Raw genomic sequence first — 72,089 nt, forward strand, 5'->3', positions numbered from 1 at the left:
TTTGGGAAATAAACCAGTCAAAGTAGATTGTCTAAAATTAAAACTGTGGTAAACTTAGATGCGGTTTCAGATGAGATCCAGTGTAGTGCACTGGCTGTAGACCACATATATAGAAGTATCTTCCTCTTGAGATGACCGAAGAGCTGGAACAGAGGACAAGTGCTGTTTTTGTTTCATAAATGGGATACAGAGAATGCCAACACTGCTCGTTCCAATGTAACAGTCAGAAAAAGAGGTGGTCCCATGGAAATCCAAACTCTAAGGTGACCTGGTGGATGAGAAGCTATACCGTATATCATTAGATAGATGATAGACGGATGGATGGATGGATGGATGGATGGATAGCTAGATGATAAATAGACAGACAGACAGACAATGGCTGGATGGATGGGTGGATAGATAGGTAGGAAGATATGTAGACAAACATATGGACAGGCAGATGGAGGGACAGATAGATGGACAGATAGATAGATGGACAGATGGATGATGATAGATGTTAGTTAGTTAGTTAGTTAGATAGATAGATGATAGATAGATAGATAGATAGATAGATAGATAGATAGATAGATAGAAAGATAGATAGATGATAGATAGATGGATAGATGGATAGATGGATAGATGGATAGATGGATAGATGGATAGATGGATAGATGGATAGATGGATAGATGGACAGACGGACGGACGGACAGACAGACAGACAGACAGACAGACAATAAACAGGGGAGAGAGAGGAGCAAGCATGTTTAGTTGGAAAGTATATCAATAGGGGAGCAGAAGAATGTTTAGGACTTGGGAAAGTTAGCTAGAAAAGAAGAAAATGTAAGCCACATATTTGCAATGTCTAATAAGCTATATGAATTATGCCAATCTAGTCACCAATTGTCTTGGAGGAGAATTTTACATGCGGATCTTAGATGCTGGATACACCTGGTCAGTGTTGGTTTGAAAGACACACAAAATTCCATGGAGAAGGCTACAACAAGCTATTTTTCTACTGTACTGGTGTCTTATTCACCCGAAGGGCATTTCTATGTTATCCTGCCTGATGTCAAAAAATAAGAAGGTTCTCACCTGGTAAACGCATATAAATTGCAGGGCTGTCAGTCATACTGAGAGGCTGAAACACAGAATTCTGACCCGTTTTTCAACTTATGTGAACTAAGCCACAAAATAATCATAATCATAACCCTCATTTGAAATAAGAGTGAATGCCTGGCTGCAAATCACAACATGAGTTTTTATGGTATCTTTGTCCTTCCTGGCACTTCTTAGACAGGGTTAAAACGATGCACCAATATTGAAAAAGAGAGACACGAAAACTCAGCTTTACAGATTAATGTTTTTTCCCCCAGTACACAATTTAAATATTCAAAACCCCAACGCAACTGGGACTGCAGTAGAATAACACAATTTCATACCTTGATTGAGGTAACTCCTCATCCAGGACTCCACCTCATTCTCTCACCAAAGACACTCTAAAGTTTTCCCACCCAAAATCTGACCGAACTTTCCCTTTATTTTCCCTGGGCATATTAGGAAGGCTGATGATTTAAAGGGTCAGCTGCAATCTGCTACAAATCGAAAAAGAATGGAGTTCAAGGATAGATGATAGATAGATAGATAGATAGATAGATAGATAGATAGATAGATAGATAGATAGATAGATAGATGATAGATAGATAGATAGATAGATAGATAGATAGATAGATAGATAGATAGATGATAGATGGATGGATGGATGGATGGATGGATGGACAGACGGACGGACGGACGGACGGACTGACAGATTCTGTAATTTTTGGAGTATAAGATGCACCTTTTTCCCCCCTCAAAAAGGGTGAAAATTTGAGTGTGTCTTATACACTGAATGTAGTCCCACCCACCCACCATCCCCCACCCTTTGGCCTCTGCCTCCCAGCATCTGACAGAACTTTCCCCTTCTTTTCCCTGGGCATATTAAGCAGGCTGATGATTTAAAGTATCTGCTACAAATGGACAAAGAATGGAGTTCAAGGATAAATAGATGATAGATAGATAGATAGATAGATGGGTGGGTGGGTGGGTGGGTGGGTGGGTGGATAGATGATAGATAGATAGATAGATAGATAGATAGATAGATAGATAGATAGATAGAGAGAGAGAGAGAGAGAGATAGATAGATAGATAGATAGATAGATGGGTGGGTGGGTGGGTGGGTGGGTGGGTGGGTGGGTGGGTGGGTGGATAGATGATAGATAGATAGATAGATAGATGATAGATAGATAGATAGATAGATAGATAGATAGATAGATAGATAGATAGACAGACAGACAGACAGACAGACAGACAGACAGATTCTGTAATTTTTGGAGTATAAGATGCACCTTTTCCCCCCCTGAAAGAGGGTGAAAATTTGAGTGTGTCTTATACACTGAATGTAGTCCCACCCACCCACCATCCCCCACCCTTTGGCCTCTGCCTCCCAGCATCTGACAGAACTTTCCCCTTCTTTTCCCTGGGCATATTAAGCAGGCTGATGATTTAAAGTATCTGCTACAAATGGACGAAGAATGGACTTCAAGGATAGATAGATAGGTAGGTAGGTAGGTAGGTAGGTAGGTAGGTAGGTAGGTAGGTAGATGACAGATGATAGATAGATAGATAGATAGATAGATAGATAGATAGATAGATGATAGATGATAGATAGATTTGTTACGAAAAGAGAAAAAGTCTTTGAAAAAAATGCTTCTTAACTTGCAAGATCTATCTGAAAAGTTTAATGAAAGGTTTGGTGGTTCAGGACAGTTAGGAGTCAATCCAGTGATAGTACCTTCAGTTGGATGGACTGGGATCTTGTCAGTTGCTGACAGATTTTTTTTTTTTAAAAAAAGCCTGTTCTGAGAATTGCGAGCTTGATGGAGAAGGATGAAAGGGGAACAAATACAAGAAACTTAAAGATAATGGGATTGATGAGTGACGGACTGAATTTTCTTGGGAAGTTGGATGAACTTTGAAGAATGAACTTATTATGTTTAACCAGAAAAAAATAACAAAGAGATGCTGTGTTTTTCTTAGGGGGAGACTTTCAAAACAATGGGTGCTGCAGAGATTTACAGAGGCTTATGGTTCTGGAGAATGATCAATTGTTGGGAAAGATCCCAATTAAAACATCAAGGAAAAGATTCATTTTGAAGAATCAAATGAGAATATTTGATCCTAGATAGACCCTCTCTGTACAGACCAGAGAGAATGATTGTGGTTATTTGTGCTAACTGTTTTAGGTAGCTCTTATAGACTTTTTACAAGTTAAACACATTAATAGATAGTTAACAGAGGAGTTTGAAGTTTAATTCTACTGTTGTTCACCTGCTAACTCCCCTTTTTTATAGACAGTAGATAGATGAGGTCAATTGGTTCAAATAGACACATAGAATTTTATAAATTGTGGTCCTGCTACGTAATGGAGCAACTATTATTGTTGCAACACATTTAACAGCGTTCAGCTGGGGGGGGGGCAATATATCTACTCGTTCCTATATTAGCACAATCATCCTCATAAGCATCTTATCAGAGTTTGCTATCAGAAGTTCCTCATTTCCTGGCAAGGATGGTTTTGAAAAAAGATATTTTATTTCCTCACAGTTGTTTACCCGCCACCAGCTGTGGGTGTGTCACTTTTGCACCAACTCTCCTGAACATATATAAAGCAATTCTGTAGAATTTTCTACTGAGTGGTCCCAGCTCCTCTGAAACCTGAACTGAGATTAGGAAGAAAAACCTTGCCATTTAGAATAAGACTTGCATTGACCTAGAAGGAGATTTTCTAGTAGTCTTCTTCAAAGAGAAGGTAAGACATTCATAGAAAAAAGTCTTGTTATTAAATTCTCTTCTTTATATGATCCTTCATCATATGCAGTTTTGTTTCTGAAAAAAAATGAATACCTTCTGATTAAAATGTATCAAAATAACTAAATGCTTTTTTGTATTGCATCTTCCCTTTGTATTAGCTCTTCAGAGATGCCGATTATTGAAGTCTGAATATTATTTGTTCATCCTGATAATATTTCCATGCTTCCATTGAATATAGGTGCTTTATGGAATAATTAGCCTGATGAGATATATCTCTACACAATTGCTGCCTTGTTTCCTAATATACAGAGAGAGTATATTTTTTCTTTATTGCTTATTTATTTATCTATTTTATTTGATTTCTAGACCGCCACCTCTCCCCGAAGGGACTCAGGGCGGTGTACAGGTACCAAATTAAAAAACCATACAAATAATAATAAATATAGTTAAAATCGAATTAAACTTTAAACCCCTGTACAAATTTATAAAAATTAAAAATTAAAAATGGCTGCCTGCCATTTCTTCTTTTTCCCACCTCAGATTCTATCGACCCCATTTCATATTCAGACTGAGATTGTTCTTTAACCCATGCAATCCATGATACAATAATTTTACATGCTGTGAGTGAGCTTCTGATAATGGACACGTTCTGTATATGATTCATTTTCATTAAAAAAAAATAGAATAAACTCTTTTTTTGGTCCTATCCCATACATCAATTCCAGAAGATTAGAGCAGAGCTCTCCAATCCTGGCAACTTTATGACTTGTGGACTTCAACTCCCAAAAGACTTCAACTCCCAGAAGACTTCATCTCCCAAAAGACTTAACTCCCATCTTCACTCGCTGAGGAAGTCTGGGAGTTGAAGTCCACAAGTCTTAAATTTGCCAAGGTTAGAGACTGGACTGGAGCATCTTCATTTTTATTTTGTACATTCTTTCCCTTTCTTTTAGTTTAACAAAACCAAATTCCCTCCCTCTCTCCCTCCCTCCTTCCCTTCCCATTAATTAATCCATGTTGTTTACTATTTAAAGTCACAATCTGCCATATTCCATGAGTGCATCAAATAGGACCAGAGATGATCCATAGATAGAAGGTGATCTCCACTATCCACCATTGCCTCGATGAATCCTGAGACTTTCACATAACACTTTTTAATCAGATGAGCAAGGCCAGATCATCAGCCTTATTTCAACTGTTAGATATTAGCATATATCGCTGTAAGACTCCACTCAGGTCCGCCGCTAGGGCAGGAACTAGGGATCGTTCTGATTGGTCGAGAGATGTACCCGATCCCTATAAAAGGGGAACCCTCAGACCACACACTAAGCTGGATCACTACTACTACTAATAAAGAGCTGTTAAGTCACTACTTGTCCGGAGTCTGTTCTCTCGTTGCCCGAATCTAACACTGGCGACGAAGGTGGGATCGAGAGACAGATAGGACGAAGAAGCTACCTCCAGAATCCAAGGATTCGATCCAGCCTAGGAATTCGGCGGAAATTCCGGCAGCCATCTCAGCGCGGCAAATTCAAACGCAGACAAGATGGCGATGCACACTCCTCCAGCTCCGTTCGACCCAATTGCCGATCATTGGGAATCCTACATGCTAATGTTCGAGTGTTTTCTCGAAGCAAACGATTACACGGGAGTACCAGACTCTCGAAAGAAGAATATATTCCTGAGCTACTGTGGCCGAGAAGTTTTCGAGACGGCCAGAGATCTCTCTGAACCAACATCCATACAGGTGGTATCATGGGCGGCGCTACAACAGACCTTACAAACACACTACGTGCCAAAACCTTCCCGCCACGTTCGCCGCCAGGAATTCAACACGAGGAACCAGAAGGCGGGAGAATCAATCAACCAATATGTTGCGGCGCTCCGGAAAGCGGCAACGCATTGTGAGTTCAGGGATCTGGACGAGCAAATCCTGGCGCTACTCATATGCGGGTTGAGAGACATTTCTCTACAGAAACGGTTGTTGGCCAAACCCAATTTAAGCCTACAGATTGCACTCGATGAGGCAAGAGCTTCCGAATCAGTGGACAGATCATCCGAGACCATACAACGCGGATACAGCGTGATCCAGACCGGAACCAGACACGCCAGAGTACACTATGAGGACACCGATCAAGAGGTCGAGGACTGCGAGTTCGAAGACAGCCATCGTATGCGGAGCAGTCACACGAGACCGGTGGGTAAACCCGAATTCCGTTTGCCACCAAGTGTAAGTTGCGGAGGGAACCACCCCTGGTCTACCTGTCGGTTCAGAAATGTTGTTTGCTCGCATTGCGACAAACTGGGGCACATCGCACGAGTGTGCCGGAGCGAAGTCCCTGCCTCACAATGGCAGCCTCCGATGCACCGCCAACAGAAGCCCAACCTAGGGGCTTGGCGGAAAAACAAAGGGCGCCCAGAGAGAAATCCAAGGGAGTTGGCCGAGAGAGAATACACACAAAGAGCTGAAAGGGCGTATTACCAGAGAACCGAGAGAGAGTATCCCCAGGATACCGATGCCGAGAGAGAGTTGACCCAGAGAGAACCATTGTGAACCTATCTCACAACGATAGGTGAGGTCTGCACCAAGCGGCCTAAAAAGCTGAAAATCACTGTCCTCTTGGAGGACTCCCCTTGCGAGCTTGAAGTTGACATGGGATCGTCCCTGATGATCATTTCATGGTCCGTCATGAAAAAGGCAATCCCTAGCCTTAAAAAGCGCCAACTGCGTACACCAGACATCCTGCTACGAGACTACCAGGGGAACAGGGTCCCCATCGTGGGTCAAGGCACGTTTCGGGGACAGTTCAAGGACATCGTAGCCCAGTTGCCTGTGACCGTCGCCAGCGCGCCTTTACAGAGCCTCCTGGGATTGGATTGGATTGAAGCCCTAGGGCTAGAAGTCACCGGAATCAACGCCGTGGAGAACAGCAGCGCTGAGCAGATTTTTAAGGAGTTCGAGGATGTGTTCAGCCCTGGTCTTGGTAAGTATGTGGGTAAACCTATATCATTCAATCTAGACCCAAACGTGGCACCAATCCGACTCAAACCTAGAAGAGTGCCTTTCGCAATCCGTCCAAATATTGATAAGGAGATAGATAAACTCGTGGAACAGGGGACCCTTGAACCGGTGGATCACGCGCGCTGGGGAAATGCCCATCGTGACCCCAGTTAAACCAGATGGGTCAGTCCGCATCTGCGCGGACTATAAATGCACAATTAATGTCGCCCTACAACAAAGCGCGTATCCTGTGCCAGTAGTCCAGCGGTTCTCAAATAGTGGGGCGCGCCCCCCTGGGGGGGCGCGAGGCTCCGTAAAGGGGGGCGCGAAGGCTCCCTTTCCATCTGGGTGCAACGGCGGCGAAGGCGTGGGCGAGGCAGAATATATGCCGCCTGGAAGTGGCAGCACTTCGGACTGTGGATTTTCATTGGAGCCCCGGGCTGGAGCTCTGCAAGAAGCCTGCTCGGGCGGGGGTGGGAGGGAGGGAAGCATGGGACCGCCCGTCGTCGCCACCGCGTAGCTCGCCTCCCCGCCAGCAGCTCCACCGCTAGCATTCCGTCTGGAAGCTCCAACGCAACAGCCGCTGTTGGGGAAGGGACAAAGGGGCGGCGTTCGCCCGATCTTGCCACCGCCACCCCTTCGCCCCTGGTAACGGCGACTGTTGTGCTGCTGCTTCCAGCTGGGATGCTGGAGGAGCTGCTAGCAGGGAGGGAGGGAAGAAGGGCAGAAGGGAGGTGGAAGGAAGGAAAGAAAAGCAGACACGCCGGAGGGAAAGAGGAAAGAAGGCAAGCAGGCAGGAAGGAGGCAGAAGGAAGGAGGGAAGAATGGAACTGGAAGGGAGGCAGGGAAGGAGGGAGGGAGAAAGGAAGGATAGGAGGATAGGGAAAGAGGAAAGAAGGCAGGCAGGCAGAAGGGAGGGAGGTGCAAGGAAGGAAGAAAGCATAGATAAGCAGGAGGGAAAGAAGGCAGGCAGGCAGGGGGAAAGAGGAAGGAGGGAACTGGAAGGGAGGCAGGAAGGAAGGGAAGGAGGAAGGGAGGATAGGAGGATAGGGAAAGAGGAAAGAAGGCAGGCAGGCAGAAGGGAGGGAGGTGCAAGGAAGGAAGAAAGCATAGATAAGCAGGAGGGAAAGAAGGCAGGCAGGCAGGAGGAAAGAGGAAGGAGGGAACTGGAAGGGAGGCAGGGAAGGAGGGAGGGAGAAAGGAAGGATAGGAGGATAGGGAAAGAGGAAAGAAGGCAGGCAGGCAGAAGGGAGGGAGGTGCAAGGAAGGAAGGAAGCATAGATAAGCAGGAGGGAAAGAAGGCAGGCAGGCAGGAGGAAAGAGGAAGGAGGGAACTGGAAGGGAGGCAGGGAAGGAGGGAGGGAGAAAGGAAGGATAGGAGGATAGGGAAAGAGGAAAGAAGGCAGGCAGGCAGAAGGGAGGGAGGTGCAAGGAAGGAAGAAAGCATAGATAAGCAGGAGGGAAAGAAGGCAGGCAGGCAGGGGGAAAGAGGAAGGAGGGAACTGGAAGGGAGGCAGGAAGGAAGGGAAGGAGGAAGGGAGGATAGGAGGATAGGGAAAGAGGAAAGAAGGCAGGCAGACAGAAGGGAGGGAGGTGCAAGGAAGGAAGAAAGCATAGATAAGCAGGAGGGAAAGAAGGCAGGCAGGCAGGAGGAAAGAGGAAGGAGGGAACTGGAAGGGAGGCAGGGAAGGAGGGAGGGAGAAAGGAAGGATAGGAGGATAGGGAAAGAGGAAAGAAGGCAGGCAGGCAGAAGGGAGGGAGGTGCAAGGAAGGAAGGAAGCATAGATAAGCAGGAGGGAAAGAAGGCAGGCAGGCAGGAGGAAAGAGGAAGGAGGGAACTGGAAGGGAGGCAGGGAAGGAGGGAGGGAGAAAGGAAGGATAGGAGGATAGGGAAAGAGGAAAGAAGGCAGGCAGGCAGAAGGGAGGGAGGTGCAAGGAAGGAAGAAAGCATAGATAAGCAGGAGGGAAAGAAGGCAGGCAGGCAGGGGGAAAGAGGAAGGAGGGAACTGGAAGGGAGGCAGGAAGGAAGGGAAGGAGGAAGGGAGGATAGGAGGATAGGGAAAGAGGAAAGAAGGCAGGCAGGCAGAAGGGAGGGAGGTGCAAGGAAGGAAGGAAGCATAGATAAGCAGGAGGGAAAGAAGGCAGGCAGGCAGGAGGAAAGAGGAAGGAGGGAACTGGAAGGGAGGCAGGGAAGGAGGGAGGGAGAAAGGAAGGATAGGAGGATAGGGAAAGAGGACAGAAGGCAGGCAGGCAGAAGGGAGGGAGGTGCAAGGAAGGAAGAAAGCATAGATAAGCAGGAGGGAAAGAAGGCAGGCAGGCAGGAGGAAAGAGGAAGGAGGGAACTGGAAGGGAGGCAGGAAGGAAGGGAAGGAGGAAGGGAGGATAGGAGGATAGGGAAAGAGGAAAGAAGGCAGGCAGGCAGAAGGGAAGGAGGTGCAAGGAAGGAAGAAAGCATAGATAAGCAGGAGGGAAAGAAGGCAGGCAGGCAGGGGGAAAGAGGAAGGAGGGAACTGGAAGGGAGGCAGGAAGGAAGGGAAGGAGGAAGGGAGGATTTGAGGATAGGGAAAGAGGAAAGAAGGCAGGCAGACAGAAGGGAGGGAGGTGCAAGGAAGGAAGAAAGCATAGATAAGCAGGAGGGAAAGAAGGTAGGCAGGCAGGAGGAAAGAGGAAGGAGGGAACTGGAAGGGAGGCAGGGAAGGAGGGAGGGAGAAAGGAAGGATAGGAGGATAGGGAAAGAGGAAAGAAGGCAGGCAGGCAGAAGGGAGGGAGGTGCAAGGAAGGAAGGAAGCATAGATAAGCAGGAGGGAAAGAAGGCAGGCAGGCAGGAGGAAAGAGGAAGGAGGGAACTGGAAGGGAGGCAGGGAAGGAGGGAGGGAGAAAGGAAGGATAGGAGGATAGGGAAAGAGGAAAGAAGGCAGGCAGGCAGAAGGGAGGGAGGTGCAAGGAAGGAAGAAAGCATAGATAAGCAGGAGGGAAAGAAGGCAGGCAGGCAGGGGGAAAGAGGAAGGAGGGAACTGGAAGGGAGGCAGGAGGGAAGGGAAGGAGGAAGGGAGGATAGGAGGATAGGGAAAGAGGAAAAAAGGCAGGCAGGCAGAAGGGAGGGAGGTGCAAGGAAGGAAGAAAGCATAGATAAGCAGGAGGGAAAGAAGGCAGGCAGGCAGGAGGAAAGAGGAAGGAGGGAACTGGAAGGGAGGCAGGGAAGGAGGGAGGGAGAAAGGAAGGATAGGAGGATAGGGAAAGAGGAAAGAAGGCAGGCAGGCAGAAGGGAGGGAGGTGCAAGGAAGGAAGAAAGCATAGATAAGCATTAGGGAAAGAAGGCAGGCAGGCAGGGGGAAAGAGGAAGGAGGGAACTGGAAGGGAGGCAGGAAGGAAGGGAAGGAGGAAGGGAGGGTAGGAGGATAGGGAAAGAGGAAAGAAGGCAGGCAGGCAGAAGGGAGGGAGGTGCAAGGAAGGAAGAAAGCATAGATAAGCAGGAGGGAAAGAAGGCAGGCAGGCAGGAGGAAAGAGGAAGGAGGGAACTGGAAGGGAGGCAGGAAGGAAGGGAAGGAGGAAGGGAGGGTGGAAGGAAGGATAGACAAGTAAGAGGGAAAGAGGAATGAAAGCATGTGACTACGGTGGGAGACGAGGAAAGACCGGTGTGCTATGTTATGCAGAGGTGTACTTATAACAATTTTATAGACAAATGATACTATTTACAGTCGTGCGGGGGGGGGCGCGAAATGTTTTCTTCTTCCTAGGGGGGGCATGACAGAAAATAATTGAGAAGCACTGCAGTAGTCCAACACCTATTGCACTCGTTGGGGCCAGGAAAAATATTTGCTAAATTAGATATGGCACAAGCGTATCAGCAGCTGCCAGTGGATAGCGCCACGGCGGAGGCCCAGACTATAGTGACGCACAGGGGTGCTTTCAAATGCAACCGGTTACAATTCGGAGTAAGCATAGCTCCCAGTCTGTTCCAGAGCGTCATGGAACGGCTTTTGCACGGAATACCAGGGGTCGTCCCGTATTTTGACGACATCTTGGTGTCAGCTGCAAACGAGGAGCAACTATTAAAAAGAGTTAGAACTGTTCTGGCCAGAATTAGAGAAAAGGGTATCCGCCTTAAAAAGGAAAAATGCCAAATTAACGTCCCTAGCATAGAATTCCTGGGATATAGAATCGATGGTTTAGGCATACATCAAACATCGAAGAAAATTAAGGCGATCCAGGATGCCCCCACACCACGAAGTCAGACCGAGTTGCAGGCATTCCTCGGACTACTTAACTTCTACAGCGTTTTTCTGAGACAGAAAGCTACCGTTGCTGAGCCGCTACATCGACTCCTCGCCAAGAACACGAAATGGACATGGGGACGCTCCGAGGCAGCAGCTTTCGCCGCAGTCAAGCGCCTGCTCACATCCGACTCGCTACTCGTCCAATACAGCCAAACGCTACCACTGGTATTGACCTGCGATGCATCACCTTTCAGCGTCGGCGCAGTTCTCAGCCACAGAATGCCAAACAGGAATGAAGCTCCCATAGCATTCTACTCAAGGACTTTATCATCGGCCAAAAGAAACTACAGCCAGATGGACAGGGAAGCGTTAGCCGCTGTGGCTGGAGTCAAACGTTTCCACGAGTATCTCTACGGCCGCGATTTCGAACTCATCACAGATCACAAACCACTACCTGGTCTTTTGGCGGGAAACCGCCCCACACCAGTCTCACTCTCCCCGCGCATGACCAGGTGGACTGTTTTCCTGGCTGCATACTCTTACAAACTGATACATCGACCGGGCTCCACACTAGGGCACGCAGACGCACTCAGCCGTTGCCCACTTCCAGAGCTATTAACAGACCCCACGCCCGAGGTACCGGTTTTATTAATTGACTGTTTGGACTCAGGACCTGTTTCTTCTTTGGACGTTGCTAGATTTTCTGCTAAGGACAACGTAATCAGATAAGTACAAACTTGGGTATGGAGGGGGTGGCCCAAGGGTAATGTGGGACCCGAATTCAAACTGTTTTGGTCAAAACGCGATGAATTGTCGGTTTTACAAGGTTGTTTATTATGGGGGGATCGAGTTGTTGTTCCATATGCGTTGCGGAGAAATGTATTAGAAGCATTACATGTTGGGCATCCGGGGATCGTAAGGATGAAAGCGTTAGCTAGGAGTTACGTTTGGTGGCCAAACATGGACAAAGAGATAGAGGAATGGGTAGCCACTTGTGATCCATGTCAAGAGTCTAGACCAGCACCCCCTGAAGCGCCCGCCACAGAATGGGACAAACCGAAAGCACCCTGGTTGCGAATACACATTGATTTCGCAGGACCAGTCCAGGGGCAAACGTTTCTAATAGTTGTGGATGCATACTCCAAATGGTTGGAAGTAGTCCTAATGACTTCAATCACGGCAGAGGCAGTCATTAAGGTACTACGGCGACTTTTCGCCACTCATGGCCTGCCCGACCTCCTGGTCTCCGATAACGGGCCCCAATTCACGGCCATGCAATTCGAAACATACCTAGCAAGTCAGGGAATTCGGCATGCCCTTGTCGCGCCATTCCATCCGGCCTCGAACGGACAGGCGGAAAGAATGGTGCGAGCTGCAAAAGAGGCCCTCGCTAGGATGGGCCCAGGTGATTGGCAAACACGAATTGACCATTACCTACTAATCCAGCATATTACCCCTAGTGCCACAACGGGTAGGAGCCCCGCTGAACTCCTCATGGGCTGCCATCTACGGTCTCACCTGGACCGACTTCACCCAAATTACTCTGCCACATCACCCCCAGACTCTACAAGCAAAATTCGGAGTTTTAGCATAGGGGATTCAGTATACGCCCACAACTATGCAGGGGGAACAATGTGGATGCCGGCAAGGGTAATTGGTATCACGGGTCCACGATCATACTTGCTGGAACTAGAGGACGGTAGGAATTGGAAAAGGCACATAGACCAACTCCGGGGTCGCCTGGCACACTCAAACCTGCGATCCGCTAACGAGGACTATATCCCATCGGAAAGTCAGCAACCCGAGAGCCCAAACACAGAGGAATACAGCACCCTGGAACCTAGAGTGGAACCAGAGATAAACGACGGATCGGAACAGCATCCGAGCGAGGAAGGTTTTCCACCCCCCGACTGCGAAACAGAACAAGCAGAACAAGCCGATCTTACGCCCACTCCAACTCAACCCGAACTCCGACGATCCACCCGTGTAAGACAGAAACCGACATATTTAAAGGACTTTGTCACTAACCGGAACACTCCGTCTAAGAAGGGAGGGGTGTTAGATATTAGCATATATTGCTGTATGTCTCCACTCAGGTCCGCCGTTACAGCGGGAACTAGGGATCGTTCTGATTGGTCGAGAGATGTACCCGATCCCTATAAAAGGGGAACCCTCAGACCACACACCAAGCTGGATCACTACTACTACTACTAATAAAGAGCTGTTAAGTCACTACTTGTCCAGAGTCTGTGCTCTCGTTGCCCGAATCTAACATCAACCATACAAACAGCATCCTTGCATGCATAATTGTGAAGGCAGGACTGCTAATCTAAAGACTACCTTACAAAATGAGGTTTTAAGACTAAGACAGTCTAAGACTAAGACTAATGCAAAACTGTTTCTCTTTTGTTCCAACAGGAGTATCTGCAGCCATAGAAGGAATAGAAGAGACTGGAGCATAATGGATATGGCATCCCCCTCTCCTTTCACTCTCTTACCACAAATCAATGAAACATTCACTAGCAAAAACAGAACCTGTTATGATTCTGGCATAAACGAAGAAGTGCTTATTTTTGCAATCTTCTCTATGCTGTTCTGTGTGCTGGGAATGTTGGGCAATGGCCTCGTGATCTGGATGCTGGGCTCCTCCGTTAAGAGGAACACTTTTGCCATTTACATTATCAACCTCTCTGTTGCAGACTTTGGTTTTCTCACCTTTGAGCTGATTATCGAAATCCACTGGCTTTTTACACATCTGTATTGTAACTTTCCCTACGAGCTCTTCCAAACGGGCCTGCTGTTAATGTACAGCACGGGGCAATTTCTCCTGACAGTCATCAGCATCGACAGTTGTCTTTCGGTCCTTTTCCCAATTTGGTATCGATGCCACCGGCCGGTGCACATGTTCACGACTGTGTGTGCTGTCACCTGGGTCATTTCCTTCATCCTCTCTTCAATTCACTTCACAATTATAGCAGTTGATGGATTTGGAAACAGTTATACGCTGATGTATTAGTTCATCGTTAATGCTGTGGTTTGTTTCCCACTTATGACAATCTCCAGTGTGGTCTTGTTTTTGAAAATCTGCCTTAAATCCAAAAGGCAAAGGCGGAGGAAGCTTTTGACAGCTATTTTGCTCACACTTTTCTTATTTTTAGTCTTGGCTTTTCCACTAAATGCCTTTTATTTTATCCTGTATGTTTTCAAATACATACATCCCAACCTTGTGCATTGTTGCTACTTATGTGCCTGCATCAACAGCAGCATTAACCCAGTGATCTATTACCTGGTGGGGAGACAGAGGGGTAAAACTCAGAGAAGCATGAAAGAAGTGCTTCAGAGAGTTTTCAAGGAGGAAGAAAATTGTACTGATCAAGTGGAAAAAGAGGAAGGTTCTAAGATCTCAACTCTTTAATTTCAACTTCAATCTTCAACTCAAGATACAATCATTTCATTTCCAAGCAAGCCCATAATTTCCTTTTTTATTTAATGGCAACTGATCTCTATGCTGATTAATTTGTGCATGAATCCACAATTTTTGCAGACAATTATCTTTGTGCAATATCAAAACATTTTTCAAATAACCTATTTACCTAGTATGCCCAACCTGATGATTAATTAGCTTGCTTTAGTTCTGCCTTCCCCCACTTGAGTGGCCTACAATTCTATTTTTGAACTTTGATGTCTAGCCAGTAAGACGATTGTTGAGAATTTTCAAAGTGGACATTCACAGCTTTCAAGGCCTTCATCATAGAAAGGCCAAGCCAAGGATGGAAACATGTAGCCTTCAAAATGTCCTAGGTGCTATCAGGCATATGACCAATAGTGAAGGATAATGGAATTTTCGCTCAATGCTATCTGGAGAATCCTATATCTGCAACTCCACCAAACCAGGATTAATCAAATCAACTGTATCAAAAAGAAGACAACTGATATAACAAGACCTTATGAAATCACATTTAAATGAAAAATGTTGTATGATTCCAGCAGAAAAGAATCAGACCAAAGATATTTTAAGTGGTAATATTTATAAACTGGCCTCTCTTCCTACATATGTGTACATATTGTATTAGAGCAATTACATCTAAATCATTTCTTATAGCTTTATTTCCTGTAATTAAGTAGAGTTTCATATTACTGAGGACAGACACAGAAGCGACTGAAACTAAAACGATGTTATATAACTTTTATGGAAGGGAAAAGAATTACATTATTTATTCAGTGTACTTTCCCTAAAAAGCTAATGACAAAGCATGGAGGAACTCTGCACTTTTTAGGCTTCCTTATGAAACTGCAAGGGACTATTTTAGACAATAATTATCTGTATGGTTCTCTGGCTGTGGCTTTATCCAGAGAAAGCGAATTTTTCTTCTGCAACTATGCTATAACTGTCCATAAAGAGAATTTGAAAACTTCAAGTAGTGCAGGAAGAGAGGTGACAGCCAGTATGCATTCTGATTTTATTATGTTCATTGTGTCCTAATTTCAACATCTGTCTGCATAGTTTAAGAGAACATTTCTAGATGTTAAATTACTAAATGATTCTGGGTTTGCATGTCTAAGAAAGCCTCTGCCCTAACATCTACAAGAGAAGGCACTTTGCTTCTCTTGGAAAATAAATGAAACATTCTGAGTTTTGTGGTTTCATATTTAAATTCATTTAAAATCTCTTTGTGTTTCTGGCTACCATCACAGATTTGGTGCTGCTTCTGCTTTAAGTATTGTTATCTGAAAATATTTCCTTTTTGCTTCGATATGAGTCTCAGGGTGAGGTCATAAGATTCCATGATTGTCTACAAATCCGAAGCAATTCAGCAATTCTGTGCTACTATCTTCTCCAAACTCTTTTTGGGAAATAAACCAGTCAAAGTAGATTGTCTAAAATTAAAACTGTGGTAAACTTAGATGAGGTTTCAGATGAGACCCAGTGTAGGGCAGTGGCTGTAGACCACATATCTAGAAGTATCTTCCTCTTCAGATGACCAAAGAGCTGGAACAGAGGACAAGTGCTGTTTTTGTTTCATAAATGGGATACAGAGAATGCCAACACTGCTCGTTCCAATGTAACAGTCAGAAAAATTGGAGAGGTGGTCCCATGGAAATCCAAACTCTAAGGTGATCTGGTGGATGGGAAGCTATACTATATATCGTTGGATAGATGATAGACAGATGGATGGATGGATGGATGGATAGCCAGATGATAAATAGACAGACAGACAGACAGACAGACAATGGCTGGCTGGATGGGTGGATAGATAGGTAGGAAGATATGTAGATGAACATATGGATGGGCAGCTGGAGGGCTGGATAGATGGAGAGATAGATAGATGGACAGATGGATGATGATAGATGTTAGTTAGTTAGTTAGTTAGTTAGTTAGTTAGTTAGATAGATAGATAGATAGATAGATAGATAGATAGATAGATAGATAGATAGATAGATAGATAGATAGATGATAGATGGATAGATGGATAGATGGATAGTTGGATAGATGGATAGATGGATAGATGGATAGATGGATAGATGGATAGATGGATAGATGGATAGATGGATAGATGGATAGATGGATAGATGGATAGATGGATAGATGGATAGACGGACAGACGGACAGACAGGCAGACAGGCAGACAATAAACAGGAGAGAGAGAGAAGCAAGCATGTTTAGTTGGAAAGTGTATGAATAGGGGAGCAGAAGAAAGTTTAGGACTTGGGAAAGTTAGCTTGAAAAGTACCCAAGAAGAAAATGTAAGCTACATATTTGCAATGTCTAATGGGGTTCAAGGATAGATAGGTAGATAGATAGATAGATAGATGATAGATAGATTGATAGACAGACAGACGATGATAGATAGATAGATAGATAGATAGATAGATAGATAGATAGATAGATAGATAGATAGATAGATAGACAGACAGACAGACAGACAGACAGACAGACAGACAGACAGACAGACAGATGATGAATAGATACTGTATTTTTTGGAGTATAAGGTGCACCTTTTTTCCCCGCACCTTTTTTCCCCCTAAAAGAGGGTGAAATGTGAGTGTGTCTTATACACCTTTGTTGAAGGACATGTACTGAGATTCTCAATCATCCAGGCCATGATTGTCCCAAAGCTACTTTTTCAGAAGACAAGTGGACATTCTTGTTTTTCTCTTTGAAGACATTTTGTTTCTCATCCAACATGCTTCTTCGGTTCTGAAACAAAACAACCAGATAAACATTTCCACAGAACTGTCACATTAGTCATCAGATTTCATATCCCCTTCTTCCTCTTAGTGATGTCAAGCTAACCTTGCCCTCTGGCAACTGAACAAGTCTTTGTAATTTTCTTGGGAAGGATTTCAGAATTGGTTTGCACATCCTTTCGCCATGTGCCTGAGAAAAAGTGACGGACCAACAACCTCTAGAAGCAAGACCTTCCACTGATTAATTGTTCTAATTGTCAGAAAATGCCTCTTACATCTAGGTTCCATCCATGGTTTCTTGTTCTGCCTTCCTTCAGATGTTTTACAGTATACAGTAGGGTTACCCCTTCTTCTATTTTGCAGCCTTTAGATATTGGAACACTGCTATCATATCAGTCCTAGTTCTTCTTTTCATTAGAGTAGACATACCCAATTCCTTCATATGTTTTAGCCTCCAATCCCAGTATAGACTTTGGAAAGGATGCAGAGAAGAGCAACAAAGATGATTAGGGACTTGGGGTTATCATATGAAGAATAGTTGCATGTGTAGAATCACAGACTCTTAATTCCAGGTTTTATACGGCATCTTTGAACAGTGTGATGTCCCAAGGAAAGTCCAATCTTGCTGATTGTTGTTGGAGTTATATCCTGAAGGGCTCAAGCTTCACTCAGCCTACCATTCTTCTGAGGTTGAGGTCAGTCAAATGAGGACCCAGATTGTGGGGTCAACATGCAGACCATATGCCCAGAGAATGCTGTAAAGCTCTATGGAGTGGTATATAAGTCTAAATGCTATTGCAATTGTTACTTATTTGTTAACAAGGACAGAGATAAAGTGTTACTACATACGGGACAAAGTTCTTACTAAATTCCTGTTTTTTCTGGCTTCCCCTGTATGCAAGTGGAAATATTTGAAGTTGAGTAAAAAGAGCGACAGGAGAATTTCAAAGAAAAAGCAAAGCAATTCAGTGTGATGATGTGACACTTTATAAATGTTGGCGTTTTAGAGTTGGCTAATAGGATTAACATATATGTTATCCTATTAGCCAACTTTATTCCCACGTCAATTAAAATGAGCCATTACCTTGAGAAATAAACACAGCCTTAATGTTTAAATGTATATCAGTAAATTGAACAGTCATGTTAAATTGTCCCATAGGATTATCATGCAAGCAGAACATTATTCCTACACAGAGTTAAAAGGAGTAGAATAGCATAAAATAAGAGAGTTGGAAGGGATCTTGTAGATCATTCAATCCAACCCCATTCCCAAGCATTAGACCCTACACCATTTCTGACAGATGGCAGTCCAGTGTCTTCTTCAAAGCTTCCAGTGATGAAGCTCCCACAACTTCTGAAGGCAAGCTGTTGATTGGTTAATTGTCCTCACTGTCAGAAAATGTCTTCTTATTTCCAGGTTGAATCTCTCCTTATTCAGTTTTTTCCATCCATTATTCCTTGTCTGGCCTTTGGGGGCTTTGGAAAATGGCTTGACCCCCTCCTCTCTTTGGTAGCCCCTCAAATATTGGAACACTGCTATCATGTCTCCCTGGTTCTTTTTTTCACTGGACTATCCATTTCCAGCTCCTGTAACTATTTTCCGTAAGTTTTACCCTCCTGTTCTCTAATTGTTTTTCTCTGTACTCTTTCTAGAGTTTCAACAGCCTATAATGTATTGCATTTTTGCTGATAAATAAATGAAGGGAGACTAGTATAGATCTATTTCAAACTATTTAGCTTTCATCTCACTGGGATTTGAACCTGGGCTGTTTTTACATGTTAGGCAGTTATATCAACCTCTAAGCCACAAGCTCTCATCCCTCATCAGCTGAGCCAAGGAAATGATTAAGTGTTATGTCAAAGCACCTGGTATGCTCAAATATGGGAGGGAGCATACTGCGTATACACTCACACCCACACACAAACATACATACATACACACACATATATACTACATACATACATATGCAAATATATGCAAATATTTTTCAAACTAATTCCAACATCATCTCCATATGGTTTTAACACACCAAAGAGCAAATTATGTTCAGATGTGCTCTTAATTCCCCTGTTGTTGTTGTTTTACTATCCCGGGGGGATTTAAAAACCCATTTATGAACAAAGATGAGGGAGAAGTAAGCCAACATCTTGTTTTCCAGACCACCAAGTACAATTTGTTTTTCCTGCCTTGTGGAATAACCACAGTGTACCAAAAAGAGAAAGAGATCCGGTTTTCTTCCAAAATACACCTAATTTCATTGACATCATTTTTTCTCAAGACATTCCAAAAACTGTTATTAGTTTACTCCAATCCACCATCTTTGCTTAACTGCACCCAAATTTAAATTGAACTCTGTGCTTTTAATCAGGGGTTCCAAAAGTCTCTTCCAAGACCATGTGCTTCCCAGAACAATTTCAGATTATTGCTTCCAAGGTTTTAGGTATTATACAGTATAATGCTGTGTATATGCAATGTACAGAAAAGTAAAGTTTTAGACTTAGTCAAGAAAAACCAAAAGTACACATGTAGCCTGGGTAAAACCAGGCTTAATAACAGTAACTGAGAGAAGGATCTTTGAGTCTTAGTGGACAACCATCAAAATATGAGCCAACAGTGTGCAGTGGCAGCCAAAAAAGCCAATGCAATCCTAAACCGCATTAACAGAAGGATACAATCAAGAACAACTGATGTACTAATACCACTCTATAAAGCACTCTATAAATGTACCACTCTATAAATGTAAGACCACATTTAGAATGCTGCATCCAGTTTTGGTCACCACACTATAAAAAAGAGGTTGAGACACTAGAAAAAGTGCAGAGAAGAGCAACCGGGATGATTAGGGGACTGGAGGATAAAACATAGGAAGTACGGTTGCAGCTAGTGGGCATGGTTAGTCTAGTGAAGAGAAGGACCAGGGGGGACATGATAGCAGTCTTCCAATATTTGAGTGGCTGCCACAGGGAGGAGGGGATCAAGCTGTTTTTCAAAGCCCCCAAAGGCCAAAGGAGGAATAATGGATGAAAAAAAAAACTGAATAAGGAGAAATTCAACCTAGAAATAAGGAAAAATTTTCTGACAGTGAGAACAATCAACCAAGGGAACAGCTTGCCTTCGGAAGTTGTGGGAGCTTCATCACGGGAGGCTTTCAAAAAGAGATTGGACTGCCGTTTGTCAGAAATGGTGCAGGGTCTTCTACTTCATCAGGGGGTTGGACTAGATGACCTACAAGCTCCCTTACAACTCTGTTAATCTGTAATCCTCTGTATCTGCAATATGCAGCTCACCCCACACATGAGGGAAATAGGGATCCTCTTTAACCTCATATGTTTGGATCACCCTTTCACTATTATTATTTTGCTGTTGATATTGTTTGTTCTTACTAATATTCTAACCAGCATTGAAAGTGTTTGGCATTCTAGTGAAAAGAAACATATTTCTGGACTTTGTAAACAACTTTTCCTGTATTAGCACATTCATCCTCATAATTATGCTTTCAGAGTTCTCTAGAAAGAAAAAAGTTCCTCATTTTCTAGGAAATGTGATTTCAGAGTAAAAGACACACTTATTCCCTAGTAGTTATGCTCCTATCCCTACCTGTATGTGCCCAAACAATTATAAAATTGTTTAATTTTATATATAAAACAATTATGTAATATATTCTGCTGAGGGATGAGTGAGTGGTCACAGCTCTTCGGAAGTCAGAACTGAGGTTAGGAAGAAAAACCTTGACATCTGGAAGAAGACCTAGCAGAGATCTAGAAGGAGACCTTCTTTTAGTGGTCTTCTTCAAAAAAAAATAGGTAAGACATTCATCGATACCTTTTTTTTGGGTTACTAATGTCTCCTCTTCTGTCTATCATCCTTCATCATATACAGTCTTGTCTCCAAAGAATTTGATGGATAAAGTTGCTTCCTTGCTTCCTAATATGCAGATGTTTTTTATTGTTATTGTTATTATTTGTGTGTGTGTGTGTGTGTGTGTGTGTGTGTGTGTGTTGTAGCCAAACCTGGGCTCTTGCTTGGTGTCAAAGCCAATAAGTCACCGGACACAAGGTGTGGTACAGAATTATACTTTTATTTTGGTACCAAGATATAAGGACCCCGGTTTGAAAAGCTAACCAAGGGCCAAGATTAGGATCTTATGGCAGTTTTTTTTATAGTTAAGGGGTGGTTGCATTCAACCCTTTGCCCCTCCCCTAATAATGCATGCATACCAGATAATATTGATTGGCTATTTGGATTTCAGCCCCCCTAAACCTTTACACTTATTATGTTAAATAGCTAAATGTCTAAGGTGACCAACTTTTTTACAATGAAAAGGAGGACAAATAAATTGAAAAAAATATATCGTAAATAAAAGAAATATTTTATTCATTGCAACAATAATACACTAAAATATGATATATGCATAATAAAAACATTTGCAACATTTTATATTGCAATAATGCTTACATGCCTGTTAATTATTATTTAAATGAGTACTTTTCCATTGAATTAATATTTTTTGTCAATGTATCATCTTCTAACAATATATTGGAAATATCTGAACAAGAAATATCCTTCATATTGAATTTTACGGCAAGTGCTGCAGCTAGAGTATCAACATTCAATCTCGATTTCTCACTTGTCGAAAAATCATTGGCAATTGAAAAAAAACTCTTTCAACTGCTGCATTAGTTCCAGGGCAGCACAACATAAATTGAACAAGTATAAATAAATGTTCACATGGAATATGTTCATTTTTGAAATGGCTGAAAATATCCACCCATCTTTTATCAATTTCAACATGTTGATTTTCCCATTGTATTAATTTTTCAGAATTTAAATATACATTCAGTCTTCCAATTTCTTCAAAGAGACAATTGTTGTCTATTTTAATGTCTAGCATTTCTTTAGATAAAAATTCAACACAAGATTCAATATCTGTTCAATATACTTGCGATGAAGTAAAAAAAAACACCATTAAAAACTGTTTAATAAAATACGTCACATAACGCGCAACAGATTAGACTTCCAATATCAAAAAGGAGGACATGTAGGAGGACACTTTTCAAGGGAGGACAGAACTTACAAAAGAAGGACTGTCCTCTCTAAAGGAGGACAGTTGGTCACCTTATAAATGTCATATCACTTGTTTTTCATCCCAGGTCATGGGTATCTCGCAAACATGTCAGCTATGTGGGTTTGGGGGTTTTTCTTATGTGAGCTATTCTTGTTCCTAATATCCTGGCTAGTGGTTTTAAGGTGCTAACTTTTGTCTTGATGTTAATGTGCAGTCCCCCACTTCCTATTGCAGACAGAATAAAAGAACAGTTTTATCTGAGGCAGCTCCTCTGCGACCCCCCCCCCCACTCCTTCTGCATAGAAAAGTAAAAGCAGTTTAAAACTTTTGTCTGAGGCAGCAACACCCCCCACCCCAGCCCCCTGCCTCCGTCTTCAGTGAGAGACAGGAAAGGAGCAAAAGTCTTAATTGTCAAGGCAAAGAAATGGAGACAAGAGAAAATGTCTCATCAGAGTTCATATTCCTCACTCTCATGCACGTTCCATCCTCTCCTGGATCCTATCTCTACATATGACCCTTCCTCTAATCCACAAGGCCTCATTTGTACATACATTCCATCATCTGATTGTATGTTTGTATATATGTAGATGATGTAGATGTAGCTATATATTCATACATGTAGGACAGAATAGAATAGAATAGAATAGAATAGAATAGAATAGAATAGAATAGAATAGAATAGAATAGAATAGAATAGAATTCTTTATTGGTCAAGTGTGATTGAACACACAAGGAACTTGTCTTTGGTACATATGCTCTCAGTGTACATAATGTAATGTATATGTCACTGCCTAAACCCCCTCTCTGAGACAGATGGTCAGTTTAAAAAAATGATGTATAAATATATAAGTATGCAAAAAATTATCTATGTAGAGGAAGGTCAAGTGCTCCAGAATGGTAGTAAAACATTTCTGCAGTGAGAAAAATGGAAATAATTTGTCCGACTATTATCTTTTTAAAAATATTTTCCTGCTGTGCAATTAATAACACTGTAAAGTATTGAAACCAAGTCATTTCTCAGTATGAAACTCATATCTATATAAAAACTCCAAAGAAGTGTTGGGATTCATTTAATGGGTTCACCAAATCAGGAAACATCATGGTGACATTGTCATTTTTTTCCCTACTAGACAGTATTAGGAAAAATCCAAGAAATATCAAGCTGTGTCTGACAGCTTGGGTATAAAAATATGTAACTTTTTTTTCTTCTAGCTTTGTTATTGTTATCTGCAGTAGTGGCAGTGATAGTGTATTCTGTTGTAAAATAAGAGTAAAAGATACTCGGCATATAGGGACGCGGTGGCTCAGTGGCTAAGACCCTGAGCTTGTCGATCAGAAAGGTCAGCAGTTCGGCAGTTCGAATCCCTAGTGCCACATAACGGAGTGAGCTCCCGTTACTTGTCACAGCTTCTGCCAACCTAGCAGTTCGAAAGCATGTAAAAATGCAAGTAGAAAAATAGGAACCACCTCTGGTGGGAAGGTAACAACGTTCCGTGCTCCTTCAGTGTTGAGTCATGCCGGCCACGTGACCACAGAGACGTCTTCGGACAGCGCTGGCTCTTTGGCTTTGAAACGAAGATGAGTGCCACCCCCTAGAGTTGGGAATGACTAGCACATATGTGCTAACTTTGTTATTGTTATCTGCAGTATTGGCAGTGATGGTGTATTCTGTTGTAAAATAAGAGTAAAAGATACTCGGCGTTATTATGTTCCTTCACTGATTAATTTCTGCATGAATCAAGAATGTATGCAGATAATTATCTTTGTGAACTATCGAAACATTTGTCAAGTTGGACTAACCTATTTTATCAAGCTTCTCCTACCCGAAGATCAATTATCTTATTTTAATTCAGCCTTCCTCAACTTCAGTTGCCTCAGAGTTTAGACGGGAAGGTTATTGAGAATTTTCAGAGACATTCACACTACTGGAAAGGGTCCATAATTGGAAGGCCAAGCCAAAATGTCCTAAATTTTATCAACTACATGGCCAATGAAGAATAATGGAATTCCAGCAAAACACTATCTAGATTACTATATGTCTCCTATCTCCACTAGCCATGATGCACCATAACAGCTGAATCAAAATGTGGACAATTATTAAAACAAGACCTTATAAAATCTTGTTTAAATGTCAATATTTTTCAATGGTTCCAGAATAAGTGACTGCTCTTTAGAAGGCCAGATCCTTAAGATGAAACTGAAATATTTTGGCTACCTAATGAGAAGGAAGAAGGACTCCCTGGAGAAGAGCTTAAAGCTGGGAATGATTGAGGGCAAAAGAAGAAGTGGGCGACAGAGAATGAGGTGGCTGGATGGAGTCACCAAAGCAGTCGGCATGAGTTTAAATGGACTCCAGAAGATGGTAGAGGACAGGAAGTCCTGGAGAAACGTTGTCCATGGGGTTGCACGGGGTCAGATACAGTTTTGCAACTAACAATAATAATAGAATGGTTGAGAATCTGCATATTGTAGACATTCCAAATCAGAGAAAGACTGAAAAGATTTCAAATGGTAATATCTATAAACTGATCTCTCTTCCTACCTGTGTAAATATGTAAATACTTGGAGCAATTACATTCCAGCAATTTGTTATAACTTCATTGACTGTACATATGCAGATGAGATTTTAAGGGTTTCCCAGGACAGATACAAAAGCAACTGAAACTAAAACCATGCTGTTTAAAAAAAAAATAGCATTATTTATTCAATGTACTCCCCTTAAATATCTAATGACAAAGCCTGGAGGAGCTATTTAACAGGCAAACACATTGGAGAGGAGATCCCACTGAAATCAAAGCTGATGTGATGAAATATAGTCAAGTCACAGGAAGGATTGGTCATTTCCTAGAGGTATAACTAATAGTTACGCAGAGTATTACCTTACTCTTGGATGATTTCTGTCTATAGGTGAGCAATAATAAATGAATTATTCTGAAGTAACTCCTCATACCATCCTTGGGCCTCACAACCATGAAAGGTTTATGCAGGATTACCAGCACCTTGAATTGTCCCCAGAAGCTAACTGGCAACTAGCACAAGTCCCAAAACAAAGGAATTGCATGGGTGAATCATATAACCATAACTCTCTATGCTTCTGCATTCCGGATCAGCTGAAATTCTGAATTGTCTTCAAGGATAGTGTCAAGGTTTAGAGGCCATCAAGATTGCCACATTTTCTACTGTGGGAAACTGGGAGAGGGGATTGTATGGAGCATAGGAGATAACATTCCTTCTCAAAAAGTCAAGGTCAGTTTGCCCCTGCACCTGGATGGATGTTGATGGGAGGAATCTTCCTTGGTGGCAATTACCGATTGGACCATGAGATGGACTTGGGTGCTAGGACAGGGTCTTGAATTTTCAACTGGGTGGGGAAAACCTGGAAATTTTCAGATTCAGGTTTTCCCAGATGTGCCGACGTGGCTCTTCTAATAAATTGGAACTTTGAGGAATTTCTAGCCTCGGGTTATTATTTATTTGAGGATGCTAATGCTCTGTCTCATATAAGACAGTACATTACAGTATGGTAATCCAATTCCAGATGATTAAGGCACAAGGGCCCATTAGAAAGACTTTCCAATGAGGAAAAGAGTAATGATGTTTATATTTTGTGGTCCCCCTAGACTCTTGACTCTTGATGAAAGAACAAATCTGATTTGAGACTGTTACCATTCTGATCTTCGTTTATAATGACGATTCCAAAATTGATCAAGTTTCTCAACGTTTATAAAATTTAGGATTTGGGCTGTTAAGTGATGCTTAGTAGTTCACTTGCAATTCCTTTTTTCTTTATACCTTCTACTGATGATTCACTGTAGCTTCACCTGCAATCCATGCCAAGATGTCAATCCATTCCAAGAAGAGGTCATCTATCTGTTCCTGTTGAGGGTTCCTGGTGTCTGATAAGGACAGGTAATTCTTTTTAGCAGTGTAAATCCATGCATGTACTCAATAAACCATGACCTGATTCAAGCTGATAAAAAAGTAGAAGGCAGTGATTGCAATTTATTAAGGATCTGGGATACTCATGTTGATCACATTCTATTCAACCAGGTTTGATTCAATCAGCATGTTAGCATTACATTGGAAAACATTAGCCTGTATGGTTTGCCAATTGCACAGTGGCAGATAGGACAGCACTCCAGAGGGCTAACATCATTGCCCAGAGGATCATGGGTTGCCCTCACCTCTTTCTGGAAGAGCTTTATAGCTCCCGCTGCCTTAAGAAAGTTCAAATTATTCTTAAAGATCCATCTCATCCTGGGCACCCTTTTTTTTAACTACCACCATCTGGCAGCCGGTACAGGATAATAAAAACAAGGACAAACAGGCTGAAAAACAGCTTCTATCCCAGGGCAATAACCATATTGAATTCTATGGTATAGGGCAAGATCGAGTTTTCAACTTCAATTATATAGAATGTAAAGGATGTGTATGTTTGTGTTTTTATTTTTATAATTGTAATGTACACTGAAGACAGCATTTAATTTCATTGTACCATGTGCAACCACAATAAAGTAAAGTAAACTTCTGGGGAATAACACAGCTGAAGCGTGGCAATCCACTCTGCTGCATGAATCAGCTGAGAGGATATAGGTAAGTAAAGTGGAAGGGCCATCTGGTTGTCGGAACTACTGGTTCAGAGCTAGCATTCAGCCAGTTCTGACAGGTTCTGGAGAATCAGTAACAGAAAGTTTGAGTAGTTCGGAGAACTGGCAAATGCCCCGCTGCCTCCCAGCTGATCTTTTGTTGTGCTGAACAGGAGAATGGAGCTGGAAAGCAGGTTAGTGAGGTGGGGAGGAAATTGGGATTTTGCAGCAACCTTCCCCCAGGAATGGGGAGGGAATGGAAATTTTGCAGTATCCTTTCCCTGACATGCCCACAAAGCCATACCATGCCCACAAAGCCACGGGCACAGAACCGATAGTAAAAAAATATTAAATCCCACCACTGTACTGATTCGCTCGAACTGGTCCGAACCAGCTGAATCCCACCCCTGCATGATTTGCATTGCTTTGATCTTTGTAGGTAGAGACACATCACAGCATTTGAGTATCTTTTTCAAAAGTTTCATGGACCCTTGAAAAGTGATAGGCTGTGAAAGATCATGTGACTGCTAATTCCTTTCATTCTTAAAGGCAGAAGCTATTCATCGATTCAGTATCTTCATTGTCAGTTCTAAGAATGGTTGTCCTGTCATTAGTCTGGTATAGCTAATCTTAGTTCCATTTTTTCCCTACAGTGCTCTGTCACTTTTAATACTAGGATTTGCAGATCCTTTTCAGTAACCATCATAATATCCGCAAATGCAGCTTAGGTTATTGATGTTTCTTTCTTCAGTTTAAACCCATTTTCATCTTTTCCTAATCCTCTTAAAATCTTTCTAAAAGATGTTGAGACTCTAGCAGGAGTTTAGAGAAGAGGAACAATGATGATTAGGGGACTGGAGGCTAAAACCTAGATAGAAAGAACAGTTGCAGGAACTGGTTATGTCTAAGTTTAATGAAAAAAAAGGACTAGGGGAGATGTGATAACAGTGCTATAAGGAACTGCCACAAAGAAGAGGAAGTCAACCGATTATCCATTGCACCAGGAGGCAGGTCAAAAAGCAATGGATGGAAACTAATCAAGGAGAGAATCAACCTTTAATTGAGAGATTTCATGACAGTTAGGAAGAAAAGAAAGGAAGGAAGGAAGGAAGGAAGGAAGGAAGAAAGAAAGAAAGAAAGAAAGAAAGAAAGAAAGAAAGAAAGAAAGGAAAGAAAGAAAGAAGCTCTCTTTAGTTGTGGATAGGCTGAAAGAAGGGTTGGGATGAGTGTGTAAGATACCATGATTTCATCCAATAGGCTGATTTTAAGAAACCAGTAAGAAATCAATAGTTCAGACCTGACTGACAAAGTGGTTTTGATTCTGTGAACCTCCCAAATAGTTCCCTGGTTTTCGGAAGGTATGGCTACCTTTTCTAGTGCTCGTCATTGCCACTTGAAAGCAAAGCTGCATTCAAACCCACAGAGAGATGCTACATTTGTTGCTGTGTGTGTTGAATTGCGGCAACTTTTGGTGGAAAGCTGGGGCACCAAAGGGGTGGGTTGCTCCTGGCATTATTGCCAGTTCAATGCACTCAAAAATTTTGCACGTGTGCAATTTGCACAAAAATAGGTCTGCACATATGCAACACATTAAAAAAAGAAAAAATACATTTGCGCAATTACAATTGTTCTGCGCATGCGCAGAACTGAAAATCAAGATGGCGACCCCGTAGGAGAACCAGTTCGGGGGGGGGGGGGTCAGGCCTGGGTCACTGATGGTTCCAGAGACACAGGCCGCCAAACCACTACCAGTTCGGCCAAACCGGTCTGAACTGGTAAGAACCCACCTCTGGACCTGATGTTGTCCAAACTTGGGAATTCCAAAATTTGGCATCAGCCAGAATGGGAAATAATCAGAACTGTTGGGAATTATAATGAAAAACATCTAGAGGATTTACAGATAAAAAACCTTGGTTTTATGATCACTACAGCAATTCTCCAGCTACACAAGCAGAGAGAAATTGGATTGCTGAAATTACCTTTTAATTGTCAAACAAATTGTCAAAAAAAGTACAATACAATACAATACAATACAATACAATACAAGCCATACAATACAATACAATACAATACAATACAATACAATACAATACAATACAATACAATACAATACAATACAATACAATACAATACAATAGCAGATCTGTTTTTGACAAACCCATGTTGGCTTTACTTTGTTTGCTTCTAGGTGTTCACTAATTCGTTGCTTGATTATCTTTTCCAAAATCTTTCCTGGTATTGAGGTCAGGCTGATAGGTCTGTAGTTTCCTGGATCTGTTTTTTTCCCTTTTTTGAAGATGGGAACCACATCACCTCTTTTCCAGTCCTCTGGTAGTTCCCTGGTGTTCCAGGATCTCTGAAAGATATAGTTCAGTGGTTCTGAGATCTCATCTGCCAATTCCTTCAGAACCCTGGGGTGTAATCCATCCGGTCCTGGTGATTTGAACTCGTGTAGGGTAGACAGGTGCTCACTTACCATTTTCTTCCCTATTTCAACTTGTGTTCCTAATCTGATTTCTGTAGTGCTGTTTTTGATAGGTTGGACTGTTTTATCCCTTTATGTAAAGACAGATGCAAGATATGCAAAAAGAGAAGTTCCACAGAAATATCTTGGTTGCTGTAATAAGAACCGGCTTCTTCTCATTTTGTGAGCAGGTACTTTCCATGGTCCCTTCCAATTCTGTTATTCTGCTACGATTGCATAGAGCTCGTAGTGAGCTACACTCAGTCTGGGTTGCCTTCATGCAGATATGACTCTGGGGAATTTATGCTCTTGAGGATGGTTAGAAATTTTGAAAGTAGCCCGAGGCCCACAAGTTCCACATTTGACCTCCAAATGAATCAAAGATCCCTTTTATTTCAACATTTTTAAAAAAATTAAAGAGATGCATCTAAGAGAGTGAGGGCTAACCTTTTTGTCATTGTGTGCCGAAAGCATGCGTGCACACAACAGCACACAATGCACTTGCACATATAATGCAATGCGCGCATGACCCCCTCCTCTGCTCCCACATGCATGCATGCATGACCCCCCTGATCTCCCCCATCCCCCTACACTTGTGTGTGCGACCCCCTGTGCCCCATAGGCCTCCCTGCAGCTTTCTGTGAGCAAAAACAGGCTGCAAGGGGAGGAGGCATGCCATGCAACCAGAAAATCAGCGGGTCAGCAGGAGGGACATGCACATGCACGGTGGAGATGAGCTGGGGCAATGAGATGCCCGCAGAGAAGGCTCTGTGTGCCACCAGTGGCATGCCTACCATGGCAGAAGCCTCTTTCCTTATTTCTGAGTGAAGGGATGTTTGAAATGCTCACAAAACACAGGTAGCACTGATTCTTTGTCAGTCATTGCCTTTGGCTGCCCTGGCCTTTATACCCTACATTTGAAATTATCCATTATGTTAATGGCAATCAGGATGCTTTAAAATTATGGTAACCAATTTTTAAATATTAAAGTTATGCACTGTGTGAGTAGTTCTCTTTTGACTGTCTTACACCCAGTCAGCTTCCTTGGATGATTTCTGATGTTCATGTGAGAAAGAAGAACTCCTTTCTGGTGATTTTATATACCCACTAGTTGATAACCTGGTGTTGCCCAGGTATTTATTTATTTATTTATAGGGGGACAATGTCGAAGCAAATTCAATTTCTAATGTTGGATTTTCACCTTTACCAGAGGGAGTCCCCTTGTGGGGTACTGTGAAGCTGTTACCATGGCAACTCCACTGTACTTTACAGTAGAAATCATTTTACAGCAGTACAATAGAAGCCATGTTAAGGCACAACAGGCTGTATCTTAACAGAACACACACCCCAAAGGGTGTTAGGGGTATCTTATGCCCATAGTATTTGTTTCCAGAGAGTAAGTCATCTATTTACCAAGTTTGGTTGAAATTGTTCAAGGCATTCCAGAGTAATGCTGGAACATACATACATACACATGCATCCATTTTTATATTTATAGAGTTAAAGTGTTGGCCCTCAACTGCAGAGAGTCATCCTTAGAACCTTGAAATGATATGCAGACATGCAACGGTATGTGGGAATGACCTTGGCAAAGAGGAGGAAGAGCTACAGCCTTCATAAACATTGTGCAAAATAGCAACAACAATAGCACTCAAACTTACATACCGCTTCACAATGCTTTACAGCCTTCTCTAAGTGGTTTACAGAGTCAACATATTGCCCCTGACAATCTGGGTCCTCATTTTACCCACCTTGGAAGGATGGAAGGCTGAGTCAACCTTGATCAGGCCAGGATCGAACTCCAGGCAGTTGGCAGAATTAGCCTGTAATACTGTATTCTAACCACTGCACCACTATGGCTCCAGAAGGTTTCTTAGCCCACAGAGAGGGTAAAAAAAAAGTCTTTAAATTTCCATACCAAAATTTCAAAAGTTACTAATGTTGACAAGCAAAGAAAGAAATTGACTTTGGATTCAATGTGTTTTCTCAGACTTACAGATATTATAAACAGGGATGAAATTAGACTGAATTTCAGTCTGATGTTTGTTTCTCATAGGGACGTGGCAGCTCAGTGGCTAAGATGTTGAGCTTGTCGATCAGAAAGGTCAGCAGTTCAGTGGTTCAAATCCCTAGTGCCACGTAACTGAATGAGCTCCCATTACTTGTCCCAGCTTCTGCCAACCTAGCAGTTCGAAAGCATGTAAAAATGCAAGTAGAAAAATAGGAACCACCTTTGGTGGGAAGGTAACAACGTTCCATGCGCCTTCAGCATTTAATCATGCCAGCCTCAGGAGACCTCTTTGGACAGTGCTGGCTCCTTGGCTTTGAACTGGAGGTGAGCACTGCCCCCTAGAGTTGGGAACAACTAGCACACATGTGCGAGGGGAACCTTTACCTTTTCCTTATTTGTTTCTACTTCAAAGCTACTATGAAATCCCTAAAAATCAGACACACACCCTCGCAAATTTGTAGAAACATCTTCTCTTTCGCTTTTCAGTTTTACAGCAAAGTGTAAAGGAAGTTCCTCTTTAGCATAGATATCTGTTCCTGTTGCTGAATACACTCTTCTTTCTCACAGCAGCCACATCGACTGCAGACAAAACTGGGTTCATCAATGAAATCTATCTTTCTGGATTTCCTTGGATTCTCAAAGAGATCTGTTGGTCCTCACCAGGGATTACTGAATATCATCACCAGGTAAAATAGAGCTTTCCTCATGGGGACTGTTATATGGAAAGACTCATAGTTCAGAGTCTTGGAAACTGCTAGAATGTGATTATTTGATAGCTCATCTCTTTCAGAAAAAATATCCATCACAGATGATTAGTTACTTCAAAAAATCAGTTAAACAGTTAAGTGGAGGAGATATATCATGTGGTCCCACAACCCATTTGTAGTGACCCACTATTCTGCTCTAGCTGTTTGGGGAAAATGTGGTTTATTGCATTGCATTGCAACTTATTTATTTATTTTGTCAAACATATATGGGGTAACAGGTATAATATAAACTTGGACATGAACACAGGAAATGGGTACGAATAAATGGGGACAGTAGGACAGGGATGGTGGACACGCTGGTGCGCTTATGCACACACCCTTTACCAACCTCTTAGGAAAGGGGTGAGGTCCACACTAGACAGTTTAAGGTTAAAGTTATGGGGGTTTGAAGAGGTAACAACAGTTGGGTAGTGCATTCCAGACATTGACCACTGTGTTGCCAAAGTCCTATTTACTGCAATCGAGCTTGGAGCGATTTACCTTGAGTTTGTACCTATTGTTTGCCTGCGTTGCAGTTGAAGCTGAAGTAGTCATTGACAGGTAGGATGTTGTGTACTACAATTTTGTGTACTTATGTCAGAACTTAGCCAGCGTAGGTCTAGGTTGTCCAAGCCCAAAATTTCAAGCCTGCTGGCATAAGGGATTCTATTGTGAGCAGAGGAGTGGAGGACTCTTCTCGTGAAATTCTCGTTGTTACTCATCAAGAATATCCTTTCCTTTCAAATGTTTGTCAGAAAGATTACTGCTTTTACTGCAAGTAGGTTGGTGTGAAGTTATGCATGGTTATGTTGGCTAGGAACTCTTAGTTCAGGGTGAGTCTCAGAAACTGCTAGAATATGATTATTTGATATCACATCTCTTTCAGAAAGATATTCGTCACAGATTATTAGTTAGTGTACTAAAAAGATCAGTTAAACAGTTGAATGGAGGAGATATATCATATCTACATGTACTTCCTCAGCACTGGAACTTGCCAAATTTGCAGATGATACTAAGGTGGCAATATAGCCAACACCTTAGAACATAGGCTCAAGATCCAGATGGATCTTGACAGACTTGAACACTATCTAACAAAATGAAATTCAATGTAGAGAAAAGTAAAATCTTACACTAAGGCAAGAAAAACCAAAAGTACAAATATAGATTGAATGAAACCAGGCTTAATAGCAGTAACCATGAGAGAGATATTGGAATCTTGGTGGACAACCAGCTAAATATGAACCAGCAGTGTGCAGAGACAGCCCCAAAAGCCAATGGGATACAATGAAGATCAAGTGAGGTACTAATATCACTCTATAAAGTCCTAGTAAGACCATACCTAGAATACTGCATCCAGTTTTGGTCACCATGCTATAAAAATATGTTAAGGCTCTAGAAAAGTGCAGAGAAGAGCAACCAGGTTGATTAGGGGACTGGAGACTAAAACATATGAAGAACAGTTACAAAAACTGGGCATGGCTGGTCTAGTGAAGAGAAGGATCAGAGGAGACATGATAGCAGTGTTCCAATATTTGTGGGGCTGCCACAGAGAGGAAGGGGTCAAGTTATTTTCAAAAGCACCTGAAGGCCAGACCAGGAATAATGGGTAGAAACTGACCAAGGAGAGATTCAACCTAGAAATAAGGAGGAACTTTTTGACAATGTGAGCAATCAACCAATGGAACAGAAGTTGCCTTTGGAAGTTGTGGGGGCTTCATGGCTTGAGACTTTCAAGAAGAGATTGGACTGCTATTTGTCAGAAAGGGTGTAGGGTCTCCTGCCTAAATGGAGGGGGGGTGTTGGACTTGATGACCTATAAGATCCCTTCCAACTCTGTTAATTTGTTATCTATTATCTCCATACCAACCTGCTTGCAGTAAAAGCAGTAACAGCCCTGAATTTTTACATCTGGTTGGAGATTCTGCGGACAATTCTGATGCATCCACTATAGCAGGGGCGTCAAACTTAATTTCATTGAGGGCTACATCAGGGTTGTGTTTGACCTCCGGGGGCCGGGGTGGCCAGGGTAGCCGGGACCAGCTTGATATCAGGGGTACCTATGGTGGCCTGAGTGCTTTGCCAGAGAAAACAGGCTCTCACACTCTGTTTTCAGCTGTGACGACCTCCTCCAACCCTCTGCCAGTGAAAACGGAGTTCGGGAGGGCCGCAGGTGATCCTCCCAAGCTCCATTTTCATTGGCAGAAGCACCTTGGGCTGATCCTTCTATGTTTTCAGGGCAGCCCCACGGGCCAGATCTAAACACCGTGTGGGCCAGATCTGGCCCCTGGGCCTCAATACAATACAATACAATACAATACAATACAATACAATACAATACAATACAATGCAATACCATGCAATGCAATGCAATGCAATGCAATGCAATGCAATGCAATGCAATGCAATGCAATGCAATGCAATGCAATGCAATGCAATGCAATGCAATGCAATGCAATACAATACAATACAATAGCAGAGTTGGAAGGGACCTTGGAGGTCTTCTAGTCCAACCCCCTGCCTAGGCAGGAAGCCCTATACCGTTTCAGAAAATGGCTATCCAACATCTTCTTAAAGACTTCCAGTGTTGGGGCATTCACAACTTCTGGAGGCAACTTCTGTTCCACTGATTCATTGTTCTCACTGTCAGGAAGTTTCTCCTCAGTTCTAAGTTGCTTCTCTCCTTGATTAGTTTCCACCCATTGCTTCTTGTTCTACCCTCAGGTGCCTTGGAGAATAGTTTGACACCTGTGTCAAAGGTTAAATTTGACACCTGTGCACTGTAGGGTGATTTAGAGCGTTTCCATTTTTACTACTGTGAATTATGAGCACAGGGCCCTTTTTTAAAAGGGAAGTCGCAGTGTTGACCATGTAATCCCACAACCCATCTGCAGTGACCCACTATTCTGCTCTTGCTGTTTGGGACAAATGTGGCTACTCATCAAGAACATCCTTTCCTTTCAAATGTTTGTTTGAAAGTTTGTGAAGATGTGCTTTTCAGGTCCTCTTCTGTTATTGAATGTTTTCCCCTACCCATGACCCAACTCTAAGATTCTTACTTTCATTCTGAAGAACTTTCTCGAAACACCTTCAAAGAAAAAAACAAGGAAGTCCAGTTGCTTCCTTAAAAACCCTTTTGGGGCATATTACTGGAAATATTAAGTAGGTCACGAGATAATCAGTTAGTGATTCCAAAGGATTACATTTTCTTCTCTTATGGTATTCTGTTGGTAATCAGTGAACTGCTTAGAAAGTTAACAACCAGTTCTCCCAAATAGGTGCCAATTGGCTGAATACCATCACTGGTTGTATACCATTAAAAGAATCTTATCATCATTGTTTTCTTTTCATTTTAGATATTGTACATTTCTTGTGTAGAACCGGAGGAAACAAGCTCACCACAGAACTGGAAAAAAAATATTCTTCTATATGGCAAAGTGATCAAATAAACTCCTCCATGAGATGTTTCTCCTTTGCTTGTATGGAGAGGCATTGAGGTGAAATGAGTCCTTTATTTTGAGAGATTTAAGTTCTTCGTGAGTTCTGAAGAATGATATATGTCAGACGCTGAATTAACCCCTATGGCTGGAAGGAGAAATTGAAAGGAGAAAATAATCTATAGACATTGATGTTGCCACGTTGACATCCTTGAGCAAGAAGCAATGCAAAAGTCCACAAAAGCATAACCCAAGTGACCTATTCTGAAGCTCTTCTGTGAAATTGTCCACATCCTCTGCCATTCTTCTTAGAAAAAATCAGAACAGGCGCAAATGTCATTTGGTGTCTGTTGACTAAACTAAGGGTAAATGGTTCATCCTTCAGCTGTCTGGATCCCTCGTTAATCCTCAACAAGAAACAGAAATTAAATTTAAAAAAAGATTCAACTCCACAGAACATGACAACCAACGTTTCTGGCATGATGGATTCGAAGATGGGAAACCTGACCTTCAATTATACTGAATGCAATGACACTGATGCCATACATTTGGAGAGCAAAGTTTATCAGCCTGGATTTCTTGGGACCGTAATCTACGTTTTAATCATTTTAATCTGTATTCCGGGGATTATTGGAAATGGAGCTGTCCTCCACGTTTTGCGTTGCCAGATGAAGAGGACTTCTTTCACTGTGTACATCCTTAATTTGGCCGTGGCGGACAGCGGGACACTCCTATTTCTATTTATCACCACAATTCTGCACATGACAATCAAGGATTCTCTGATAGAAATCACAGAAGGTTTAGTATTCACTTATTGCACTGGTCAACTTCTACTGACTATCATCAGCATTGACCGATGTTTGGCTCTCTTCTTCCCAATTTGGCATCGATGTCATCAGCCCCCATACCTGTCCACCGTCGTCTGCGTCATTACCTGGATAGTCTCCCTCCTCTTCTGTGGAATTCATTACACTCTGATTTTGGTGAAATACCGCCGAAAGTTCAGCCAATTTTATCACGTGTTCATCTATATCGCAGTTTGCATCCCACTCATGATGGTCTCCACACTGGCCCTCCTCATCAAAGGCTATATGAAATCCCAGATGCAGAAACGAAGGAAGCTCCTCGTTGCCATCTTGTTGTCCATGTTTTTCTTCTTCATCTTTTCTTCCCCACCAATTGCCATTTATGTTGTCAATGTTATTTCCAGTAACCAATATTTCAATTTAATTACACTGGACTACTTATGCGCCTGTCTAAACAGCAGTGTTAATCCATTGATCTATTTTCTACTGGGGAGACGGAAGGAAAATCATTCTATGTACAACCTAAAAGTAAATCTCCAAACACTTTTCAAGGAGGAAGAAGAGAGCGAAGAGCAATCAGAGGTCCCTTAGCACCCCAAATCCTAAATTTTATATAGATTATTAAACTTGATCAATTTTTGAATCATTATTATAAATGTAGATTATCATGATAATAATCTCCAGTAGTATTACAAGGAGTTATTTTGTCACAAATGAGATGTAAAAATAGCACATCTTGATTGGTCCAAGTATCTTTGCAAAAGCCATCATGGTCAAAATTTGTCAGTTACAAATCCATCTAGTGGTCATGCTGTTTATCCCACTTTTTTTCTAGTAGGTCGCAGTGTACTTTATCAAATGCTTTACTCAAGTCTAAGTATACTATGTCCACAACATTTCACTTCTGCACTAATTTAGTCACTTTGTCAAAGAATGAAATAAGATTTGTTTGACATGATTTGTTTTTGATGGATCCATGTTGGCTTTTAGTTATAACTTTGTTTGCTTGTACGTGTTCACAGATTTGTTGCTTATCTCTTTCAGGAACTTCCCAAGTATTGATGTCAGGCTGATTGGTCTGTAATTTCATATACTCATATAGAAGCAAAGAGAAATTATTTGTAGTTAGCTATTCTCAAAGCAGAAGCAACACCCCAGGTTTTAAATGACTTTAAAATATGAAACCACAAAGCTCAGAGCATTTCCTTTATTTCCCAAGGTTGGCAACATGTCCTCTTTTGTTTTTTATGTGAGAGAAGAGGCTTTCCTTAGGTACTCTAATTCAGAGACATTTAGGAATTTAACATCTACAAGTAGCCTCTCAAACTGAATAGGAAGCATGCAAAGTGGTGGTTACTAACCTTCTTGGTACCAGTTGAAAATTTCAAACTATGAGCAACCCTGCATAATTATGGCTCAGTTTCAGAAGAAAGATACACTTTCTCTGGTTTGAGCAACAACAAGTGAACCCCATGGCAGAATGGGACAACTCACCACAGCCAACTCACCATGGTCAACCAACTCTCTATAGCCAACTCACCACTGCCAACATATCATGGGACAACTTGCCATGGCCAACTCGCCACAGGACAATTCACTGTGGGACTATTCAACAATTCAATTTAATTATTTAAAATAATAAAAAAAATATTTCTCCCATGGCAAGTTAGCCTTGGTTAGTTGGCCATGGTGAGTTGGCCACAGCATGTTGGCTATGGATAGTTGGCTGTGGTGAGTTGGCCACAGCATGTTGGCTATGGATAGTTGGCTGTGGTGGGTTGGCCACAGCAAGTTGGCTATGGAGAGTTGGCCATGGAGAATTGCCCACAGCAAGTTGGCTATGGAGAGTTGGCCATGGTGAGTTGGCCACAGCAAGTTGGCTATGGATAGTTGACCATGGAGAATTGCCCACAGCAAGTTGGCTATGGATAGTTGACCATGGTGAGTTGGCCACAGCAAGTTGGCTATGGAGAGTTGGCCATGGAGAATTGCCCACAGCAAGTTGGCTATGGAGAGTTGGCCATGGTGAGTTGGCCACAGTAAGTTGGCATGGTGAGTTGGCCATGGAGAATTGCCCACAGCAAGTTGTCCATGGTGAGTTGTCCATGATGTGTTGGCTGTGCGAGTTGTCATAGACCCACCACATGTCAAACATGGAAACCCAGAAACATTGCAGCGAGACCAGCTGGTAAAAAAGCAGGCTCTGCTGAGCCTCGCAGAAATCCAGCCGGACAAACTGCTGTCAGGAGGTCTTCAGACTGAAAACCTGTCCTGGAGGGACAGGGGAGAAGAAGGGACAGCTCTGATGACTTAGAGGAACCAGCAATTCCTTGGGAAGTTGGAGAAAAACCCTTCAAACTGGCAACAGGGGCGGCGGCCATAACTGAATGATCGCTATAAAGCTGGGGCACCTGGGCTAAGTTATTGGGCAGGAGCAGTGTCTGTAGCAGAGTGTTGGAACTGGATTGACCAACTCACAGGAAAAAAAAGAAAAAGCTGATCTTAATCCTAAAAAGGATCCTGAAGCGAAATCAGCTGCTAACTAAATGGCTTTTGGGGAATGTTACTGAAAAAAGGTGGCAGGATTGTGTCTTCCACAATGCGGAAGTGAAGGAAAAATTAACAATTAAAAGAAAGAGCCCCGGGGGAAGTCTCTTTTCTCCTTATCTGATTGTAGTCTCTGTGGGATTAAAATCATTTTTGAAGGCTATTGACAGCTAGCTGTGGGATTGTATTGCAGTTTGGAGAAAGCATTTATTTGTGAGCAGAAAAGACTACACAGGCTAGTGAATAATAATAACAACAACAACAACAACCACAACAACAACAACGACAGATAGCACAGTTGTAGAAGGCCAAAGTGTAAAGTTTATTGATATTTCCGTTCCTGGAGATGCCAGAGTCGAAGAAAAAGAACAAGAAAAAATCATGAAATATCGCGACCTGGCCATCGAAACTACACGGCTATGGATGAAGCATGTAACAGTGATACCCATTGTCATCGGGGCACTTGGCACCATGTCCAAGAATTTTACAAGATGCACCCACAAATTGCAGCTTCCTGCAATAACACCAGCGGAACTGCAAAAACCTGTGCTACTCAGAACATCTTATATTTTTAAAAAGTACCTGGTTGATACCTAGGATGCTGGCAGAAAACCATATCAACCATTAGCACCAGTCACTGGTATTTGTAATGCATTTTTAAATGTTCAGTTGGCTGAGTTTCATGTTTAATGAATAAAGTATATAACAACAACAACAACAACAACAACAACAACAACAACAACAACAGAGGGAAATCCTTCTTCTCATTTTAATTTTATTTTTTTCTGGATTTAGAGCACTTTGAAAGAAAAGTGGGGGGAGTGAGAGTTACAGTCACAGGGTGACCTTGGATTCAGGAAGATGCTTTGAGACCATGGGAGCTGCCTTTGCAACATTGTTTTGACTGCAACTATCTACAGCGGTGGAAGAGAAAACGTGGACTGGACTGGATTAATATTAAAATTGAGCAACAGAATTTGGAAGACCCTAAACTTGCAACTAAATGTGGTATAAGCCAAAATTTTAAAATCTGTTAAAATAGTTAAACTTGCAAAATGGAGATTTGGATGTATGATGAATTATTTGTGACGTTGAAAAGCGCACGTGAAATGTAAATTGGTAAAGGAAAGCTAAGGAAAGCAAAGGGAGCATACAGAACAAGAAATAGGAGAAGAGGGGGTAAAAGTGGACACAAAATTGATACAGGAAGATAAGGTGGAAAAAAAGAAGAATGAAAATAAAATGCAGATAGAAGATTTCACTGGGATCTACAGTCACAAAAGAAAAGTAGGTAAAGATCACCCTGAAAAGAAACCACAAAATAGTAAGGAAGGGAGAAGAACAGGGAAAACACTGGGGAATGTTACTAAAATAATAAAAAGTAAATATGCTGAAGAAAAGATACAATAATCACAAAAATAGGGGGAAAAAAAGAAGAAATTAGGGGGAAAGGGGAGAAGAAAGAAAAGAATTAAAACTGGGATTTTAGGGAGCCCAAGAGAAAATGGTTAAAAGAGGAAGAAAGGGAAAAAGAGTTACATTAGTAGACTAAAGAGAATAGTAGCAAGATTGTTATTGTGATGATGTAACTAATTAAGAAATAAAGAAATGATTGTGAAGGAGAGGAAGTTTCTCCCCCACCTTCAATTAACGAGGTGCAGATCGCAGCCCTTCCAAGAAGCATATCTCTGAATAAGCAGAAAATAAAACCCGAGAACATGTTCTAATGAAAACAAACTTTAATATGAAATAAAATAAAATCTTACTATCTAATTCTTACATTCTGGCAAGAGCAATTGTTGCCCACCTCCTCCGGCAGTCAAACGGAAGATCAGAAGGAAAGTACGAGAATGTGTGACGTATTAGGAGACATGCGCAGTAAATCATTGTCAGATAAGAAAAACATTTCTACAGTATAACTCAGAATAGAAGCTCAATTGACAAACAAATTAACATAGTGACAATGATAGTATATTGTTAATGGTAGAAAAAAATTGAAAGAAATGCTCTCTCTGCTTAAATTGAATTAGAGGATGTATGCTGTTCATAGCAATGGAATAAAGAAATGAAAATTTGGTGTAATTTTGAAGGGGCAATTGAAGCTATTGTTTATGTATTAAATAAAAATAACTATAAAGATGAAAAATAATGGAAAAGATTAATTTGGCTGAAAGTGGAAACAAAACTATGATGTAAAAAGGACTATATAATTGAGAGGATGTAAAAGAAAAGACCTGAACAACTCTTTGTTTCTATAATATGTATAATTTGTATTAAAAAAATAGAAAACCTTGTGAATCTGTCCAAAATAGTCACTTGCACTTTCATAAGGAAGCAAAATATTTTCGGAGTTCCCCCATGCTTTGTCACTAGATATTTAAGGGAAATGCCCTGCATTAAAAAAGGTTATTTTTTTTCCCTTCCATAAAAGTTACATGGCATTATTTTCATTTCAGTTGCTTCTGTATCTGTCCTCAATAATATGAAACCTTTCAATCTCATATGTGTATGCACAGACAATAAAACTACAACAAACAGTTGGCATGTAATTGCTACAAATACAATATATTTAAATGTATACAAAGAGAGATTAGTTTGTAGATATTATCACTTGAAATCTTTTCAGTCTAACTCTAATTCTTTTCTTCTGGCAGGCCTATGGAGATTGTCAATCATTCTGGAATCATTCAAAAATATTGTCAATTAAATGTGATTTCATAAAGTCTTTTCTTGTTGTAAGAGTTGTCCTCCTTTTGATTCCGTTGATTTGGTAAATACTGGACTAGTGGAGATAAGATAAAAGTAAAGGTTCTCATCACACATATGTGCTAGTCTTGATCAACTCTAGCGGGTGGTGCTCATCTCTGTTTCAAAGCCAAAGAACCAGCACTGTCCGAAGAGGTCTCCATGGTCATGTGGCCGCATGACTAAACACTAAAGGTGCACAAAGCGCTGTTACCTTCCCACCAAAGGTGGTTTCTATTTTTCTACTTGCATTTTTACATGCTTTTGAACTGCTAGGTTGGCAGAAGCTGGGACAAGGAACGGGAGCTCACTCTGTTATGTGGTGCTAGGGATTCGAACCATCAAACTGCCCACCTTTCTGATCGACAAACTCAGCAACTTAGTTACTGAGCCACTGTGTCTCTTTTAAGTGGAGATAGGACGCATACAATTCTCTAGATAGTGTTCAACTAGAATTCCATTGTCCTTCACCATTGCTCATGTATGGAACCTAAAACATTTTGAAGGTTACATCTGTCCAACTTGGCTGGGCCTTTATATGTTGGGAGCCTTCCAAAGTTGTGAATGCCAATTTTGAAAATTCTCAACAATAGTCCTATTGGAGGCCAATGAAGTTGGATAAAGCTGAACTGGAGTGAGCTAACTAATCTTCAGGTAGGAGATGCTAGAAAAATAAGTTAGTCCAACTTGACAAATGTTTTGATATTCCACAAAGATAATTGTCTCCACAAATTCTGGATTCTTACGCAAATCACACATTTGTTCTCATCGGTATAAGAATCATTTTCTTTTTTTTTTAAAAAAAAAGATGAATGTGCTTGAAAAGAAATGACAACGGTGAAATTAAATAGTTCAGATCTTGGAACCTTCTGAAGTTTCCATTTGATCAGTACAATTGTCTTCCTCCTTGAAAACTCTCTGAAGCAAATCTTTGATGCTTCTCTGAGTTTCCCCCTTCTGTCTCCCCACCAGATAATAGATCAGAGGGTTAATGCTGCTATTGATACAGGTACATAAGTTGCCATAAAGTACATGGTTGAAATGTTTAAAGTCTGAAAAATACAGGATAAAATAGAAGGCATTTAGTGGAAAAGCCAAGGCTAAAAAGAAAAAAAGGGTGAGCAAAATAGCTGTCAAAAGCTTCCTCCGCCTTTGGCTTTTGGATATGAAGCAGATTTTGATAAGCAAGATGACACTGGAGACGGTCATAAGTGGGAGACAAAGCACAGAATTAATCATGAATGGATATATCAGAGTATATGTCTTTCTATCTCCACCAACAGCCACAATTATGATGTGAATTGAAGAGAGGATGAAGGAAACAACCCAGTTGACAACACACACAACAGTGAACAGGTGCACCGGCCGGTGGCATCGATACCAAATTGGGAAAAGGATGGAAACACACCTGTCGATGCTGATGACCATCAGAAGAAATTGCCCCGTGCTGTACATTAACAGAACGACCGTTTGGAAGAGTTCATAGGGAAAGCCACAATATAAATGAGTAACAAGCCCATGGATTTCGATAATCAGCTCAAAGGTGAGAAAACCAAAGTCTGCAACAGAGAGGTTGAGGAAATAAAAGGCAAAAGTGTTCCTCTTAATGGAGGAGCCCAGCAACCAGATCACGAGGCCGTTGCCCAACATTCCCAACACACAAAAAAGCATAGTGAAGATTGCAAAAAGAATCTGTTCTGTGTTTGTCCTGGAATCGTAGCGTATGTTTGTGCAGCTGGATGTTGCATGCATTTCTGCTGAGTAATTGAGTGGAGGGATGGATGTCATATTCACTATGCTTCAGCCTTCTCTCTTCGTTGTATGACTGCAGATACTCCTGCTGGAACAAAAGAGAAACAGAGGGCGTTAGCCTTGGTCGCGGTTCCTAAAAATGCATATTGCAAGGTAATTCTCCAGATGAGCACTAGGAGCCCTGGTGGCATGGTGGTTAGAATGCAGTATTGCAGGCAAACTCTGCCCACAGCCAGGGGTTCAATCCTGACGAGTGGTTAGAATACATATTGCAGGCTACCTCACTGCTCACTCCAGGAATTCAGTTCTAAATGGCTCAAGGTTGATTCAGTCTTCCATCCTTCCGAGAGCAGTAAAATGAGGATCCAGATGGTTGGGGGCAATATGCAAATAATGCTCTACTTTGTAAACTGCCTCAAAAGTGCTGTAAAGCATTATGGGGTGGTATGCCCTGGTAGACTGGTCTCACTGGAAAAACACTTATGGGGTAGTATGGGGTAGGATATAAGCCCAAATGCTATTGCTATCAGCAATCCTATCCTCACAATTACCATGGAATGGTGCTCTTTGTAGCAGTGGTGGGATTCAAAAAATTTACTACCGGTTCGGTGGGCATGGCTTGGTGGGCATGGCAGGGGAAGGATACTGCAAAATCTCCATTACATCCTCACTCCAGGGGAAGGATACTGAAAAATCTCCATTCCCACCCCACTCCAGGGAATGGATACTGAAAAATCTCCATTCCCCCCTCACTCCAGGGTAAGGATACTGCAAAATATCCATTCCCACCCCACTCCAGGGTAAGGATACTGCAAAATATCCATTCCCACCCCACTCCAGAGAATGGATACTGTAAAATCTCCATTCCCCCCTCACTCCAGGGGAAGGATACTGCAAAATCTCCATTCCCCCCTCACTCCAGGGGAAGGATACTGCAAAATCTCCATTCCCACTCCACTCCAGGGAATGGAAACTGTAAAATGTGCATTCCCACCCCACTCCAGAGAATGGATACTGAAAAATCTCCATTCCCTCCTCACTCCAGGGGAAGGATACTGCAAAATTTCCATTCCCACCAAACTTCCAGGGAAAGAATACTGCAAAATCTCCATTCCCTCCCCACTCCAGGGAAAGAATACTGCAAAATCTCCATTCCCTCCCCACTCCAGGGGAAGGTTACCCCATTTCCTCCTGATCAGCTGGGAATCAGGAGGCAGAGAATAGATGGGCATGGGGCCAGTCAGAGGTGGTTCTCCATACTACTCAACATTTTCGCTAACGGTTCTCCAGAACTGGTCAGAACCTGCTGAATATCACCTCTGGTTTGTACGGTTTAGATAAGGGTGATAATCTGGCCTAGTTCATCTGGATAAAAAGTATTATGTGGAACCATGATTCAACAAACCATAAAGTTTCCAGAATCTCAGTTCTATTGGTCAATAAGCTTTGCTGGGCAACTGTGAGGGTAAAATAGCTAGGAATATCAAAGCAATTTAAAAGCTGTTTGGAGTACTTTGATTTGTGCCAGGGCAGAAATGTGAAGATAAGGAAAACCCGACTGTCCAGAGAAGGTTCTCCAGAATGGAAATGAGGACCTTAGATTGGGTCATGAGTGGACAACCTTGAGCCCACACTAAAGAAGAATTGGCCCTAATTAATTCACGGTGGTCCAAGATGGAAACATTCTAATGCAGGGATCCCCCAACCACCACTCTGTGGATCGGTACCAGTCCATGGCATACCAGAAAGCAGTCCGCGCAAACAAGTGAAGCCCTATTCACGGGGTGCAGGCAGCACGTGAAATGCTGCCCCCTCTGGTCAGTGGAAAAACCTCTCTCCATGGAACTGGTCCCTGGTGCCCGAAAGATTGGAGATTCCTGTTCTAAGCATCCTAGAGTAGATGCATCCAAAACTTCTACACAGCTTCCAAACAGCTTTGAGAACTCAGTTGGGGCCATTCATGATTTTATGGTAGGCAGATGGGCATAAAATACGATCCTGGCTAGATTTACAACATTTGGGGAAATGCATCTTCAAATGATATATCTCCTCCACCAAGCTGATTGTTTAAAATAACTCATGATCTATAATGCATGCCCTTTGATAAGAAATCATAGTATCAAATAATCTCTTCCTAGCAGTTCCTGAGATTCGTTCTGAAGTGAAAAAGGTCTCAGAACACTCTTTTGAAGACAGCGAAGTCCATGCTCTGAAGAGAGAGGGCTATTGTTTTTTTTTTTAAGTTTTATTTTTTCCCCTCATATACATTCACAAATATACATTCTCATAAGTACTATGGATATTTATCTGTTATCTTTTAACATTTATCACCATTGATTTAAAAATTTAAAAATATAATTGGGGTCGCTTTCCTGCCACCCATTACATCCATCTTATTTTGCAACAACCCCACTTCTTCAACTTCTTCCTCCTCTCCTTTCTCTTTTCTTCTTCCCCACCCTCTCCCCCACTCCTCCTCTCTTCTTCCCCTTCCTACCCTCTCTCCTACTCTTATTACCCTTCCCTTGTTTCCTCTCCTTTTCCCTTTCCCTCTCCTTTCTCCCTCCTTCCATTGTTGTATTGGTTTATCAGACTATTGGCTTTGAAGGTTCGTCAAAGAGGCCATCTATATTCAAATCCCTTCCGCCAAAACAGAGTGGGATGGATACCACATCAACTAACTCCTGTCTATAAAACGGCCCTTTCAGCAGTGCCACACCCATTTGCACTACTCAGATGACCCTGAGGACATAGACAAACCTCCAAGTGGCCTCAATGGCTCTCTAAAAGGATGCAAATGACCAGCTGTCTGCAAGGAGAATCAATCCTTCCATTCTCCACCATCCAGTCAGAGGCAAAGAAGATTCTTGGGTGAGAAGAGAAACATCTTCCAAGAAAAACAAGAAAGTCCAGCTGCCTCTAGAAAAAGCACCTCTGCAACTATCATGATGAATGTTGTAAATTTGATGGGGACAAACCTGGTGAGGATGTGCAAGAATCCCTTGGTGAAAACCAACAGATCTCTCTGAGAATCCAAAGAAGCCCAGAAAGATAGATTGAATCAGTGGTGGGTTTCAATTTTTTTTAAGAACCTCTTCTGTAGGTGTGGCCTGCTCTGTGGGAGTGGCTTGCCGGCCAGGTGACTGGGTGGGACTTGCTTGCCAGCCATGTGACTGGGTGGGCGTGGCCAACTTGTAAAATGTGGTGAAACTCACTTAACAATGCTCTTGCTTGGCAACCAAAATGTTGGCTCAGAAACTCTGGCATTGAAGCACGCAAGTCTTAAAGCTCTCAAGTTACAAGACCCTTGCACCCCTAACCCTTTAGAAAAAAAACCCCAGCGGTGTTCAAACTTGACAGCTTTAAGACTTGTGGACTTCAACTCCCAGAATTCCTCCTCTCGCTCTTCATCTTGATGATGTTCGGACGGGCGGGGGGAGGGAGTTGGAACCAGTTCTAAACAGCACTGTAGATTTGTGGAACCTCTTCTATAGAAGAGGTTAGAACTGGCAGGAACCCACCCCTGGATTGAATCCAGTCTGGTCTGTATTTGATTTAGCTATAATGAGAAAGCAGAAGTTATTCAAGACCAGGAACACCTTTCCAAGTACAGAAAAGGGGAACTGGCTTAACATTTTGCTATATACTTGGAAAGAGAAAACATTTCTACATGTTTTTGGTAAAGGAAATGTTTAAATAGAATAGAAAAAAAATGGAATGGAATGGAATAGAATAGAACAGAATAACAGAGTTGGAAGGGACCTTGGAGATCTTCTAGTCCAACCTCCTGCTTAGGCAGGAAACCCTACACCACTTCAAACAAATGGTTGTCCACTTTCTTCTTAAAAGCCTCCAGTGTTGAAGCACCCACAACTTCTGAAGGCAATCTGTTCCATTAGGACATAATGAAGCAAAATATCAAAAGGAAAAAGCGAAGAAGAAATCTTGCTGTAAGCCTAGTTTCAAGAGAAAAAAAAAGCATTTGGATCCTGTAAATTTCAGATTTTATATTTTGTACTGTACATTGTATAATTACAGCTTTATCATAAAAAGTATCCTTTTTCTCCTTTTTTTTTTTTTTTACTCTACTTGAAAGATATATGGTTTCTATCACTCTGAAGTGATGAGGTGGCTCAGATGGCATAACGGAGTGAGCTCCCGTTACTTGTCCCAGCTTCTGCTAACCTAACAGTTCGAAAGCATGTAGAAAATGCAAGTAGAAAAATAGGAACCACCTTTGGTGGGAAGTTAACAGCGTTCCGTGCATCTTCTATGCGGCGTTTAGTCCTGCCAGCCACATGACCATGGAGACATCTTCGGACAGTGCTGGCTCTTCGGCTTTGAAATGGAGATGAGAATCACCCGCTAGAGTCAGGAACAATGTGTTAGGTACTGGTGCGATTAAGCACTAGCAATGAACCCCAGGTCGAGGTTATAACAGAGCAACCCTGTAAAGTATACGCAGCGTGCGATAGATAAAGCAACCACACTGAATAATGGATAGTAAAGTAACAAAATAAACTTTACTTTTTGAAGAATATAGCAAAATCCATAAACACAGCCAAAAAGTCATACACAGAAAAAACAGTCCAATACTACCAAGATAACTTGGATACAAGTAGCAAATAACTTACACACAGTAAGTAGTAGCAACAGTAGTAACAGTTAGACAGCAGTTATCATACATCAATCAAGAGAGAGAGAGAGAGAGAGAGAGAGAGAGAGAGAGAGAGAGAGAGAGAGAGAGAGAGAGAGAGAGAGAGAGAGAGAGAGAGAGAGAGAACATCAGCTGCAATTTAAATGCTGTAATCTACTAATTAGCAGAGTTCCTCTCTTAAAGATACATAACATGCCTGGTGCAATATATTGTCTACCCAACTTGTTGGTTACACCCTAACACAATGTTCCCTCTAAGGTGCGCAGCTGCGCGGCCGCGCACGTGGCAAGAAAACACCGTGCAGCAGTTTTCAACTGCCGTGCAGTGATTTCTACTGCCACAGACTCCAGAAGCTGGGGAGGTCCTTTGCAGGCAGCTAGAACTGGCCACCCGCAAAGGACCTCCCCGGACTTGTTTTGATGAGCAGAGGGTGACTGATGGTAGTTGTGAAGCCCCAAAGCCCCAGCTGCCACCAGAATAACAGCTGCCACCTCCTCCTTCTCTAACAGCACTGCCAGATATGCCACCTGGCGCTTTGGCTGAGGTGAAGCCGCCAAAGCTCCAGCCGGCATCCCTGCGCGTGGCAGCAGCCCCTCCCCCTCCGCTTGGAGCTCCTGAGCTGAGCCCCGCATCACCCCTGCCCCCTCCTCCTCCTCCGTGCTTTTGAGGCGCCATGAGGCTGTGGGAGCCAGTAGGAGGGCGACGGAGGGGGTGGGAGCAGGGGAAAAAAGGCCTCATGGCTCCTCAAAAGCACGGCAGAGGAGGAGGGGGCAGGGGTAATGCCGGGCTGAGCTCAGGTGCTCCGAGCGGAGGGGGAGGCGCCGCTGCCATGGGCGGAGGCACCACCGGGAGCTTTGCCGGCTTCACCTCAGCCGCAGCGCCAGGCAGCAAATGTGGTGGTGCTGTTGGAGGAGGAGGAGGAGGAGGAGGAGGAGGAGGAGGAGGAGGAGGAGGAGGAGGAGGAGGTGGCAGCAGTTATTCTGGTGGTGGCGGGGGCTCATCGGCATCTTCAGCGGCAGCCCTGTCCATGATGAAGAAACCAAAGATGGAGCAGATCCATGCAGATGACGTCGCTGGAACATGACTGGAGGAGGAATTCTGGAAGTTGAAGTCCACAAATCTCAAAGCTGTCAGGTTTGAAGACCCCTGGGTTTTTTTCTAAAGGGTTAGGGGTGCAAGGGTCTTGTAACTTGACAGCTTTAAGACTTGCATGCTTCAAATGCCAGAGTTCCTGAGCCAACATTTTGGTTGCTAAGCAGGAGCGTTGTTAAGTGATACTGATATTATATAACACTTTTAATTAAGCGGGTACCTTGAAGAAACATAAGTTTGAGTTTCAAATAATACTGATTTCATTGTTGTCTTTGGTGACATCTGTGAAAAAAATTCAGGTGCTCAGGCATGAAAATGTGCCGCTCAAAGACTATACTTTTCTGCTCACATTGAAAACAAATTAGAGGGAACATTGGTCGGGAACGACTAGCACATATGTGCGAGGGGAACCTTTACCTTATAGTATATAGGTTTTTGGCTACATACAGTAGCTTGCCCTGCCAGTGTCAATGGGGATGTGGTTTTCTCTTTGGTAATAAAATATCTGCAAGCAAACAACCAAGCTCAGACTCTATGGAGATTCTCAATCACCCAGGTCCTGGTTGCCCCAATGAAGCTTTTTTCAAGAGGCAACTGGACTTCTAAATTTCTTTGAAGACGTTTCATTTCTCATCCAAGAAGCCTCTTCAGCTAAACGTCCTCTTCAACGAAAAACGAAGAAGCCCAGTTGCCTCTTTTAATATTTTTTTTTAATTTTCAAAACAAACACAACACAAAGAATCCTCATTTTTTACCTACTGTAGAAAGTCTATCAGTTAGTTACAAAAAACTTTGGGGCATTTCTTCCACAGTCATCAATCAAAATTCATATTAACTCAAGTATTTTAACTCAGATATTTATACATGTTACCATCATCATACCTCCATTTTCATTTGACTATAATTGTTTAAACATCCTTCATCATAAAATATACCAAGATTTAAAACATAACCACATACTGGCATTTCATTTGCTATTTCTAAAATCCTCCAATAACACTGGATCCTTATGGCCTATTCTGGCTAAACATCCATAATATTTAGTAACAAAAGTTTCTAATCCTCCTTTCCAAATCACTGTTTGCAATTTACATCCAGTTTCCCTATGTTGTACCCATGCATATATATTTTCCTTTGTATCATTATCCCTCCTTTATTTAACTGTATCCTGTATCATAACATTTTCCCCCCTAATAATCAAAATTTAACTAAACTTAACTTAGTTCTTTTCTATTAGCCTTTATATGTAACCAAAAAGATTTCTAATCTTCCTTTCATGGGTACCATTCTCCACTATCCAGTCAGAGGTGAAGAAGATTCTTGGGTGAGAAGAGAAACATCTTCCAAGAAAAACAAGAATGTCCGGCTGCCTCTAGAAAAAGCACCTCTGGGACTATCATGATGAATGTTGTAAATTTGATGGGGACATACCTGGTGAGGATGTGAAAGAATCCCTTTGTGAAAATCAATAGATCTCTCTGAGAATCCAAAGAAGCCCAGAAAGTTAGATTGAATCCAGTCTGGTCTGCATTTGGTTTAGCTATGATGAGAAAGCAGAATTTATTCAAGACCAGGAACACCTTTCCAAGTACAGAAAAGGGGAACTGGCTTAACATTCTGCTATACTTGGAAAGAGAAAACATTTCTACATGTTTTTTCTACCTGTTTTTTGGTGAAGGAAATGTTTAAATAGAATAGAACAAAATGGAATGGAATGGATTAGAATAGAATAGAATAACAGAGTTGGAAGGGACCTTGGAGATCTTCTAGTCCAACCTCCTGCTTAGGCAGGAAACCCAATACCGTTTCAGACAAATGGTTGTCCAGTTTCTTCTTAAAAGCCTCCAGTGTTGAAGCACCCACAACGTCTGAAGGCGATCTGTTCCATTAGGAAATAATGAAGCAAAATATCAAAAGGAAAAAGCGAAGAAGAAATCTTGCTGTAAGCCTAGTTTCAAGAGAAAGAAAAGCATTTAGATCCTGTAAATTTCAGATTTTATATTTTGTACTGTACATTGTATAATTACAGCTTTATTATAAAAAGTTTCCTTTTTTTCCCTTTGTTTTGCTTTTTTTTTTTTACTCTACTTGAAAGATATATGGTTTCTATCACTCTGAAGTGATGAGGTGGCTCAGATGGCATAACGGAGTGAGCTCCCGTTACTTGTCCCAGCTTCTGCCAACCTAGCAGTTCGAAAACATGCAAAAAATGCAAGGAGAAATATAGGAACCACCTTTGGTGGGAAGTTAACAGCATTCCTTGCATCTTCGTTCCGTGCGGGGTTTAGTCCTGCCAGCCAAATGACCATGGAGACATCTTCGGACAGTGCTGGCTCTTCGGCTTTGAAATGGAGATGAGCACCACCCCCTAGAGTCAGGAACGACTAGTACATCTGTGCAAGGGGAACCTTTACCTTATAGTATATAGGTTTTTGGCTACATACAGTAGCTTGCCCTGCCAGTGTCAATGGGGATGTGGCTTTCTCTTTGGTAATGAAATATCTGCAATCAAACAACCAAGCTCAGATTCTATGGAGATTCTCAGTCATCCAGGTCATGGTTGTCCCAATGAAGCTTTTTTCAAGAGGCAACTGGACTTCTTCTTCTTTTTCTTTGAAGACGTTTCACTTCTCATCCAAGAAGCTTCTTCAGCTAAACGTCCTCTTCAAAGAAAAACAAAGAAGCCCAGTTGCCTCTTGAACAAAGCACCTTTGGGACAACCAAGCTCAGAGGTCAACAAGGACTCCAAAAACAAAGCCATCGTTGAGATCTTAGGATCAAGCAGAAGATAAGACCAGGCGATGCAGGCAGGCAGCAGGAGAACACAAGAGCTGAACCAGTTCGCTTTTTATCAGGCAAACCACAGCAAAAGACTGTGATAACCACAAGGGATGGCAAGAGGAAATGATTAATTTCAACAGAAGAAGACTTGTGGGCTCCTTGGCACTTTTTGAGCTTGGTTGGCTGCTTGCACACATGTTGTTCTCCAATTATGGTAATAATTCAGTGTGACTCCACTTTAGTGGAACTTTGATGCCTATTTATATACAAAAGCTTGCCCTGCCAGTGTTGGGAGAGAGGTTGCTCTGGCTCTGAAGATCATCCCCTTTCTTAATCCCTGTGATGGGATTTACTACCCGTTCTATGGGCATGGCTTTGTGGGAGTGGCAGGGGAAGGATACTGCATAATCCCTATTCCCTCCCCACCTCACTAACCTGCTTTCCAGCTCAGTTCTCCTGTTCAGAGCAACAAAAGAAGATCAGCTGGGAGACTGGGAGGCAGAGGGGGAAGGGCCATCCTATTTGGCGGTTTCTGAACTAATCAAAATTTCTGCTGCCGGTTTTCCAGAACCTGTCAGAACTGGCTGAATACCACCTCTGCTTAATCCCCAATCAGGTACAGCCAAAGCGAAAGCCTGTGAAAAATGCCAGCAAACCTTCCTCCCCCCACCTTCCACAGAAAGCCAGGACTAGATGATGGACCTGACATGCTGCCCCCCTGAACATTGGTGGCAGCCCTGCAAAACAAAACACAACAAACCGTAGGAGAGAAAATGGTTACCAAAAGGAAAAAATCATTTCGGTTTGTCAGGATATTGGTTGTGGAAACGTTTGAGAAGTCTAGGGGCTCTAATGTGGTGGTCGTCAAACTATTCATTTTGGGTCGCAGGGAAATCTTTCCAAGCCACTAAGTATTGAAGGTTTCCTCTATGCCAGGGGTGTCCAAACTTGAGAACTTTAAGACTTGTGGACTTCAACTCCCAGAATTCCCCAGCCAGCCATGCTGGCTGGGGAATTCTGGGAATTGAAGTCCACAAGTCTTAAAGTTCTCAAGTTTGGACACCCCTGCTCTATGCCTATGGGAATCTAAAATATTCTGCACCTCAAAGTGATGTCCCCCCTCTATTATTGTAGCTCAGGTGATGGTGGAAGCTGAGGCCTAACGGGAGAGGTGATCTCAGATTTTAACAAGCTGCAATGAAAAACAGGGTGGACCCACCAGAGAGATTTAGGCAGATCTAACTCCACAGTCACTGGGTTGATGATGTGTTTGCTGGGAAAAGATCCAATGAACTTTGGCCATCAAACAATTTCAGATCATGATTTATCACTTGCTGCTTGTATGTACAGTATACTGAGAGCTTCTGCACCGGAGACAAATTCCATGTGTGTCCAATCACATTTGGCCAATAAAGAACTCTATTCTATTGTGAGGGAGCCAGGCTCCTACTACACCATATGCCATACATCTACACCCAGTAGTGCTAATCCTGTTATTTGGATGCACGTCCAACATTGATGTCACTAGACATTTGCCAGGTCTGTTCCTGCAGCTGTCTCAGTTGTGTCCATTAGCAGGAAAGCAGACACTCTGGTTTTCAAACCTCTCTTGGAGGCCTCTGCTGCATAGACTAGGGCAGTGATGGTGAATCTATGGCACATGTACCACAGGTGGCACGCAGTGCGGGCACATGAGCCATTGCCCCAGCTCAGTTCCACCACGCATGTGCAGGTGCCTCCCGCCACCTAGCTGATTCTCAGGTCTCTGCCATGCATGCACGGAGGGTAGGGGGAGTGCGGGGGCAGCACCCTCCCCCACAACCCATTTTTTGTTTCATGACTATCGGGCATGCCTCCTTCAGTATCCAAGAAAGAAAAACCTCAACTCCATTTGAATAGAGATAAAGTACTTTTACTAGATATGAATTGATAGCAGCGAAAAGGAAAGCAAGATCTGAGCCAAAAAGGCACAAACAAGGACATATCAAATGACTACCCAGCCCCCTCCCTCTAGTTACCCCAGCCCAGTGTCCAATCTGCATCTCCCTAAGGTATCATGTGGGGTGCATCTTCAAAAGGCCTCATCAGGTGGGTATGTGAGACGGTTGACCTTGACCAAGTCCAAACTTCAGCCATCAGCATGCGCAGAAGATAGTGAGACGAAAACTCCCTTCTACATAACTCCTCCAGTACCATACAATTCTCTTCCCCACTATCATGCCCCCACCCTCCTCATTTCTATGGCAGCCGATAGCAAGCAAGCGAAGCAGAGGCTGACAAGGAAGCTGCAGGGAGGCCTGCTAGGCCCAAAGTGGAGCAAGGAGGGGTTGCATGCGTGTGGGTAGTGCGGGGAGGGTGTCACATGCACATGCACAGGGAGTGGGGCACACAGGCTGGTGTCGTGCATGCATTGAATTATGGATGCAGGTAGGCACGCATGTGCACTTTCGCATGTGACGACAAAAAAGCAGAGACTATTTGATGAAGAGTGGCAGAGACTATTTGATGATGAGTGGCTCCTTCAGTGGTCAGACAGGAGACAGACGAGCTGTTAAACGAGATTTTGAAAGAAACTTTATGAGTCCACATTTCTATTTTTCCGTTTGGTAAAGCAACCAGCGTACCTGTTCATGGGGGCTCTATCAAATGTTCCAAAATTTACTCCCCTCCCCTTTCACCCTTATCACATTCACACACACACACACACACACACACACACACACACACTTACCCATGAGCACAAGACACAAACATGTGGAAAATTTAAAATTCACTAACACTTGCAGACATTTGGATTCAATTTTATGTATTTTCACATTCTTGCCCAGTTTCTAAGGTTTCTACCCAGACCCCTGTCTCCCTTTCAAGCATATCTTCCAACTCTCTTAATATCCCCCCACCCACCCAGTTTAATTCATCGGTCACTGTTATTTCCATTGTTGTCTCCTCTTTGTCATCTTCCTCCTTCGTTCCTTCTGTTGACTTCTCCCTTTCCTGGGCAGCTTGGTCTTTACTCATCATCCCTATGTGGTATTTTCCATTTTGTCCATAATCTCCTTAAATCCTTTCTCCATGATGTCTTTTGTATTTTGAAAAAGTAACTCCGTCTCCTTTGGAATTGCACTCATATCTTCCTTATAAAGAATTTTATTTTGTTTTAAGAGATTCAACTTTTGTCTAACAATCCAGAAACTATTTGTTCAATCCTTAAATTACCCTTCAGGGAGTGTGCTAGTCCCAATTCTTTATATCCCATATATAAACACTCAGTTCCCTAGCCCCTAAGTGCCAGGATCATATTACCGTATGTGGTCAACAGATGTAGAAGCAAAAAAATACCGGGCAAAAATTTGAATATAGTTGGAGAAGATGACGCAACAACATATTGATTTAAAACCTGAATTGTTTTTGTTGGGTATCTTACCAGAGAAATATAGTAATGAAAATGTATATTTGATTATTCATGTAATAACTGCGGCTAGAATTGTATTTGCACAAAATTGGAAAGGTGAAGAAATCCCTACAGATGAAAATGTGATTAAGAAGATATTAGAATGTGCATAAATGAGTAGATTAACACTAGCAATTAAAGGAAAGGAAGAATCTAATTATTATAATATATGGGGGTTATTTTATCATTGGTTAAAAAATGAATATGGACAAAAAGTATAAAATTTAATAAATTAGGAAGAGAAATGTTATAATAGGAGTTATATTAAGTCGTCATGTTAAAATAAAAACAAATGTATATAAAGAATTTGATGGTAAACTATAACTATTATGACACAAAAATTGTATTCAGATGACACACTGATTAATGAATGATGAAATGTTTGCATTAAAGGAAAAAAATAAGAAAAACGTTATAAATATATATATACGTTTCGGCAGGATCACACCTGCCATCTTCAAGCTGTGGGCTTAAAAATGTGTGTATAATATATATATATATTCAGTTCCATTTAAATAGTCCCAGAGGTCGTCCCTTTTGCAAGTTCAATCTTTTAGAATAACACTCAAGTGTCCCTTTAGTTGAATAGTTTCCTCATTTTTAACTTTGGGTCTCCAATAATCATAGGGTAGCTAGTGTTTTCTCATTTTTAGTGACATTATAAACCAAGATAAGATCACACTTGGTTACACAGTCTGTTTCTTGTTTTTTCCTTCGAAGTTATGATTAAACATATACATATTTCCTTTGCAATAAAATTAGTTCCTCTTTTCTTTACAGAATATCTGCCCCCGTCGCCAAATAAATTCTGCTTGTTCATCAAAGACAGAGCAAACTTGGATTCATCCAAGAAATCAAGCTCTCTGGACTTCTCTGGATTCTCGAAGAGACCTTCTTCTTCTCACCACGGATTCCTGCAGATCATCACCAGGTATGTCCACAGGAAAAGTAGAACTTTGCTATTGATAACTATTACAGAAGAGCCCTGTCTAAATTCAGAATGAGTGTTAGGAACTGCTGGTCAGGTTTGATCACATAGTCCAACAACACTTAAGAAGTTTTAATTTCCCGCGTCTTTCTCCCAACTTGAAACTGAACCAGATGGATTTTCCATATTACAAAGCAAAGCAAGAAAAATGATTAGGGGACTGGAGACTAAAACATATGAAGAACGGTTGCAGGAACTGGGTATTTCTAATTTAATGAAAAGAAGGACTAGGGGAGACATGATGGCAATGTTTCAATATCTCAGGGGTTGCCACAAAGAAGTGGGAGTCAAACTACTGTGTTTTCCTAAAAATAAGACAGGCTCTTATTTTCATTTTGACCCTCAAAATAAGCACTTGGCCTTATTTTTGGGGAGGTCTTATTTTTGAGGTGCAGGAGGTGACGAGCGTGGTCACTTCATGGCTGCTGCTGTGTCACAATATTTTCAGAGAGGGCCTATTATCAGGGGGGGCTTATTTTAGCGCATGCACTCAAAAGCCCGATTGGGCTTATTATCCGGGGAGGTCTTATTTTGGGGGAAATAGGGTATTCTCCAAAGCACCTGAGGGTGGGACAAGAAGTAATGGGTGGAAACTAATCAAGGAGAGAAGCATCTTAGAACTAAGGAGAAATTTCCTCACCACTTGCCTCCAGAAGTTGTGAATGCTCCAACACCAGATGTTTTTAAGATGATGTTGGATAACCATTTGTCTCACAGTCCTCATCTGGGATTATCTTGGAGCCCAGGAAAATAAAATCTGTCACTACCTCCATTCCTTCCCCATCTATTTGCCAGGAATTGAGAGGGGCGTATGCCATGATCTTAGTTTTCGTAACGTTGAGTTTCAGGCCAACTTTTGCACTCTCCTCCTTCATCCACATCAAGAGGCTCTTGTAATTTGGAGGTGGTCCCAAAGAATTATGACTATTGTCTTTGTATAACAGTTTTAAATATACTTTATAATAAATATGAAAAGAACCATACTGTCTTGTGTCCAGCCAGAATCATCCTATGACCGTTGCTTGCTTTCTCTTATTTTTCACAGATTTCTCACGTGAAACTGGAGGACAACAAAATACCTCAAAAAAAAAAAAAAAAGGATTTCCTCTTTTATCTGGAAAGGAAATAAACGGTGATTTCTGCTTTCCTTGTATGAAGAGGTGAAACAAGTTCTTTATTTTGTAAGAGTCAAGAGTCCTTTCCACAGAAGATGACAATCAAGGTGACAGGCGCCATTTCTGGAACAAAGGCCGCTAAATTGGAAAGTCTGACAGCCACGTTTACTGAATGCAACGACACTTGTGCCCCAGGCTTACACGTCAGCATTTCCGATTCTACGTATCTGGGAAGACTCATCTATTATGTCATCCTTTCCATTTGTATTCCAGAAATTATTGGAAGTGGAATTGTCATCGGCCGTTGGTGTTCTTGGATTGAGAGGAATTCTTTTGATCTTTATAGCCTCATTTTGGCTCTAGCTGACAGTGGGGCTCTCGTATTGATATTCCTGTCCAGATTTCTGGACATAAATCATTAGTATTGCACTGAACCAATAAGAGAATGTTTAATATTCACTTACTTCACTGGTCGTTTTTTTTTTCTGATTATCATCCGCGTTGATCTGTGTTTGGTCCCACTTTCCCTTATTTGGCACCAAAGCCATCCGCCCCAATACCTGTCTACCATCCTCTGTGCTGTTACATGGATTGCCTCTTTCCTCATCTCAATTATTCATTACACTATGGTTTTTTTTTAATATGCTCCCCCATAATTGTTGGCCTTGTAATATGTAGCTCAGTTTGCTTCTCATTCATGATGGTCCCTGTCTGGCCCTCTTCATCAAACACTCTCTGAAACCACAAATGCAGATGGAAGAATGGCTTCTCCTAACCATCTTGCTTGCCCTGTTGTTCTTTCTCACTGTTTCTATTCCACTCAGCACCGTTTATATCAGTGTTTCTCAAACTTGGCGACTTTAAGTCCTGTGGACTTCAACTCCCAGAATTCCCCAGCCAGCTATGCTGGCTGGGGGATTCTGGGAGTTGAAGTCCACAGGACTTAAAGTCACCAAGTTTGAGAAACACTGGTTTATATGGTCGATGTTCTTTTCACATGGAATGATTTCAATGTAATCGCATACACCTACTTGTTTGTTGGTCTAAACAGCAGTGTTAACCCACTGATTTATTTCCTGCTGGGGAGAGAGCGGGGACATACATCTATGCCAGGGATGGCTTCCTGCCAGTTCTAACCTCTTCTATAGAAGAAGTTCCACAAATCTACAGTGCCGTTTAGAATCGCTTCCAGCTCACCCCCCCCATCCGTCCGGACATCATCAAGATGAAGAGCAGGAGTAGGAATTCTGGGAGTTGAAGTCCACAAGTCTTAAAGCTGTCAAGTTTGAACACCCCTGGGGTTTTTTTTCTAAAGGGTTAGAGTGCAAGGGTCTTGTAACTTGACAGCTTTAAGACTTGTACACTTCAATGCCAGAGTTCCTGAGCCAACATGACTGGAGGAGGAATTCTGGGAGTTGAAGTCCACAAGTCTTAAAGCTGTCAAGTTTGAACACCCCTGGGGTTTTTTTCCCTAAAGGGTTAGGGGTGCAAGGGTCTTGTAACTTGACAGCTTTAAAACTTGCGTGCTTCAAATGCCAGAGTTTCTGAGCCAACATCTTGGTTGCTAAGCAAGAGCGTTGTTAAGTGAGTTTCACCACATTTTACAAGTTGGCCACACTCACCCAGTCACATGGATGGCAAGCCACTCCCACCCAGTCACATAGCCAGCAAGCCACTCCCACAAAGTAGGCCACACCTACAGAAGAGGTTCTAAAAACCTTTGAAACCCACCACTGATCTACACACAACTTAAAAACTGGCAAAGAGGAAGGAGAGAATGACAAGCAACCAGAGGTTCAGGTGGATATATAATTATGAGGTTCTCACAAGAATGAAACACTTCCATATTTCCATGGTTTCCTGTAAGGTCTCGAGGTTCCATTCAGAGCAACCTGATCTGGCAAATCTGTTCTGACCGAGGCTTCCCCAGCAGCACGAAGCTGAGTCCTCATCCTGATAAACCCCTTTTATTGAATTTGCAGTGAATTCCTCTCCAGCAATGACTTTCCTCTCCCACAGTCTTTCAAAATAGTTCACAATTACTGACCTTATCAGGCTTGGAGAATGACCAGGCCGATATCTTTGAGACACCACAATACTTGGCAAGAATGCAGGGATGAATTAATGGTCTCCTGCAAACTCCACTTCCCTGTCGCTCCTCTTTTATTCCCTATGGGAGGGACCATTCATCGTCCACATATGGCCTTACTCACAAGTCAACCCTGTTCTTTAGCTTCGTCTGGCAACTCTGCGCATGTGCACACTGGGAACAGGCTCCAGCTGTTTGTCTGCCTCTCTGATGTCTGACTCCGAAGGCAGCTGATAACTGTCAGATGGCCCTGGACCCCTCTCTGTCTCCGACTCAGAGCCCTCCTCAGGGCCTTCCACAGACTCCAGGAGTGGCCTCGTTCCTCCCCAACCTCCTCACTGTCTGAATCTGCTGCCAACTCCGCTGGTGAGCCACAACAAAATCCAGCATTACCACAAATTTAATACCAATGAAATTAGGAAACTAGTCTGTCATTTTCCCAATTTTAACAGTGGTTTCCAAGACAATTCAAATAGATCGTGTTGAGATGACTTGGTGAAATAACTCATGGGTTAAAGGAGCTAAACTTTTATTTTAAAATCTTTCTTCTTAGCTACGAGTAGTTTAGTGAATAGTTTACCTTATCTACATATTTTTGTATTTGGTCTGTTCATCTGCAAGCACACATTAAATGTTCCAAACACTATTTAAAATGCTTTGAATTCCCATAGCTGCCGCTTTGAATTCCCATAGCTGCCTCTTTGATCCCCATAGCTATTCAGCAAAGTTCATTTACCAGTGGGAATTCATGTGGAAATCTAATTCTGTGCAAGCATCCATGCAAATGTGGCAGCCATCTAATATAGACTCTTCATTAATATCGTTTCTGACCCATCACGACCCCATGGACAAAGTTCCTCCAGGCCTTCCTGTTCTCTACCATCCCCTGGAGTTCATTTAAGCTCATACCTACTGCTTTGGTGACTTCATCCAGCCATCTCATTCTCTGTCATCTTCTTTTGCCCTCAATCTTTCCCAGCATTAGATTCTTCTCCAGTGAGTCCTTCCTTCTCATTAGGTGGCCAAAGTATTTGAGTTTCCTCTTCAGGATCTGGCCTTCTAAAGAGCAGTCAGAGTGGATCTCCTCTAGGACTGAGTGGTTGGATCATCTTGCAGTCCAAGGGGCTTGCAGGAGTCTTCTCCAACACCATAGTTCAAAGACCTCAATTCTTTGGTGCCCACTCTTCCTTATGGTCCAGCCTTCACAGCTGTACATTGCAACTGGGAAAACCATAGCCTTGACCAAATGCACTTTTGTTGGCAGTGATATCTCTGCTTTTTAGTATGCTGACTAGATTTGCCACAGCTTTCCTCCCCAGGAGCAAGCACCTTCATTCATATGTACATAAAAACATATGTAGTATCCTCTGATCCTTCTGGGTTGTAAAGCATTATGAAGCAGTATATAAGTCTCAATGGTATTGATATTGCTATTTCAATGGTAGTTATAATTGTAATTAATGAGGCTAAAAAATGCATGAGCTAAAGCAGATGGTGGACCCTCTCAGTCAAAAAGACAACACAACCTTTGATTCATTAGGAATCAAAGAGAATTCCCCTTCCCCCAATGACCATGAGTGTTTAGAGAGCCAATCAAGTGTCATCTTGTTTTGGCAATGAGCCAAACAGATCAAAGTAGGATTCAGTTATTGATGTCATGCATTGAAGCTGAGAGGAGGACATTTGTCAGATATGATTTTTGTATATCTCATTTTTTTCTATGTGTTTCACTTTTCTTCTTTATAGCTGCTAGTCTAATAGCAAATCCTTCATAAAAGTCATTGTGTTACATTCTTGATTAAATGATCTTTCCATTGATATATAATTTTATGGTACTACTCCCCCCCAAAAATGGTGTTAATAGCCATCAAAAATACACTTTTCCCAAAAGGTTTTCACAATTTTGGCCCCTACTGTAATTAATGATGGGGAACTACTTCAGTCACAAAGACAACAAAACCTTACAAGAGTTCATTAGGAATCAAAAAGAGAATTCCCCTTCCCCCAACCCACAACATAATAATACTAATAACAGTGAACCATAGTCATAGTCCATCAACCAAGAACCAACAATATGAAATTAGTGCTATTCCCCAAGAAGAAGCAATATTGTCTTTGCGATCTCAGAAATAAGCAGAAAACAGGCCAGACAATGGAAGTAGGAAGCAGAAGGACACACTGGTTGAATGACTTTGATTTTGATTTTGATATTTTGGTAACTCCAGTGAAAGAGTGCGGAAAACCCCAAAGGGTGGCAATAGGAAATGACTAATTTCAATAGAAAGGAACATATGTCTCTCAAACCTTGAGATGCATATATTCCTTTCTATTGTGGAGTCCTTGGTGCTCTGGAAACGTGGTTGCTTCCTTGCAGATCGTTCATTACCCAACTAAGTTACATCATCAATGTGAGTGTGGGTTTGTTTGTTTTTAACCTGTTTACCTCTGAAGTTAGAAGCATTCATGTCGGACAAGGAAAAAAAAGAATGTTTTTTACAGAAAGCAACTTGGGTAATAAAAAGACTACAAAGGGGGAAAAAAACCAAGTGCAATAAGAAAACTGAAGTGGCATTTGTTTTCACGCTCCAAAAGAACAAAGCAAACACATTGTAGACTACAATGGCTTAGAGCAGGGGTGTCCAAACTTGGGAACTTTAAGACTTGTGGACTTCAACTCCCAGAATTCCAGCATGGCTGGCTGGGGAATTCTGGGAGTTGAAGTCCACAAGTCTTAAAGTTCCCAAGTTTGGACACCCCTGGCTTAGAGTGAGGTAAGCTTTAGTGAGTTGTTGAGATCTGACCATGTGGTCCCACCACCCTTATCAAATCCTAATTTGCTGTTCCTTTTCTGGACAGATTTGATTTCTTTTTGTCAAGAACCTATTTTCCTATCAAATGTTTGTCCAGAAAGTTTCTGGAAATATTCTTTCCTGGTCATTTTCTTTTACTAATTTCTTTATAAGTCAAAACCAACATTTTTAATTCTTCCTGAAAGCCTGCTGGTAACTTTTTGTTGTTGTTAGTTGTGAAGTTGTGTCCCACCCATCATGACCCCATGGACAACATTCCTCCAGGCCTTCCTGTCCTCTACCATCTTCAGGAGTCCATTTAAGCTCACGCCTACTGCTTCAGTGACTCCATTCAGCCACCTCATTCTCTGTCATCCCTTCTTCTTTTGCCCTCAATCTTTCCCAGCATTAGGCTCTTCTCCAGTGAGTCCTTCTTCCTTCTCATTAGGTGGCCAAAGGATTTGAGTTTCATCTTCAGAGTCTGGCCTTCTAAAGAGCAGTCAAGGTTGATCTCCTCTAGGAGTGACCAGTTGGATCATCTTGCAGTCCAAGGGACCTTGGCAACTCACAAACCAGAACTTGGACAAAATGAAAAATTTTCATGACTCTTTAGACTGATGCATTCTGGACCAGATGTTGTTCAGAATATCCTTCAAGGGTAGCCCCAGGTATGATGCTTTTTGTATCTTTAAAAGCACCACAAGGTTAACCCTTGTTTAACCATTTGTTCCAAATAATCCTTTTCAACTCAATATACATTTTCAAGAACATATCCTGACATATAAAAATATGTCCAGTCTTCTCTTGAACCTCACAACTAATAAAAAGAAACAAATGTATTTATTTATCCATTCAAATAACTGTAAAACTTTCGTGCAAAACTTTCAAAAATCAATAATGTTTGCAGGCAAAGGATGAAACAGACTTTAAAATTCAATTTCAAGGGGTTTTTTCCCCCCAATCTTCCAGACATTATAAACAGAGATGGGATTGGAAAGAATTTCATCAGGGCATTTCTTGTTGTTTTTTTTCTTGGAAGTTATAATGAAGTCAACAAAATTTTGTTTGCGTAAAATTTGTAGAAACACTTTTTTGTTCCAATTACATAACAAAATATTAAGCAAGTTCCTCTTTTCTGTACCTATAAAATTGTTCCTGAGGCTGAATAAATTCTGTTCCTCGCCACATCAACATCAAACCCAGACTAAACTGGATTCATCAAGGGAACCTACCATTTGGACTTCCTTGGATTCTCACAGAGACCTGTTGGTTCTCACCAGGGATTACTGAAAACCATCATCAGGTATGTCCAAAGCAAAGGTAAAACTTTTGTCATGGTAACTGTTACATGAAAAGTTCAGGATGAGTGTCAGGAACTGCTAGGATGAAATTATTTGATATTGTATCCCTTACAAAAGGCATCCATCCAGATGACCACAGAGAAAATAAAATCAGTTAAATAGCTCAGGGAGAACATATACCATTTCTAGTGCATTTTGTTTTTAGGCAAGAAAAACAAAATGCACAGGTATACTATAGGTGGTACCTCGCTCAATAGTAGTAACTGTGAGAGGGATCTTGGACCCCTAGTGGACAACCATTTAAATATGAGCCAGCAGTGTGCAGCAGCTGCCAAAAAAGCCAACACAGTTCTAGGCTGCATAAACAGAGGGATAGAATCAAGATCACATGAAGTGTTAATACTATTTTATAATGCCTTGGTAAGGCCAGACTAGGAATAATGCATCCAGTTTTAGTTGTTATGATGTAAGAAAGATGTTGAGACTCTAGAAAGAGTTCAGAGGAGAGCAACAAAGATGATTAGGAGACTAGAGGCTAAAACATATGAAGAACGGTTGCAGGAACTGGGTATGCCTAGTTTAATGAAAAGAAGGACTAGGGGAGACATGATAGCAGTCTTTCAATATCTCAGGGGTTGCCACAAAGAAGAGGGAGTCAAGCTATTCTCCAAAGCACCTGAGGGCAGGACAAGAAGCAATGGATGGAAACTAATCAAGGAGAGAAGCAACCTAGAACTAAGGATAAATTTCCTGACAGTTAGAACAATTAATCAGTAGAACAACTTCCCTCCAGAAGTTGTGAATGCTCCAACACTGGAAGTTTTAAAGAAGATGTTAAATGCAATGTAAGACCTAACCAACATAACTATCTGTATGTTCATTTATGGCTTGCTTGCCATGAAAGCACTAATGAACCCAATTGGGTTTTCTCACATCTATTGGGAGATTGTGAGGAAGTTTCTGGTGCATCCAGTATAGAGTGCTTTAAAGCATTTCCGCCTTTTGCAACTGTCAATTTTAAGTAAAAGGCCAATACTCTTTTACCAAGAGCTCAGGCTTGACCAATACGGACTTATTAAGTCCTTGACCAGGCTTGATAGATTTGGACATATTAAGTTCTAATCTGTAGTGACCCACAAATATGTTCTTGCTTTTCTGGACCGATGTAGTTATTTGTCAAGAACCTCATTTCCTTTCAAATGTGTGTCAGGAAGTTTATGAAGATTTCCTTTCCTCGTTCTCTTCTCCTACTAATTTTTCCCCAACCAATTCACTTACTTTCCCTACCGGTTCCCAAATGTGAGTGCGTCTCTGTATTCAGCTGTCCGCGCATGCATTTTTGGCAAAAGAAGGGCCTAAATGGAATGCCATAGAGCCGGGGCAGGTGGGTGGAGCTGCCCGCAATTCCCGCTACTGGTTCAGGCAAACCAGTCCAAACCAGTAAAATACCACCTCTGCTGTCACCCAATTCTAAACTCCTCATTTTCATTCTTGAGAATCATCTCTGCATATACCTTGCACTGTGTATCTGCACTCCCCGTCTCTATTTTTCAGGTCACAGAGAGCAAAACTATTTGAATAATTGTCTCATTTCCCAACAAGTGTTCTTGTTGCTTTTTTGGGTGCTATTTTCCTAGTCTTTCTTCCCTACATCCATTCCAGGGGTAAAATTCAAAATTTGTTTACTACCGGTTCTGTGGGCGTGGTTTGGTGGGTGTGGCAGGGGAAGGATAGTGCAGAATCTCCAATCCCACTCCCCTCCTGGGGGAAGGATATTGTCAGGGTTCCAAATAACATCCAAAAGTAAATCAGAATCCAAGGCAAAGTATTGCTCAAAGTTGCAATTGATTAAGAGAGCCATGTTGGCACATCTGGGAAAACCTGAATCTGAAAGCTTCCCGGTTTTCCCCACCTAGTTGAAAGTTCAATGGAGATTGCAAAATCTCCATTCCCACCCCACATCACCCCACCAGCCAGAGATGGCATTTGCCGGTTCTCCGAACTACTCAAAATTTCTGCTACCAGTTCTCCAGAGCCTGTCAGAACCTGCTGGAGTTCACCCCTGATCCATTCCTTTCTCAAGTCAAGCAATTACTCACTTTAATCACTGCAAAAAAAAAAAATTTTTTTTACTTTCAGCCCTTCCGTGAAAGAGATTGGCCTGGAGAAGGAAACAATAGGGATTTTATGTTGTATGGTGTTGTTTAAGGCTATTGTTTCATCATATATTTGATTGTATTCTATTATTTTGTATTATAGTTTAGTTTTTAGTTATGTTGAGTTGAGATGACCTTAATGAGATGTTAGCTACCTGGAACTTTGGGATGACAGGATATACATTCCATCCAGGAACACAGAAATACCATATTTTTCGGAATATAAGACGCACCTTTTTCCCTCAAAAAAGAGGCTGAAAATCTGGGTGCATCTTATACACTGAGTACAGCATTTTTTGCCTCCAGAAACCCCGCCCCCTTCACCAAAATGGCCGTGCATAGCCTCTAGGAAGCTTTCAGAGAGCTCCTGGGGGCTAGGGAGGGCAGAAATGAGCAAACACCGGCCCATTTTTTGCTCAATTTTACACCCCCCCCAGCCCCTAGGAGCACTCTATAAGCTTCCTAAAGGCTATCCATGCCCTTTTTTAAAATGAAAAATTTGTTACTTGTTTTTGCCCCTCCCCCAGGAGCACTCTGCAAGCCCCCTAAAGGCTATTCATGCCTTTTGGGGGGGGGGGGAACAGGCCTATTTTCACAAAAAAACGGGCCGTTTTGAGGAGGCTTGCAGAGTGCAAAAACGGTTTTTTTTAAATTTGCCTCTTCAAAACCTTGGTGCATCTTATACTCCAGTGCATCTTATACTCTGAAAAATGTGGTAATTTTGGAGATCTTCATTTGACCACTAGACTCTCTTTTATATATGAGGAAATGGAGGGGGGTTTTGTCAGGGTCTCAGGGCTTCCTCTTCTTTCCTGGTGAAAATAACAGATAGACCTGGAAGCAGGGGTGGGTTGCTACGGGAGAACCTGTAGCTAACGTTATGGCCAGTTTGGAGAACCTCCAAATCCCACTCCTGGCTGGCCATGCCCACCACACCCCACCCCTCCCAGGAGTTTCCCATTTTGGATGTGAGGTAAGTGCAGAGCTTGTGGGGAGGCTCGGGGAGGGGGGAAAACGGGCCTCCCAGAAGTTCTGGAAGAGGGCCTCCAGAGGGCCAACACACTTCTTGGGAAGAACCAGAGGAAAGCAAACTCCCCATAAAACTGAAAAGGACATCCTCTTTTATCTGGCAAAGTGATCGAATAAACTGTCGTCCACGAGACATTTTTGCTTTGCTTGTGTGGAAAAGCTTTGAGGTGAACCAAGTTCTTTATTTTGTAGGAGTCAAGTTCTTCATTTAATAATACAATAATACAATAATACAATAGTAGAGTTGGAAGGGACCTTGGAGGTCTTCTAGTCCAACCCCCTGCCCAGGCAGGAAACCCTATACCGTTCCAGACAAATAGCTATCCAACATCTTCTTAAAGACTTCCAGTGTTGGGGCATTCACAACCTCTGGAGGCAAGCTGTTCCACTGATTAATTGTTCTCACTGTCAGGAAATTCCTCCTCAGTTCTAAATTGCTTCTCTCCTTGATTAGTTTCCACCCATTGCTTCTTGTTCTACCCTCAGGTGCTTTGGAGAATAGTTTGACTCCCTCTTCTTTGTGGCAACCTCTGAGATATTGGAATAATGCTATCATGTCTCCCCTAGTCCTTCTTTCTCTTAAGCTAAACATACCCAGTTCCTGCAACCGTTCTTCATATGTTTTAGTCTCCAGTCCCCTAATCATCTTTGTTGCTCTTCTCTGCACTCTTTCTAGAGTCTCCACATCTTTTTTACATCGTGGTGACCAGAACTGAATGCAGTATTCCAAGTGTGGCCTTACCAAGGCATTATAAAGTGGTATTAACACTTCACGTGATCTTGATTCTATCCCTCTGTTGATGCAGCCTAGAACTGTGTTGGCTTTTTTGGCAGCTGCTGCACACTGCTGGCTCATATTTAAATGGTTGTCCACTAGGACTCCAAGATCCCTTTCACAGTTACTACTACTGAGTATGGTATCACCTATACTGTACCTGTGCATTCCGTTTTTGTTGCCTAAATGTAGAACCTTACTCTTTTCACCATTGAATTTCATTTTATTAGATAGTGCCCAATGTTCAAGTTTGTCAAGATCCTTCTGTATCTTAAGCCTATCTTCTGGAGTGTTGGCTATTCCTGCCAGCTTGGTATCATCTGCAAATTTGATGAGTTCCCCATTTATTCCCTCATCCAAATCATTGATGAAGATGTTGAAGAGTACTGGGCCTAAAACAGAGCCTTGGGGTACTCCACTGCATACTTCCCTCCATGTAGATGCAGTTCCATTGAGAACTACACGTTGAGTGCGGTTGGTCAGCCAGTTACCAATCCATCTGGTGGTGATGCTGTCTAACCCACATTCTTCTACTTTATCTTCTACTCTACTTTATTATTTGTTCCAGAAAGTTATAGATGTCAGATGATGAACTGACCCAAACGGATGAAAACTGATGGGAGAGAATAATAATCTACAAGCATCCACATCACCACTTTTGCCTTCTTAAGCAAGAACCAGTGCAACAGTACAGAAAAGGATAACCAAGGTGACTTCAACTGAAGGTTTTCCACATCCACCATCTTGGAAAAAATCAAAACTGACGCAAATGACCTGTGATCTCTATTGACTAAAATAAGGGAGAGTGGTTTGTTCTTTAGCTCTCTGGATCCATTGTTAATTCTCAACAAGAAGCTGAGAGGGGGGGGGAAATCAAAATAAATGTTATTTCCACAGAACACCACAACCAACATCCTTCCTGTAGTAATGGATGCAGAAATGAGAAATTTAACATACAGTTATAATGAACACCATAAGACGAATGCCACCGATTCCAAGGGCAGCTTTTATGAGCCTGATTGTCTGAAAAATGTCATCTATTCTTTAATTGTTTTAATCTGTATTCCAGGGTTTATTGGAAATGGAATCGTCATCCAGCATTTGGGTTTCAAGATTAAGAGGAATCCTTTCACTGTTTATATCCTCAATTTGGCTATGGCTCAGAGTGGGGTTCTCATATTCCTTTTTATGGCTGGAATTCAGTACCTAATTGATCAGGGTTTTCGTATAGAAATAATGGAAGGTTTCATGTGGACTTACTGCATTGGTCAACTTTTTCTGACTATCATCAGCATTGAGCGGTGTTTGGCTCTCTTCTTCCCAGTTTGGTATCAATACCACCAGTCCATATGCCTGTCCACCATGATCTGTGCCTGTGTGTGGATAATCTCTTTAATTATCTACGCAATAAATTACGCTCTGTTTCTCACTGTTTGGGTTAAAGCAGTGCCCCCACACTACCACTTTCTCATATGCACCTCAGTTTGCGTCCCACTCATTGTGTTCTCGAGCCTGACCCTCTTTGTCAGAAGTTACCTTAAATCGCGAATGAAAATGCAACAAAAGCTTGCCAAAGCTATCCTGCTTGCCCTCTTTTTCTTCCTCATCTTTTCTCTCCCACTAATTGACATTTGTATAATCAATGTTATTTACAACGAAAAGTGTTTAAAATTCATGACGTATGGCTACTTCTTTGCCTGTCTAAACAGCAGTGTTAACCCACTGATCTATTTTCTGGTGGGGAGAAAGAAGGAACGTAAAACCACGTGCCACCTAAAAATGAGCCTTCAGAGAGTTTTTGAGGAAGAGGAAGAGAATGAAAAGCAAACAATAGCCCAGAATGATATCCCTACATGTTGTAGTGACAAGAGTGGGAAAAATTCATATTTCTATATCTCCCTGCCAGGATCTGAAAATTAATTCAGACAAACCTGCTGTGGAAAATGCAGGATTAGTAAAAAAAATTGATGCCAAGGAATTTTGGGTTTTTCTCAGCCAGAACAGTGGCTTCTAAGACTTTTCAAACAGTTGCTGTTGAGATGACTTGATGAAACAATAGATGGATTAAGGGGGTTAAACCAGGGGTGAAATGCTACCTGTTCAGGCCGGTTCACATGAACCAGTAGTAAAAAAAAAAAATGCTAGAAATCGTGCGGCCCAGCTGTTTGTCGCACAGCTGATCGTCTGAACTTTTAAAAAACTTTTAAAAAACATTTTCTTACTACTGGATCGAGTGAACTGGCCAGTAGTAAAAAAAATGCTTAAAAAAGTTTTTAAAAAGTTCCAACAATCAGCTGTGCAACAATCAGCTGTGCCACACAATTTATATTCACTAGAAAGCAGGAAATCCTGTGTCGCCCCCCCCCCCCGCTGTTCTACTTACTTTGTAGACTCAGAAAAGACTTCTTAATCCAGTGTGCATGAGCATGAAGCATGCATTTGCAAAGCTGCTACCAGTTTGTGCACGAAGCAAACCGGTAGAAGACTTCAAAGCATTTCACTCCTGGGTTAAATTTTGATTTAGACTCAGTTATTACATGGGAGCAGCTGAATGAATACTTTTCCTTATTTTCAAATTTCTACACTTGCTCATCTGCAAGCACGAATCAAAAGATTCCAAGCACTGCTTTAATGTTCCGAACTATTTTATCCTCGGGGGCAGATATTCAGCAAAGATGTTTTAGCAATGAGAATTGATCCGTGACTCTGGAAACCTTATTCTGTGATCCATGCAAACACAGCATCTATTCAATATGTGTGCTTCATTAATATGCCATCATGCTTGTTGAAATATATTGCACAATGGATTTCAATTATAAGAATACTGAATTTAATTTAGCTTGTTATTAAAAATTGTAATTCTCTGTTCTTGTGATTTCTGCTTTCTATTTTTATCTGTTGTTAACCACCTTGAATAGAAAGAATATCAATTCTTTGATTTGATAAGAAAGGATATCAATTTAGCAAATAAATTAATAATAATTCACCATGTTGTGTTGAAGTCTAGTGTTTTCCTTTGGCCACCGAGATGCATATTTTCCAAAACTACCTTTCCCAAAGATTCCTATAATTCGGGATTGTTCCTCCTTTCCTGCCAAAAGTGATCATCTTCTTCTTTGAAATTATTTTTCAATTACTCCAAATTCATGACCAGAAAGATCATGTTATATCCTCTCCACTATCCTTAATTTTATGTTCACACATGCTCAAACTGAAGCTCAGCTGCCACACAGTTCTAAGCTGCATGAACAGAGGGATAGAATCAAGATCACCTGAGGTGTTAATACCACTTTATAATGCCTTGGTAAGGCTGCACTTGGAATACTGCATCCAGTTTTGGTTGCCATGATGTAGAAAAGATGTTGAGACTCTAGAAAGAGTGCAGAGAAGAGCAATAAAGATGATTAGGGGACTGGAGGCTAAAACATATGAAGAATGGTTGCAGGAACTGGGTATGTCTAATTTAATAGAAAGAAGGACTAGGGGAGACATGATAGCAGTGTTCCAATATCTCAGGGGTTGCCACAAAGAAGAGGGAGTCAAGCTATTCTCCAAGGCACCTGAGGGTAGAACAAGAAGCAATGGGTGGAAATTAATCAAGGAGAGAAGCAACTTAGAACTGAGGAGAAATTTCCTGACACTTAGAACAATTAATCAGTGGAACAATTTGCCTCCAGAAGTTCTGAATGCTCTAAAACTGGAAGTTTTTAAGAAGATGTTGGATAACCATTTGTCTGAAGTGGTGTAGGGTTTCCTGCCTAAGCAGGGGGTTGGACTAGAAGATTCCAAGGTCTCTTCCAACTCTGTTATTCTATTCTATTCTATTCTATTCTATTCTATTCTATTCTATTCTATTCTATTCTACTCTACTCTACTCTACTCTACTCTACTCTACTCTACTCTATTCAACCAGGAAGAGTTGAAAAATAAAATACCACCCCCAAGTTCTTTTTAAATGGAAAATAAAAAAGTGGATTGCCTAGGATTAGCATGGTAATGGGAAAGCAATTTAATATGAGAGGCAACATAAGTGTAGCATTCTGAGATGTGGAACTTTGACTGTGAAAATTTATTAACCATAATTGACCTGCACTTACCTCAAATCCAAAATGAGCCACCAGGAGATTCCTGGGAGGGATGAGGTGGGGTGGGAGGGATGTGGTGGAGTGGGGACAGCCATGGGTGGGATTTGGAGGATTTGGCCATAACAGTAGCTATGGGTTCTCCCAAACCCGGGCAAAACTGTAGCAGCCCACCCCTGCCTTATTTCTAATTCAAGCTAACATTAGATCATAGGTACATGCTGTTTTTCTTTAGAGGAGGATATTAATGCATTAATTTTGACTTAATTCCCATTAATTTCAAGACAAACAATGAAGTCAATCTCAAAATGGCTGCTGAGGGAATTATTCATTTACAAAATGGCTCTCATGGTGAACGTAAAAAGACCAAAACAGTGAGGTTTCAGGGAGT

General features: G+C 41.9%; 2 protein-coding genes and 1 pseudogene across 3 annotated transcripts; 2 read left to right on the plus strand and 1 right to left on the minus strand.

The window, feature by feature from the left end:
* The first annotated feature begins 3,718 nt into the window (after positions 1-3,718).
* Positions 3,719-14,462, plus strand: LOC309391652 (mas-related G-protein coupled receptor member H-like; annotated as a pseudogene). The gene is made up of 2 exons (XR_014176863.1): positions 3,719-3,827; positions 13,469-14,462. The product of XR_014176863.1 is annotated as a mas-related G-protein coupled receptor member H-like (transcript).
* A 17,457-nt stretch (positions 14,463-31,919) lies between these two features.
* Positions 31,920-37,616, plus strand: LOC309392134 (proto-oncogene Mas-like). Its single transcript, XM_081953129.1, has 2 exons — positions 31,920-32,049; positions 35,463-37,616. The coding sequence occupies exon 2, from the start codon at positions 36,002-36,004 to the stop codon at positions 36,938-36,940; it is 939 nt and encodes a 312-aa protein (XP_081809255.1). The 5' UTR covers positions 31,920-32,049; positions 35,463-36,001; the 3' UTR covers positions 36,941-37,616.
* Positions 37,617-42,388: 4,772 nt separating this feature from the next.
* LOC309391653 (mas-related G-protein coupled receptor member H-like) lies at positions 42,389-43,429 on the minus strand (the record flags this gene model as incomplete). The annotated part of the gene is made up of 1 exon (XM_081952319.1): positions 42,389-43,429. One exon carries the CDS (start codon positions 43,427-43,429, stop codon positions 42,494-42,496), a length of 936 nt encoding a protein of 311 aa, XP_081808445.1. The 3' UTR covers positions 42,389-42,493.
* Positions 43,430-72,089: the final 28,660 nt, after the last annotated feature.

This window comes from Natrix helvetica (genome assembly GCF_964273705.1).
Source record: "Natrix helvetica genome assembly, chromosome: 4".
In the NCBI taxonomy this organism is placed as follows: domain Eukaryota; kingdom Metazoa; phylum Chordata; class Lepidosauria; order Squamata; family Natricidae; genus Natrix; species Natrix helvetica.

Bases quoted from the DNA above. Each gene is read 5' to 3' on its own strand.
- LOC309392134 (XM_081953129.1), top strand. From the start codon at position 36,002: ATGACAACCAACGTTTCTGGCATGATGGATTCGAAGATGGGAAACCTG.